Raw genomic sequence first — 60,948 nt, 5'->3', positions numbered from 1 at the left:
CATTCAACCCCTGTTAAACATCTTAATATATTTACTCCTTTTTTACATTTCTTAATCAGATTTTTAGCATGTATAGCAAAAGTCATCCTGGAATCCATCCATACACCGAGATATTTGACTACTGGCACTTGCTCCAATTCCTGCTTATATAACTTTAACTTAATCTCTGGTATTTTTTTCCTTTTAGTAAAACATATAACCTGAGTTTTAGCCACAGATAATCTAAAGCTCCAATTATTTGCCCACCCCTCCACTTCATCTACTGCTTTTTGAATACTTTGTGTTACACGTGCAATATTACGTCCTCTTTTCCAAATTGCCCCGTCATCCGCAAATAATGCTCTTCCTACATCACCTTTTAAATTACAAAAAACATCATTTATCATAATATTAAATAAAACTGGGCTGCATACACTTCCTTGAGGAGTTCCGTTCTCTATCTTGTATGTCTCTGAATACTCTACTCCTATCCTAACTTGAATTGTTCTTTCAAGAAGAAAATCCATAATCCAATTATACATCTTTCCTCCAATTCCCATACATTTAATTTTTATTAAAAGTCCCTCTTTCCAAAGCATATCATAAGCTTTCTCTATGTCGAATAACACCCCTACCATTACTTCTTTATTAGCCTGCGCTTTCCTGATATCTGCTTCTAGGCTTAACACAGCGTCCATAGAATTCCGACCTGCCCTGAATCCACTTTGGTATGGTGACATAAATCCTTTAACTTCCAATATATAATTTAGTCTACGTACAATCATTTTTTCCATCAATTTACATAAATTAGAAGTTAATGCAATTGGCCTATAATTAATTGGATTGGATTTGTCCTTTCCAGGTTTGCCTATTGGTATTATTATTCCATGCTTCCATGAAGAAGGAAGCTTTCCTGCATTCCAGATCTTATTGAATAAATTTAGAACCACTTTCAATGATCTATCTGATAAATGTTGTATCATTGCATAACAAATATCATCTCTTCCAGGAGATGTATGTTTGACTCCTCCTAAAGCCATCTTTAATTCATAAATACTAAAATCTGCATCTAAGGTGTCTCCAGTAGGGTTCCTTTTCATCAACACGTCTGGATGCTGACTCTTATTCTTATTTCTATTCTTTTTAATATCCTCTGTTACATTATCATCACTATGGACTTTAACAAATACTTTAGCCAGCATTTCAGCCTTTTCTTTATCTGCCACAGCCATTTTTCCTACATCATTTTTTAAAACTGGTATAACGTTATTTCTATATATACCTCCCATTTTTCTAATTGATCCCCACATTTCAGTAATGTCAACATCTCCTCCTATTGAATTACACCAATCTCTCCAGTACTTCTTTTTAGCTGTTCTTACTATTCTTCTCACCTCAGCTAATGCTCTCTTATAATATATAAAATCTTCAAATAAATTAGTTTGTTTAATTTTCCTAAATGCTTTATTCCTATTTTTAACTGCGGTACTGCATTCTTCTGTCCACCACGGAACTGCTTTCCTTTTTTTACATGATCCCTTTTTACCTATAACTTTATCTGTTACCTCAAACAAAACTTTACATAATTTCTCATTACACTCCTCTATATCCTCTATCAGGTTTAGATCTAATGATGTTATTTCTACCTCGCTTAAATACTCATACACTTCCCAATTTGCTTTTTTAAATCTCCATCTTGGTGCTAAAAACACATTATGCTCCAATACACTTATCCCTACCTTACATAAAATTATATAATGATCACTGCCCATAATATTTTCTTCCCACACATCCCATATACATTTATTTGCTATCTCTTCAGAAACCAATGTTAAATCAATTGCTGACCCAACTCCACGAACCAAATCTATTCTTGTGTTTCTGCCATCATTTAAACATACTAACCCATTACTGTCTAAAATTTCTTCTACTACCCCCCCATTATAATCATCACTACTACTTCCCCATAAAGTGCTATGTGCATTAAAATCTCCACACCAAATTACTTTAGTATTTCCTGACCCAATAACCTTCTCTAATACCTTACTTAGTTTACTACACGGATTATAATAATTTATTATTCGAATAGTTTGATTCTCTGCAAATACTTCAATCACCACCAGCTCATATGCTTCAATCTCATTAATGACTCTGTAATCTATACCATTCTTAATAAAAGTGGCCACCCCACCTCCATTTCCTGCCCCTCTATCTCTCCTTACTATATTATATCCTTGCAGTACAAAATTTAGGTGAGGTTTTAACCACGTTTCTTGTATGCAAATTATATTAGGTTTCTTATCTTGTTGATCTATATACCTCTTAAATTCTGGTCCATTTGCAATAATACTTCTAGCATTCCATTGCAAAACCGTAAAAACCATAAATATTATGTACTTCCACATGAAGTTTGAACACTTGATTTAGTCATTAGCATGTCATTTATTTTTTCCAAAGTTACTCCGGCTACATTCAAGTATCTCTCTGCTGCCCTTATTATGATTTTAATTCTTTCTGTTCTACTTTCCGATTGAGCCGAACAATTTATCACTTCGGCCATAAATGACACGAATTCCATTTTTCCGATCACCAATTTATCCTCATTTGTCTTTTCCTGAACCAAAGAAATTTCATTGCCTTCCTTACTAACCACCTCTCCCTGTCTCTGCTCATGTCGTTTTGCTTTCTTTGCGGCTTCAGCATAAGTCAGCCCCTCCGCAATTCTCACATTCTGGATTTTCACCGCTTGTTTGTGAGCACTGCATCCCCCAAATCCAGCACTATGCTCATCACCGCAATTGCAGCATTTTGCCTTCACTCCTACGTCACATTTACCATATTCATGTTCGCCGCCACACCTCGCACATCGTAAATTTCCTCTGCAAACCGCACTAACATGTCCATACTTCTGACACTTGAAGCATCTTAGTGGGGGAGGAACGTAAGGTCTTACTTGATAACTTACATATCCTATTTTAATCCTCTCTGGCATTCTTTCTTCATCAAACTGAAGCATCACCGACAGACTATCCTTCCTTTCTTTGTTTTTACCATATTGGAGCCTTTTTGCTCCAACGACCTTGCTCCCTTCAATGGCGCTTTTAATTTTATCAACAGGTACATCAGTTGGAATTCCATAAATGACACCTCTTAACCATGGTTTCCTAGTCATCACTGTGCTTGACACCGAATATCCAAGCATTGAATTAATACCCAGTGCCTTCTTTTGTTGTTTTTCGTCTTTGCACATAATAATCACATTTCCATCTCTCAGGGTCTTTGCATTATTTATTTCTCCTAACACTCTTTTCAGAGCTTTGGTCAATTTAATTGGGTTTAATGTCACTCCGGGTTCTCCGAATTTCATCATTACTTTAAATTCTTCCACGTCAATCCTACTCACGTGATCCTCCTTTCCACTATCCATAAAAGATCCTTGGCTATTGGTTTTCTTTCTTTTCCGCTTTGCTATTCTACTCCATTCATTCCCTCCAACACTCCCGCTACATGATTCATCCTCCATTTCCGGATCGCTACCGGAGCTACCGTCATTTCCTGCCATCAGTGCTCCAGTCACAGTCCAGTGTTGCCAACCGCCATCCAACAACGTAGCTCTGCCCACCAATGTTTCTGTTTTCACGCTGCTTGTATGACTGCTCGGGTCGCTCTCGTTTGTTCGTGCTTCGGCGGGGTGTGTGAAAGCCCAGGAGCGGTTCTCGCGCTCGCTGCTCCTCTTTCATCTCAACGGCTGTGCCGGCTAGCCTCGCGCAGCTTCATTGTGAAGTAACTGCAATCCTCAGGCGGAGGACATGGCAGCCGTGACCGTGGCTGGAGCGGACCCAGCGGAGACCGATGGAGCTGCCGCCCCCGCCGGCTCCTTCACGGATCTACGCGACCCAGGCTGGAATGAATCGCAGTTTCGACAATATACTTTCCCAACCCGACCGATACCGCGACTGTCCCATACGGATCCGCGTGCCGAGGTCCTCATCAACAACGAGGTATGTCGGCATATTTCCCCTGCATTGAGTTAGAAAGCGGCAGAATGTAGGAACGGAGAGCTGCAACTGATTTTGTGGGTGCAAGGTGCACTGTAATACGAAAGGATGATTTACCCAAAATCAAGCAGTGGACTATTAAACGTCCTTGTCTAACATAAAGTCTTACGTTGTGCTGAAACTCTTTGATGAGTTTGGTAAGAGATATGTTCAGTAACGTTACTCCATATCCCAATAAGCGGACAAATTTGATCAGTTATAACGTTAATTTATTCTTAAGATATTGCATAGATTATTCTGAATATTAGGTTTTAAATGTAGAAAATTATTAAAACGGATCGTTATATTATAATTTCTGCTAAAGTGACAAGTTTACTGTATTTTTTTTGCAGTAAATGTAAATAACTTAACATTTTAACTATATTATATTATATTACAAGTTGTGACCATATAACACAATTGTTCCAATGACTTAGTGATAGGAACTTTATAAGGAAGAGCATATTATTTTATATACAATTTTATATATATTTTTTTTTACATGGCCTAGGGAGGGGTTCTTGCACCAAACAGAAAGGAAAAGTAGGCTATGAGAAAAAAATCACTTACATAAATTATTATATAATCAAAGTCTTACTCTGTACACTAAGAACTACTGTGGCAGTCAGTTAAAATGAGATCAGTCAAAGTCAAAGCACGTTGTTCATGTTGTGTTGACGGCTGTCTCGTGTAAACAGCGAGTCAGTGACATAGGACTATTGTAGCTGTGCACGAGTCCGTACGTGTTAACACGTTTAGAATGATTTAATTAACTTTCTATCACCTTGTGTGTGTGTGTGTGTGTGTGTGTATAATATATATATATATATATATATATATATATAAACCACACAATTTTAATCAGATCCGGTAAATTTCTAACTTAATCATTAGTCCAATAAGTAGTTAATAAAAATAATATTTAATATCATGTACATAGTAGATAGCAGTTTACACCTAAAAGTCGATGTCGATGCATGGTGGTTTGTTAGTTTAGCGGTCGTCTGGTGTAGTTGCAGCCGAGCGCGAGAGCAGCCTACCCGCGCGCGTGCTGGAACAGTGTACGTTCTTCTAGTCACGTAGCACTTGTCACTTTTTTTTTAATGCTGCGGCATCAGTATAATTCTGTGTCACATAAACGACTAGCGTTGGCGGGGGTCGCTGCACGACCCGGACAGTATTTCTTTGCAGTTGTTATCATTATTTAAGATGTAGACTAAATATTTGCACTTAAATGTTGCCATGAGTGTGGAAGTGTGTTTAGTCATTGTGCCTACAAAATAATAAAACTGCTAATAACCCACGTCACCCAACCAACTGAGAATAGCGCTTCATTGATCTGTTGTTTACAAGAATTTGTTTTAAATATGAATTAAAAAAAAGATGATTTCGTTTTTCTTTTGTAGGAACCTGTTGTATTAACAGACACCAGTTTAGTATATCCAGCTCTAAAATGGGACATACCCTACTTGCAAGAGAACATTGGAAATGGGGACTTCTCTGTTTACACAGCAGAAAATCACAAATTCTTGTATTATGATGAGAAGAAAATGACAAACTTTCAAGACTTTGTGCCCAAATCTCATCGACTAGAGATGAAATTTTCTGAGTTTGTTGACAAGATGCATCAAACAGAAGAACAAGGTGGAACAGAGAGGTATGTTAATGTGATTTACATTAATTAATGTACCTGATATGCATGTTCCTAACTGCTGGCTGAGGAAAAAAAAAAAATCTACAAAAGTGTAGGCAGTGATTTATGACTGGTTTTGTCATTAAACAAATATTGCTTTCTTTCTTTATCCTTTCACAGTTAAAACATCCCTTTAGCATTGAATAGGTGTACATTCGTGTACATTTGTGTATAGTTTATATTTAAAATGTACCTTGACTGCAAAGTTTTGAGCTATTTATAATAACGTAAACAGTTGAAGTGTGATACTGTGGAAAAGTGTTGAGATGCATGAAATCCAATCGAGGAAATGAAATTGCTCGACTGTATGACTAAGCAGTTTATTCTGCCAAGTGGTATTCTGCCAACGCTGACCATTTGATACTCCACTTTGGTGGCTTTATTGCTATATCATTTGTGATCATCTTGTTTCTGGTTCTAGACCTTTAAACTATTGACCTTACTAGATAAATATTAAGCAAGTTCATGTAGATATCAACTTTTAAAATCTTCTAAAGAGGATAGAATTGCATTCTAAAGTATCACTTGATTTAATTTGACGTTTTAAGATGTGAAATGACTTTGTTGTTTAATTTGTAGAGTGTACTTGCAACAAACGCTGAATGATACAGTAGGCCGAAAAATTGTGGTGGATTTCCTCGGATTCAATTGGAACTGGATTAACAAACAGCAATCTAAACGAAATTGGGGACCGCTGACCTCGAATTTGCTGCTCATAGGCATGGAAGGTACAGTTTCAGTGCACCTTTTTCTGCATCCAAATTTTTAGGATTATTATTTAAAATAGTCAAATAAAATAAAATAAAACGTTGATTTGTCTTTCTAAAATTGTTGGTGGGGTGACTGTCATATCAGTTTTGTTTGTTTGTTTCTCCTCTTAAAATATCACGCCAGGCAATGTGACACCAGCACACTATGATGAGCAACAGAATTTCTTTGCACAAATCAAAGGACACAAGAGATGCATCCTCTTTCCTCCGGATCAGTTTGACTGCCTTTATCCTTACCCAGTACATCATCCATGTGACAGACAGAGTCAGGTATTATATGTTTGATGACGCCCTAGACCAATGGTTCTCAGATTTTGGAATGTGACATGACTCCACAAGTTTGCATATAAATTGTAAAAAAAAAAAAAAACACATCATGTAGCTTTATTGCATAGACCATATTGTACTTTGCACTGCCATTGTATCTTGTTAATACAACAAATATTGTATTCATCTGTTTTAGTCACATGACATTTTCCACTCATCCACCATATTTATGACCATCAGTGGGGCAAAGTGATGGTGGTGAAAACAAAATCATTAAACATATAAACAGAGATATCAAGAAAAATATGTTGCTCATTGGATTTAATCCAACCTTTTTTTTCTTTTCTTTTTTTTTTTTTTACAGATGTCAAGTTAACACAAACCCTACGAAATGCAACATTTACTGACATTTGTATATATTTAATCCACAATCTTTGCCCGTATATAGTGCTGTTATATATGATTGTAGATTAAATGTTGTACTTGGCCTGAAAAGTTTGAGAACCACTTGCTGAAAAACTGTATTCAACTCTTTTAGACTAACAATAACGTAAACAAATAAGCGAAATGTTAATTGTTTTCTTTGCGTTCATAGGTTGATTTTGAAAATCCTGATTATGACAAGTTTCCTAATTTCAAAAATGCTGTTGGATATGAGGCTGTTGTGGGACCGGGCGATGTCTTATACATCCCAATGTATTGGTAAGATTGTTTTCAAATACATAGAAAAGGTTGATTACCATTATTACTTTATTATGAAGTGTGTAGTTACACCAGGCCGGGACTATCTGTTTGGCCAACCAATGGCAGAAGGGGAGAGTGTTTGGAAACGCTGTTTGGAATTTTTTAGTTAGGAAGTGCTAGTGGTGCAGAAATGACACGCTTAAGTTTTGCGTGGCTCGTTCGGCAAGCCTCTGCTTCCATGGGCTGCTGACTTAGTTTCAAGTCTGTGAGAGTGAATCAGCCATGACGGCTTCCTCTTCCAACTCCTTGCCTCCCCCTAGTCACTGGAGGGCAAAATGATGCCAACCAGCTGTGTAATTCTACAGTCCATACTTTTTGCCCATGGCTGCCCATGAGTGTGAACATCTCTCCTCTTCTTTTAACCTGGTGTCACAGAAGGCCCTCCATTTGAATTAGGGGAAAAAACATAGAATGTTGTACAATTTTCCAAATGTTCAACAAGCTTTAGTCTTGTACTATGTGATTTGCATAAGTGACTTCATCTACGGGTAAAGTTGCAGGTGTGCCTGAGAATGTTTACGTTGAGAGCTGAACTGTTTTTAGTTCAACTTTCCTCCGGGCAGGGTGCTCTTATCTAAATTGCCTGTCATAAATAGCTATTGAATGTTATTTTATCTAAAAGCTATGTGAAAGAATTTCTTTATGTTCATTCATTTTAGAATAGCTTTAAAGTAGAGATTAGGGCTGTGCTGATAGGCAATAGTATTGTGTATCGATGATAGTCCGAGATATCGCTGATGCCTTTGACGATATCAAGACAATAACAATAACTTTCTGAATACTCGATTCTGATTGGCTGGAAGGTGCAATAAAACCGTTTAATGCACAGGTTGTTCCAGGTCAGTTTTATCACCGTTCTATATTAATGTTTTCATTGAAGCGCACATACACATACATCACTCGCACAGAGCGCGCAAATATTCAGGAGCAACGCTGCCACGCGACTTAAATAAAATAGCTTCGCTACTGAATCGCTACATTTATATTTCTCAGCAGCAACGAAGGGGTTACATTTCTATTTTGAAGTAATTAAACTCACAGCTTCATAATTGTTAATGGAGAGAGAGAGACGCTGAAAAGACGCAGGTACGAATCTCTCTCTCGATAATTAATTCAAATAAATGTAATCTTACGCACTACTTTATCTCTGCGCAGCTAGCCGTGGATTATCCCTTACTTATTCTTGTTGTTGTTGAAACATTTCATATTATTATCAATGTTGAAAACAGTTGTGCTGCCTAATATTTTCACGGAAACCATTTTTTCAGGATTATTCGATGCATTTATTTGAAATAGAATGTGGCCTTGCTAAATAAGTGTTCATTTCTTTAAAAAAAATGTTAGTGGTTCTAAACTTTTACACGGAAATGTATACATTTATTTGTGTTGAATAAATGTCTGCATTTTTTTCTTTTGTAAAGGTGGCATCACATCGAATCCCTGTTAAGTGGAGGAGTGACCATCACAGTGAACTTCTGGTACAAGGTATGCTTTTGCTGCACCATCTCAGTCGTGCACTGTCTAGTTTACATACGTGATAAATCTTTGCACAAATCAACCAGTATTAAACCAAATATTTCAAGGGGACACCCACTCCAAAGAGGATAGAGTACCCTTTGAAAGCTCATCAGAAGGTGGCCATAATGAGGAACATAGAGAAGATGTTGGGAGAGGCCTTGGGGGACCCACACGAGGTACAGAAAAGTAGAACAGTCAATCATAGCCTTTTCCGTTTTTAGGTCCTCAGATATGAATAATGCATTAAGGAATTCCCTGTGTATTTTGACCTTGACAATAACCCAATTACAAGTATATTTGTGGCTAACCTGCTTTAAACCTGAATCAAAGTGTGCATGCTTACATTTGACTGTGACTAGAGCAGAAAATGAATAACCTTTTTCCTCTTTCCAGTATTTAATTAGTTGTTTAGCATATATTTGTTCACAGAATAATTTTTTTATTGGTTATTCTCTGTATTCAACAGGTTGGTCCATTGCTGAACATGATGATCAAGGGCAGATATGATCATGGCCTGAGCTGAACTGAAGCCTCTTTAGTGTGCTGCTAAGACGGTCTGTTAATATGTATGTGTGGATTTGAGTATATGCTTGTGTGTACATTCGGACTGTTGAAATGCCAGTGCATGGCAGTATTTTGGCAGTATAAAGACTTCCGCCTTTTGTCTGCTTCCATTTACTGGACCCAATATTGCTAGGTCTGTGTTGGTGTAAGAAAACCACTGGTGAGAAATTGATTGATTTGATTTCTCCTTAAAAAGAGTCCTTAAATCCATATGTGTGCAGCATTACATGCTAAAGAAATAGACTAATGCATTAGCAGAGCCTGTAAAGCACTTTTACACCACCCAGAGCGCCTGTCGTCAGGTTTTGTCCCATGTTGGGACAAAGAAGGTGCCATATGTCATGACTTAACTCCTGTGGCTCTGAGTCCGCATAGTAAAACTGGCAGAGTGCCTCGAGCATATCCACAGAGGATGATTTACAACTTGAAACCTACCATCGGTTCATTGACGGGTTTAAACTGTTGATGTTATCATTGATGGTGTTTTGTGTGTTTGCTTTTGAATTTGATCTCATGACAACGATGTTTCAATGTTTCAGCCACAATGTTTTTAAAACAAGGGATTTCTCATCATTTTGTAGGCGACTCACTGAATTAAATTTTTGCATTTGTAAATGCATTTTCTTTCGTTCTTTTTATGTGTACATTAAGGCAAATGTTTTAGTTTCTTGGTGTTATATTTTTTTAATGTAACATTATATGGTACCATTTCAGTAAGGATTGTAATTCAGAACAAACTACACTTGCCAAGTGTTAACTGTCTCCATGAATTGTAAGGAAATAAAAGTTTTTGAATGGTTTGATCTGTTTTTTTTTTTAATTGCAACTACCATTGTCATTTATTACAGTTTTTGTTAATGCGAGTGTGCTAAAAGCTGAAATTGATTTACATTTTTTTCTACACTACCGTTCAAAAGTTTGGGGTCACTAAGATTTTGTAAATGTTTTTGAAAGAAGATTCTTATGCTCACCAAGGCTGCATTTATATGATCAAAAATGCAATAATTTTGTCAAATATTATTTCAATTTATAATAAAATATATTTTGAAATGTAATTTATTCCTGTGATGGCAAAGCTGTATTTTCAGCATCATTACTCCGGTCTTCAGTGTCACATGATCCTTCAGAAATCATTCTAAAATGCTGATTTGGTGCTCAAACATTTCTTATTATTATCGGAGCTCAAAGCAGTTGTGCCGTTTATTGTTATTGTGGAAACCATGATACATTTTTTTCTTTGATTGGAAAATTGAAAAGAACAGCATTTATTTGAAACTGAATTCTTTTGTAACATTATAAATATCTTTACTGTCACACCTTTGTTTACACCTTTATTTTAGTGTTTTTGCTTTTTCACAGAACAACGACAACAACGAGGAAAAGAAAAAAAAGATGAGATAAGAAAAAGAAAAAGAAAAAAAACGTATGATAATACAACACAACATTTGAGGGACAAAAAGCTTACAAAGACGAATTATCCTTTGACTTTACTGTCACTTTTGATCAATTTAATGTGTCAGTCAATTTAATTTCTTAAAATAAGATCACACTGACTCCAAAATTCTGAATGGTAGTGTAGGTTTAGGGAAGAAAATAAGCAATAACTCAACTGGCCACTTTAATCCTTTAAATCATAAAGCTGTGATCTTGGGTATATCATGGACTTGTTCTAGCTGACTTTATATACTGCCAAAACTTTATGTTAAACAGTGTACTGACAATGATAGCAGTCATCTATCATATAAATCCCAATTACAGAAACAATATCAAATAAATCAACTCTGGGAACATTTGTCTTGTTACAAGCATTTTTAAGTCCTTACAAAGATCTTGAAGGAAAAAAAATATACTGGAGAATTTCTTAAAAGATAGTTTGAAGTGTTTGACATGTATTTTGTCTCTATAAAGAATTATTGCACAGGCGTTCAAGCATAGCTGTAGCTTTGTGCATTATTAGAGGACAACCTTAGTCATGTAAACATTTAAGAGAACAAAACCTGTTACTTCAAAGTATCTGCATGATTCTTTAATCCATGGGTCACCAAACTAAGGCCCGCGGGCCGACTCAGGCCCGCCACCCCCCTTTGACTGGCCCCCCAGCCCCTCACTACTTGAACCGGCCCTATGAGGCAATCTCCAAAAGTCGTCATGGCCTATTTTTTTTAAATTGCTTTTTGGAAAATAATGTCTGCATCTGGTATTTTGTTGATTTGTTTCAGTTAAAAATGTTCACATTTTCGTCACCCGACATGCTCGAGATCAAGCAGTGACAGACAACGTATGCGCAGAGAACTGTCAGTGTTCTGGACAGCAAAATGGCTAGCGTTAAACGAAAAGTTGATAGAGAGTGCAGAGTTTTCAAAGAACAGTGGACATTTTCAAATACAATTCTATGTTATATAGCTGACCCGGCCCCCCCATATCAGTCAGGAACGATAATGTGGCCCCCAGAGAAAAAAAGTTTGGTGACCCCTGCTTTAATCACTGTAGTTCTCAGCACTGATTTCTGAGTGGCATAGGCCTAGTTTCACATACAGGGCTTAGATTAAGCCAGGATTAGGTTTTAGTTCAATTAGGACATTTAAGTAGCTTTTATAAATGTGCCTTAGAAAAAATATTACTGGTGTGCATCTTGAGACAGAATAATGTCACTGACATAATTCCATTCAAGTTGCTTTCAGCTAAATCAGTGCAAAAATGCATTTTAATCTAGGACTAGGCTTAAGCCTGGTCTGTGAAACTGGGGGTTAAAGTCACTAGCTTTGTTCTTCATGTAGTCTTTCAATTAAACATAAAATGTTTTCTTTTCTCACCTTTATGTCTTTAGTTGTGTAAATTCGCCCACTCTAAAAGTCATGCATTATTTCAACACAAATTCATTATGCTCTTCAAAGTACCTAAAGCTAGAACAATACATTTTTTAAACCAAAGTATTTACAAATTTAAGTACGGAACTGAGGAAAGACACAGGATTCATAAAACATTCATTCTTTAGTTACTCTCAAAAACATCATCAGTCCTTGAAAAATACTGTTAATATATTTGAATCTAGTCACTGCACTTAAGTTTCAGGGCCATGGTGGAGTTGAATGGTAATGTTGACACTGTGGTTCTATGCCAAAGACAACATGTAAACAGAGAACATCAAGCACAAACAAACAATCTTGAAAAATACTGGTGTGATAATATGGATATGACAATACAATTGTTTATAGTAAACAAAAAGCACATCCATTACTAAAACTATGCAAAGCCAGCGAACTACACGAGACAAGAGAAACTAACTAGTAAATATGCAGGTGAAGGTTCGGTCTGTCCAAAGCTTGTCCAGTGTATGGGAAGATTCACCTTCAGTTGACAACTGCAACAAAAATCACTAACACTTTACAATACGGTTTCATTAGTTAACATGAATGAACAATACTTCTACAGCATTTACTAATCTTAGTTAATTTCACCATTTACTAATACATTCCTAAAATCAAAAGTTGTATTTGTTAACATTAGTTAATGCACTGTGAACTAACATGAACAAACAATGAACGACAGTATTTTTTTAATTAACTAACATTAACAAAGATGAATAAATACTGTAACAAACATATTGCTCATTGTTAGTTAATATATATGAACAAATGGGACCTTATTGTAAAGTGTTACCCAAAAACCAAATGTCACACAGACCCTGCTATTATTTAGTCTCAGGAACATATATGGAGTCTTTTTATTTCTGCGTTTTAATTAAACAGTGCAAAATACAAAGACTGATGTTCCTGCCACTGGAAATGAGCTAAACTGGCTGATTTTATAACAAAACAACCACTTAGCTGAACATTTCAAAGACTTTCATTGAAATGATGTGTAAAATAGGGTTTGGCTTTAAAAAAAACAGTCAAATGTAAACAACACCTTCATGTTTTTAGCTATAGCTTAATGTTTTAGTAAAAAGTAGTTAAAAAAATAAATACAGTAACTTATAAGGGCTCGGAAAAAAAGAGACCTGCTGGGAGATTTTACAGAACAGCAACAAATTCACACATCAAAACCCATAAAACTCCCAAGAAACCAAATCTCCAGCACCATATATTTAAGTGGACACACATTTGGACCAATAAAAACAGATCAGATAACCAGACACAAATATCAAAAACAAGAGGGGGTTGACTCTGAACGGTCCATCAACAAGATGCCTTTCATCAATGAAAGCGATATTTGCGTGCCGGTTTGAGACTAACATAAGTCTTCTTCATGTCTTCTGGTTCTTCTTTCTTGACTAGATGGTAGCGCTCTCCCTTTGTAGTGACCACCTGACTGCCATGATAGCGCACCAGTTTCTTAGGAGCCTGTGGATGACCGAGGGGAATGTAGAAAAAAAATTAACATCTACGCAATTCATCAATGTTACGCAATGCAGTCACTAAAAATGACGGCAAAAACTCACATCTTTTGGAGTGACTGGTCTGTGTACTTTCTTGTCTTCTTCATTATCAACCAGCATGTACCTGGGACGGGTCCAAACATTTAAATGAGAAGTTTTTGTTCTACATCATGCAGTGACATCCGATATAACAGGTTTGTGCAACAGTTTTAAAGAATTTGAGATCAAGATAACTCACTTTTCTAAAATGCTTGCTTTCAGTTTCTGATCAACTTCGGCAGAAATGGTCTTCCCTTGGTTAGCCTGAAAATATAACATTTTAAAGGCATCCGTGTTATTTTAGTATTGTTTATATACTATTATAGTATTTTATACTGGGTTTCCAAACCTGTCTGTAGATTTTTCAGACCATATTTAACATAAATTGTTCATACAACATTATTTTCAGCATTATTTTTGGTATATAGGACAGTCATCTGTAAATATTTCATTTTCTGTTTTTTTTTTCTTGTAGTGATAACATGATGGGAAGAACCTAAAACGCTTTATAACCTGCATATATTCACTTCTGACACATCGGTTTGATACTGTAAATATGGTTTGATGTTGCACGATCAACAAAAGAGCAAAGTACAGTCTGATTATTGTTTGTTCCTTTATCTGTCGCTGGTTTGAGTGGCACATGCACATTTGTTTAGTGAAGGTCAATAGAGACTTGCTTATGGTAAAGAAAATCCAAATAGAGGTCTTGCGAAATGAAAATGTGCGCATTGAATTTATTCAGTCGTGTTTGACAATCACTAAACTTCTGTCATGAAAGCACCCTGCTTGTATGATAAATTAATTTATTTTTAGAAATTCTTAATTTTATATTTTAGAAAACTGAATAGGGGCAATAGTCTGGAAACTAAATATTTTTCCATAAGCTGTTTTATTTTTTCCATACTTTTCCAAATGGCGTAGGAACCCTGTCATTAATATTTAGATTTTTGCTATGTGATTTTTTTCATTTATTAATTTCTTATTTCAGTAATTTTGGTACTTTATTTTCGTTTATGTTTTTTGTTGAAGTTTTTCATTTTATTTCAGCATTATTTCAATTAATGAACATGATTTTTAATAGCCTAAAGTTTTAGTTAACAATAACAACACAGAAAGGATTTACACCAAACAACAACATAATCACTAACATCTTTAAAATATAAAAAACATCCATCTTGAACCAAATTAAAGTGATAATTTATATAATTTTATCTATGATCAGTGTGAATGGAACTTTTCAAATGAACTCACGTGGAGAGACGTTGGGCATGCAAGCTGGACATCTCCCTCAATAATGAGACGAACAGCTTCCTCCATGTCTCCTTTAGCAATAGACAATGCACTTCTGGCCTCAGTCACACTGCATTTGGGAAACATCTCGAGAAGATGCTGCTCCTGGTTATCCCACGAAGATTCACTAACCTGAAAACACATTTCCAGGCACATCAATTTGTAAACCAGCTTGCCAGAATCTGGTACATTATGAATGTGCCTGAAAGGCCCAATACCTGAGCTGTGGCTCCCTCTGCTTGTAATGTGAGGTTGTGTGACTTCTCTCTTGACACTCCGTGGGTTAAAACAGAACTTTCAGAGAGAGGAAATTTACCTTCCTCTAATTTTATCTCTCCAGATTCTTAAAGACACACACACAAATCACAGTTAAGTGTGGGGGATATTTTCTTGTCTCTATGCAGCACCACACGTTTCAGGACACACAAGCCAGGCCACACGTCTCAGGCTGGAAGTGAAGGGGCGGAGTTATTAAAACATAACATGGCAGAGAGCAAGGTGAGTTATCTGTAATGTTTCTGTCATTATGTGGTTAACAATTTATTTATATATTAACTTAAGTGTTTATCTTCTATATACCGATTATGTGCATGTATTTCACATTTTATTACTCGCGCGCTGTGGAAAGCTTAAAATTGTTTTCATTCTTTATCGGTTTCAGCATTTGTCAGACAGTTTGATTACTTTTTAGATTGGGTGTAGTAAATGGGCTTTGCGATGAATTTTTGACATTAAATATCCATACTCATAGTCTTTAAGTATTTGTTACAAAATGAATATGTGAATATTATTTTATAATAGCCAACAGTCAAATGGAAAACACTATAATGTTACATTAGTTAACTATATTGATCAAACTGAATATCAATAAATAATCAGACCATGTATTTTTAGTAATTCAGGCATTGCTATAATTTTTTTTACATATATAAATCCTATCAAATTCATGCGAAAAAAAATTCACCCATGCGAAAATAGCTACATCAAACAAAAGAAAATTATGCAAAAAAGTTGGCGCGACTCTAATAAGACTCGCTCTGTCTAAACCATTATGGTTCTCTTTCAAGCATACGTTTCGGTGTCTCACTATGGGATACGCCCCTTCCGCGGATTCCACAGAAGTCCTATTACATTACGCCAGCCCCAATTGGCTGGCAGACATGACGCAGTGTCTGGGAGTGGCTACCCCACCCCTCAGTATAAGAGGAGCAGCACTGCGTCATTACGACATTCAAAAACCTCTTCTCGCTTCACACCAGAAGCCTACAAACTTCTACGAACCTCCGGACGAATTACTGGCCACCACGCCGTTTTTCGCCTGGCTCCTTCGATTAGCATTCCAGCCGATTGCAAGGATTGTTCGACACTACGATGGCTGCAGCAATGCAGACTATCCCGGCTAGTGAGGGAGATTCTGTGCGACTCTGTTCATGCGGGAACAAAATTTCATGCAAAGACACACACCAGGTCTGCTCTGCATGTCTCGGGCTGAAACATGCTCAATTGGCTATCGAGAATCCCGGTTCCTGTGAACACTGCGCACGCTTCACCATGAAGAGCCTTCGTCGCAGGCTAGCACGCCAAGCTAGCCTGTCTGGCATGGATCCCCTCATGACACCTAGCCCCGCGCCAGCTGCCACCCCGCAGGTATCCATCCCTGTAGAGCTGCCCACCACAGCAGCTCTATCCTGGAGTGAGCAGCTCGACGTGTGCATGCCTCTACCTACCGAACCCAGTCTGAGCTCGGACGAGGAAGAGGACGCGCTTAACTACGAGGGTGAGGAGCAATCGGACTTTCTTCTTTCCGAAGAGGAAGATTTCGAGGACTCACCATTCCTCACCTCCGCACAACCGGCACAGCTCCTCGCTGCGGCGGGATCCACGGAAGAGGCGGGCGGGCCACCACCCTCCCCGCTCGTGAGTGTTGATCTGCAAGATGTGTGCAAACGCGCTGCAGGGAAACTTAGTATTCCGTGGCCGACCGTGGTAGCAGAGACTGCAAAGTCTCGCTATGAGGGAAAGAGGCTGCCGAGTGCAAAACGAGCAGCACGGCAGCTCCTTCCTGTTTTCCCAGAGCTCCTCGAGGAGCTCGCGGCTACATGGAAGGACAAGCCGTTTACCAGCAAGATGCCAGTGCAGGGCGGCTCCGTTCTCGATGTGGAGGGGATGGAGAAGGAAGGCCTTCTCCGAATGCCCCCCATGGAGCCACTGGTTGCCGCGCACTTGCAACCGAAGCGCACGGCGGCTGCAAATCCGACCTTGCCATCTAAAGCTGACCGTTTCCAGTCCAGCATGACGGAACGCGCTTATAAAGCAGTCGCGCTCTCTGCCAGGGCTATGAACGCGATCTCTCTGCTGACCGCATACCAAGCGGAGCTGCAGGACGAAGTGTCTACCACACCAGGTCAGACACACTGGGAAGAGATCTGTGTTGTCACGGATCTCTCTCTGCGTCTTCAGAGATGCGCGGTTCAAGCTGCTGGGAAAGCCATGGCCACAATGGTTATCCAAGAGAGAGGGCGATGGCTTAATCTGGCTAATCTCTCTGACAGGGAAAAAGAAGCCATCCTGGATGCACCGGTCGTTCCAGAGGGCATTTTTGGCTCAGCTCTGACACTGATGCAAAAACGATGCGAAGAGAAAAAGAGGGACGACGAGGCTTTGCAACTCTGTATGCCGAGAAAGACACAGACTGCACCCCCTCCGCCACCCCGGCAGACCTTCGCGCAGGTTACGGCCCGCCCACCTCCCAGCTTTCGCATTCCGAAACGGCAGAGACCTATCGTGAGTGCAGCGGGTCCGAGTGGAGTGCAAGAGCAGAGATCTGGCTGGCATAGGAAGAACTATCCGCCTTCAGCAGCTCAGACGGTCCAGCCAGCCCCTCAGCCTCATCCCCAGCCCCATCTTCAGGGAGCGAGGAGGAAGAAGAAGGCAGTTTGACACGGTCTTCCCCAAGGGAGGGAGTCAACAGCCCCCCAGTTTGCTAGCTCCCGACCCTCAGTCGTTCAGCGTTCAACACATGACGAGTTCCTCGGTGCACAGATGTTCTGTGGGGAAAACAGCGCCCGGTTGGGCCGGGGGAAACAGAGCGGTGAAAAGGAAAAGACACGGTGCAGTGGTGCACACCCACCCACTAGTCACAAGCACTTTTCATGTTCAAAACTCAATAAAGTTTTCACTGTACCCCCAAAGAATGTTGCAAAACACATTTCCCCAAAAAATGTTGCAAAACATGTTCACAGAGCACATTATAACATCACCTCGGGGAGCGTTCGAGCCCTTAGAGGTGATGAGCCACACAGACTCTGTCCAAACTCTAAGTGTACACGCATGCGCAGTACAGACCACAAACTCGTTCATGACTCAGCCACACGATGGCGCCAGAACGCTACAAATAGACTACTGGCGAGAGTGCACACAGTCCCGCTGGGTATTAAAGACAATACAATTCGGGTACAGGCTGCAGTTTGCAAAATCCCCCCCGCACTTCAAAGGGATAATTCATTCTCAGGTGCGGGGAGAATTAAAGCACGTTCTTCAGGACGAGATAAACTCCCTGTTGAAGAAAAGGGCGATACGAGTGGTCCCACCCGAGGAAAGCCGCAGTGGGTTTTACTCGAGATACTTCCTAGTCCCAAAGAAAGGAACTCGTGCTCTTCGTCCCATATTAGATCTACGTGCGCTGAACAAATACCTAAGGAAGTACAAGTTCAGAATGCTCACTCATGCCACACTCCTAAATCTGGTGCGCCCGGGCGATTGGTTCACATCAATCGACCTGAAAGACGCATACTTTCACATAAACATATACCCACCCCACAGGAAATTCCTGAGGTTTGCTTTCCTGGGAGTAACATACGAGTACCTGGTTTTACCATTCGGTATGTCTCTCAGCCCGAGAGTATTTATAAAATGTACAGAAGCGGCCCTGACCCCGCTCAGGGAAAGGGGCATTCGTCTCGCTACCTACATAGACGATTGGTTGGTGACAGCTCAGTCAAAGCAAGAAGCGAAAAATCACACAACTATGCTTCTGGAACACATTCAGAAACTGGGTTTAAAGTTAAACACCGAAAAGAGTGTTTTGACTCCCGCACAGTCTATAACATATCTGGGGCTGTTACTGGACTCCGTGACATTCAGAGCGCGACTGTCAGAGGACAGGGTGGGAAAATTCACCCTATGCCTGGCCGAGTTTCAGAGGGGGAAAACTGTTTCCTTCCGCACATGCCTCAGATTATTGGGTCTGATGGCCTCAGCCCTAATGGTTATTCCCTTAGGCAGACTATTTATGAGGGAATTTCAGCGCTGGGTAGCATCTCTGAGACTGGACCCACTAAGACACTCCCGAAGGAGAGTGATAGTGACGTCAGAGGCGGTCTGTGCACTGCGCCAGTGGAGATACCCAACCTTCTTGGTTCAGGGGGTTCCTATGGGTGTGGTTCAAACCAGAAAAGTCATAACGACGGACGCGTCGTTGTCCGGTTGGGGGGGCATTCACGAGGGCAGGATAGTGAATGGAAGATGGGGTCATCATCTGACCGATCTTCACATAAACTATCTGGAAATGCTGGCCGTGTTTCTAACGTTGAAGCATTTTCTTCCTTTTCTGAAAGGACATCATGTTCTTGTGAGAACGGACAACACCACAGTTGTGGCATATATAAATCGGCAGGGGGGCCTAAGATCACTTCCCTTACACACGCTGGCACGCAAACTGATTTTGTGGAGCCATGCCAATCTTTTATCCCTGAGAGCGACGCACGTACAGGGCGTTATGAACCAGGGTGCGGATCTGCTATCCAGGGGAAATCCACTCTACGGAGAGTGGAAATTGAACAAGGAAGTGGTCGAACAGATTTGGGAATTATACGGCAGAGCGACAGTGGACCTGTTTGCGTCCCACGACAATGCTCAGTGTCCTCTGTTTTTCTCCCTGAAAGATCAGAGCGCGCCTCTGGGGATAGATGCGCTGGCACACGACTGGCCCCGCACTCTTTTGTATGCGTTCCCACCGATAGCTTTAATATCCCCAACACTCTACAGAGTGAGGGAGGAGGGACTAAAGATGATTTTAATAGCTCCGAGGTGGCCAGGGAAATACTGGCTGGCGGAGATCATACGTATGCTATACAAAGACCCGTGGTCTCTCCCGTTACGCAGAGATCTACTGTCACAGGCGGGGGGGGAAATCCTTCATCCCCACCCAGAACGCTTGGCACTATGGGCCTGGCCTGTGAGTGGTTAAATTTGAATACAACCGGTCTGTCTGACAATGTCATTAGAACTATACAGAATGCTAGAGCTTCGTCGACTAGGTCTCTCTACGACTGCAAATGGGGCGTGTTTGAGCGCTGGTGCGCGGCTAAGAATGAGATTCCTTTTCAATGCTCAGTGGCAATAGTTCTATCATTTCTACAGGATTTGATAGACCAAGGAAAAGCGTTTTCAACCGTTAAGGTGTATCTGGCCGCTATTTCTGCTTGTCACATAGGTTTTGATAGTAAGACCGTTGGGCAGCATCCTTTAGTGTGCAGGTTCATGAAGGGCGCGCGTCGCGTTTTGCCAGTTTCAAAACCGCTTTCCCCGTCATGGGATTTAGCACTGGTACTTGATGCGCTCTCAATGTCCCCGTTTGAGCCACTGGACAAGATTGATTTTAAAATAATGTCGTTTAAGACGGCGCTGCTGTTAGCTTTGGCTTCAGCGAAACGCGTAAGTGAGATTCATGCGCTTTCGGTGCATTCAGCATGTATGCAGTTCATGCCCGGGGATGCAGGGATAGTTTTGAAGCCTAATCCTGCATTTATGCCCAAGGTAGTTAATTCTGTCACTCCTTTTGAGCTAAAAGCTTTCTATCCACCACCTTTTGCTTCACCGAGACAGCAAAAGCTAAATGAGTTGTGCCCTGTGCGTGCTTTACGCATCTACATAGAAAGAACCAGAGGGTTCAGGGAGAGTGATCAGCTGTTCGTATCTTGGATGAAGCCAAGAATGGGGAAGCCGATTACTAAGCAGTGCTTGTCACACTGGATAGTGGAGGCGATTTCATTGGCATATTCTAGTAAGGGTCATTCGCCCCCGACTGGTTTACGTGCACACTCAACACGGGGAATGTCAACTTCGTGGGCTTTCTTTAAAGGAGTCACGATACAGGATATTTGTAAAGCGGCGAGTTGGTCCTCACCGCATACGTTTGCAAGGTTTTATAAACTGGACGTTACAGCTCAAACTTTGGCGCATGCAGTTTTGAGCGTTGGAGTTGAGTCGTGAAATGGGACTCATTCAGCCCTAGAGGTGGTGCTGTGGTTGGCAGGAGACTTCGAGGCAGGCTATCTGGCATTACGGGAGTTAGTATATCCCATAGTGAGACACCGAAACGTATGCTTGAAAGAGAACAATAGGTTACTTGCGTAACCCCGGTTCTCTGATAGCATTAAGTGAGGTGTCTCACCAGATCACCCTCCTTGCTGTGTGAAGCGAGGAAGAGGTGTGCTTGTTTTGAATGTCGTAATGACGCAGTGCTGCTCCTCTTATACTGAGGGGTGGGGTAGCCACTCCCAGACACTGCGTCATGTCTGCCAGCCAATTGGGGCTGGCGTAATGTAATAGGACTTCTGTGGAATCCGCGGAAGGGGCGTATCCCATAGTGAGACACCTCACTTAATGCTATCAGAGAACCGGGGTTACGCAAGTAACCTATTGTTCGCCTTCACTTCCGGCCTGAGATGTGTGGTCTGGCCTGTGTGTCCTGAAACATGTGGCGCTGCGGGGATGCAACTGGACTGTCCTGCACACCTGCTATAGTCATTCATGTTTTTTTTTTATCTGCTATGACAAAATACAATATAATATTATACAAAAAATGTACTTCTGTTATGAAAGGAAAATTACCTGTGTCCCGGGCTGAGGCCAACTTTGATGCCAGATTAAACATCATCTCACAAACTTTGACACTGCATGATAAAAAAAAAAAACATAAACCGAAAAGGCATCGATTAAAATATGATAAAACTTTTAATATAAAATATTTGTAAATCTCAGTCAGGATTTAACTTGGAAGACATCTGCCCAAAATTACCTGTCAATATCTGAGAAACCAGGAATGTAGGCCTCCAACATTTCAACAAACACCTCGACATCAAAGTTTTCCTCCTCACTTTCTTGACATCCCAAATCTTCTAGCACCCCAGTGATATAGGACAAAAGCACGTCATCTAGCGTACTGGTCAAAATAAAAATACGTTATTTACAGATTTGCACGATTGAAAGGGAACATTTTTTTTAATCTAACGTATAAACTCACACGCCCTCACCTCAGATCCGCGTGAGGAATATATGACAAAATGAAGTCGTACAGCGCGTCGTGGATGATTTTTTGGAGATCCATCCTATCTGCAATTGGATAAAACAAAGAAGACAACAGAAGCAATAGCAACTTGTCAGAGAAGCACATCATGAGAAGTTATATAAGGCAAGTATGTCGCAGAAAACAAACACGACATTACTGTGGCAGCGTGTAGGAGATTGTGCTCCATTTGTGAATAGACAGCACAACAACTGAAATCAAAGTGAAGGTTAAGAGTCTGCATAAAACGTCAGTTTCAAATACAGCAAAAGTCACAACAAACTATTTTCTTATGCAAAGCATAAATAGTCGAAAAAAAAAAGATTGTTAACGGGATTCGACGTGGATACAGATTCAGTGCACTTTTCATGCACTTTTCTAAATTATTAAGTTAACGGTAACTTACATGTGTTGGAAAAAATGTTTGCAAGCGATTCCAATAAACTGTTTTGGCAGCCGACGTTAATTACACAATTGAAGAATCAATCTTATGGTTTACATTTTAGAAATAAGGCGGACAAATAATGCATTCATTAGCTGTCAAATAGACACATTTGATACCGATATTATGATTTGTTTATCTGTGCTCAGGGGTAACGTTAGCCGATGGCTAACTAGCATTGTCCCGTAACATGCGCAAAGGCCTTTACATGTCAGTCTCACCTTTGGATCAAATCGCACAGCTGAAAGAACAAAAAGAAAAAAATCTTTTCGTAAAAACGAATTACTTCTGTTGCCAAGTTGGCAATAAATCGTAAAATGTTTAGCTAATTCGTTAGCCCTGCGCGCGGTCGCTCAGGTTCAAAACCTAATACGTCACGTCCGCTTTAATGTAAACACACCCTCGTGTCACTGTTTTGGTTGCATTTAAAGACTTGCGCAAACGCATTTTATTCTCTTTATACACTATTCTGCTGTATGATACAGATTATTTAGCATTACGTGTATAGAGTTGTCCCAATAGAGTTTTACGCGTGGAGTTCAAATCTTGACTCTACCTGCTGATGTATTACTTGGATGTGTTTTGCATTGTTTTGTTTTTCTATTGTTGAATGTGCTTGAGTATGATTGCTTGCTATAAGTTTTAATTGGGATATAATTTGACAGAACATTGTTTAATGTCATCCTCTCATTCACAAACAAAGGCCAAAGTCACCATAAGCAAAATTATTTCCTCCCCAAACAGCTAGAGATTTTTTATTTATTTTCATTTTATGTTTAACGATACAGTTTTAACCGTTTATTATATATATATATATATTACATCGTTTCAATAATACATAAAAACTCGACTATAGCAATACAAATCAATGCAAATAAATGCACAATATTTAGATACATTTTTATTAGTGTTATTATATTAGTGTTATTCATATTTAATTTCTTTTTTACATCTGTTTTTATTGTTGAAAGAAATAACTATAACTACTAGGCTATAATAAAAATAACAAAAAATATCATTGATAATGTATGGCTGTTATGTGAATTGAATAATTTATGCAAATAATACATTGAATTAGTTAATTTACCTGTGAAATGCAGTTGTTTTCTGTTTAATGCTCAGTGGTGAAATGGCAATAAATGGTTGGTTGCTATTTTTTAACGATCTAGCAAAGAATGTTACTTAGAGAGAACCAATATTGATTAATTAGAAAAGTATGAATATCAAAAATGGTCAGTTATTGTCTGTCTCTAATAGCAAGCAGTGTCTGGTGTTCTAGTGTCTGATCTTTTGTAATGCCCTTACATACGCCAGGTCAGCATCTGTTAGCGCACATATAAGGGATACAGAGAGCTCCAGCGGTTTCTGGTGGTGTAGTTATTACACTAGTGTATGCTGTCACGCCTCTTGATTACAAATTGGTTTCATAGATGTTTAGCGCTGCATAATTAATGCTTCATCACGCGTGTGTGTTTTATCCAGCTGCACTGTTTCATTATTAGTACGGGAAATACAGTACATGAGGCTGATAATGAGTCTAGGAGAGGACGTCTCATCTTGGCTGGACTCTATTTAACCCTCTTGGGTCAGTTGCATGTAGAATTGTCTTACAAACTGAATGCATAAATGAAACCCATCCCTATTCCTTATGTATGTATACTGTAGGTATAGTACTTTGTATTAATAATATAGCAGTGTGTTCATTTAAGCTTAATACTTCACTTGTTAAGGATGCTGACTACAAAAACACAGCCTACTTGTATAGATATAGGTGCTATAGCTTTTAATATGAACCAGATAATATGCATTCGTAATTTTAATTGCGTTTGACTTATTCATAGGAAAAAAAATCTTATGTTATGGGGTAAGATAATGATGTGAGTTACATATTCTAGAGGTGAATTAAAGCAGTACGTATTTCACTTATATGGACTTATTTAATAAGATTATGCCTGAAAATCATAATGTTAATTTTACAAATTTTTGACTAATATGACTTGTGTTTGTTTGCTTGGTTTTATTGTATTATATGATATTTGTATTTTTGTAATTTAATTTTTGCCATGAAAATATCCTTAGATGCTGACATGGCATTGAATAAAACTATCTATCTATCTATCTATCTATCTATCTATCTATCTATCTATCTATCTATCTATCTATCTATCTATCTATCTATCTATCTATCTATCTATCTATCTAAAGCAGTACGTTTGTGTTTTTTTTACTTGGTGTGGGAAGCCATGTGGAATAAGTTGTCATCAGGGCATTTCATGAAACCGTGAATGGAACATCTGAAAATATAAAACTATTGTTTTGCTAACAGACATTGTAGTAATGAATAGTTGAAATGACTTGAATTTTAAATTGCTGGTCTGACCTGTATGACAGTTTGTTGTTAAGAACAGTTCACTTTTCAGTTAAATTCGACTTAGTTTTATTGTGGTCTGTTGGTACCCAACAGCTATAGATGGTGCTTGGTTTTAAGTTTGGAGGATATATTTGGAGATAATGTTTGGTGAGATTCGCGGTGTGAACACTAGGTGGCTGCATTGAGTCATGTTACACTTTCACATCTGACTTGAACAAAAACATTGCAGCGGTTGTAAAAAAAGAAAAAAAGAATACATGCATATTTATGGGGTTGTACAGGAAATAGTTACTGGATGTTCATTTTTAGTTTAATAGTTTGCTGTTTGAGGATTATAGCAAACATTTAGGAAAAAATATTTATTTCAATATACCATTATACTTATCTACTTTCTTTAATACCAAAATGGAGTTTGAGCTATTTTGTATAGTACAATTTATTTATTTTATTTTAATATGAAAATGCCATTTGAGCATCAAAGTTATTTAATTTTCTAAAACGACAAAACAGTATGTGTTAGTTCTTTATTCACTGGCGCTGGAGGCACTGTTAAAGTCCGCCCAGTCTTGCTCTGCATTCTCTTATTTGCCATTACTGACACAAGAGAACTATTTTCCAGTTGAAGGCACGATGTGTCCCATCTGCCAGTGTGCCAGAACCCTTGAGCTCAAGGTGGGCCACTGAGGCCCTGTACTGAACCTGCTGGGACCACTGTGTCATGAAGCACATCCCGTAACAGAGCTTTAACATTCTGTATGAGAAACAATGCGCTTACATATGTTCAAATGTTATTAACAGCCCTGATGTTTGTTTTACACACCTGGCTGTTGCTCTGTGCGCTCAGAAACCAAATGAGAAATCAAGAGCTTACAGACGTATCGTGAAAATCTGTATACGTTATTTTTTTTAGAAGGAATCTTAAATTATACCAAGAGTTTTGCAAGATTAATTTGGTAGTTCGTATAGAGAAGTTTCCTATGAAATATAATTAATTATGTTTGTTATTGTCAATTCATTTTTTATTTACTGTAGATAAATAGATGTCATAACTGATAGATAGATGTCATTGTTGTAGATAACCTTTAAATTACAATTTGATGACATATTATGGTGTATAGTTTTGTGTCTTTTTTTCCCCCAGTATAAATCTATTTTAGCTTATCTTAACTTCTAACTTTCATTTATTTAATATTTTATGATGGTGTTATTTTATTTATCTGTTATAAATGAATAACTACATCTAAAACATTTTGCATTTAAAACATTAAAAGTAATTAAAGGGGTTTTCACTCATAGTTACTGGTATGCTCAAGCATGTCATCCAGCAATGGAAGGCCGGGATCCACAATATGCATATTGTGTTAAAAAAAAAGAAAGATTTCCATTTGATCAGACACAATAGAGGAAGACTCGATCTCCGTTTTGCAATTTCCTCTCCTTCGTTAGAGGAGCCAAACACGGTGCGAATAAATTTACTGCCAAATTAATTACCTTTTCCCCAACTTTAGACAATAATACCAGAAGCTGTCTGTCGGAACACATCTCTAATTATTTTATTAATGTTTGATTCACAGTTCAGGTACAGCGATTTCACATTTTTTATTAACTTTATTATACTTTGAAGTGAATGTGTATTATTATATATTAAATGATCTTGAATTGAATTACCCATGTGCCAAAATCAAATCAACAGATTTTTGTTTTTCGTCTCACAGATATTGTTAAAAATTGAACAAATCTATTGTGTAATTGAAGCCACCAAGTTTTATTAATGAGATTTTTCAAGCTTTTGCAGTTTACCTCCTATAAGCCTCAAATGGTGAAATAAATGAATAGAATTGAATCACACAGGCACACTGCATGAAATTGTACTTTAAAGTTCATCATCACTTATATGAGTGGGGAAGAATTTAGATTCAGTTTATATATTTAAGAAGAACATGTAGTTTAATGTATTTTTCACTTAACTTTGCTATATTCTGAGACAATATACCATATAAACTAAATGCTACACTACAATTTTATGTTTATTCAATAATTATAAATTATTATTATGCATGTTTTCACTTGTTTGTTGCCAGGTGGTGATCTCTGACTCTTATCTGTTCTGAAAGACTAGTAGCAGGAAACTCAATGTCAAACAGTAGCATGTATTCTGCAGGCATGGCAAACATTATTTAGACCCGCTTCTGTGGCCAGGGTATCAGGCTTGGGGGTCTGGAGCTGTATCAAGCCATCAGAGCTGGCTTATCCGGACTCCTGCAAGGCAATGCTTGCCTTCCCGTCTGGCTCCTGCTTAGATCCTGTCTCAAGGAAATAGGCACCAGACTGGCCACTGCTCTCTAAGACCCACTGCGAACAAGAGGCATAATGCGGTTTTGTGCCGTGGACGCCGTCCTACTCTAATGTAGATGAGTTTTAATGCTTGAATAGACCACTGAACTCGCGGTAAATTTACCACAAACAAGCGCGTCAGAATTTGCTGATTCTGAAATGATATTTAGCAGCCATGTAGCATGTGCAAAACAGCATTTTAATGTGTGATGCTGTAGGTTTCATATGAAATGATCACATTAATGGCCGTTTTATGGCAAACATGCTTAAACCACTAGAGGTTTAGTTCTATGATATAAATCATTTGAAAGGTCAGCTTGTCGTACTATAAACTCATCTTTCTTTCTCCTGAAAATCTCCACACGAATAGAGCATACAGTATATATGCATGCTATACCGTTTATATATGACAGATCTCATGGCTTATGATGTATGAAGTGCTTCATATCAAATGAAGACCTTGTTTCTGGCTCATACTTCTTATATGACCCTGGCACTTAACTGGTTAAAGTGTGTCCACAATCCATCTTCAGGACCCCCTGCATATTAACATTGATCTGTTGGAAATGAAGAACAGACGTGTGTTATCGTTTACAGTGGGAAAATTTTTCTTTCTGTGATAGATCTGGGGAGCAACATTTCTGACAAATGGCCTTTCTAATGTGTTTTGTTTTCCGTCAATAGTGTGGCTCTTCTCTGGATTGTGGATCAATAGAGGCAAACGCTCTGTGTGGTGGGATTTAAAGGGATAGTTCAGCCAAAAGTGAAAATTCTTTCATTATTTACTCACTTCAGGACTTTCTTTTGTATGTGAACCACAAAAAGAGTGATTTAGCAGAATGTTCAAGCTGCTTTTTTCCATATAATGAAAGTGAATGATGACCATGATTGTTCCTGGGGGGAAAAAAACCGTCTTTCTAAATAACATATTTTGTTTTCCATGGAAGAAAGACAGTAAAACAGGTTTGGAATGACAGAATTTTCATTTTTGGGTAAACTATCCCTTTAAGATGGCTCTTTAACAGTTTCTTTTTTTGCCTTTTGTACAAACTTTGGCAATGGTACTTTGCTTTTTATGTGTTAATACCCCTCTGTGTTTTTGAACAAGCCTTGAATATTCAGTGGCGGGTAGTCCGTATGGGGGGGAAAGCGTTTTTACCAGTGAACATACATTTTCAGGACTGTTTCCAGAGCTTTTGGGTGTCTCTCATGTGTGAGACTGCTCAGTGGAGAGTAGACTCCCCTCGGTAGAAACATCTGTTGTAGAAGGGCCTGTCACTTTCCCTTTTGTAGGCTCTGTCTCTTCCTCAGACTGAGACTGTCATCAGGTTTGATCATTTACGCGGCTCAGAGAATAATGTAGCAGAATTGGGCATGCGTTCATGCAGTTGAGTAACTCCCTGCGAAATACGTTTTTTCTCCTTCAGATTCCGCTTCGAGAGGAGATGTTGTTTTTGTCACTGAAACCAAAATTTGAAGAGCGAGATAAAATTAAAGGATTTGTTCCCCCCTTTTTGAAATCTTTGAATCTTAATGTTGACATTTGTTACTAGTTCTGACATTATTTGTTTGTGTTTGTAATGACTTGGAGAAGCCAACAAGTTTAAACCTAATTCTTAATTTTTGCGTTTTATGCCATGTTTTTTATGTTCTGGCATTCATTTGAAAACTAATAGATGTGATAGACTTAAGCTTGCACGGACAGGCAAATGCATTGCACTCATTCATTCAGCCTTATCTGAAAGTTTTCATAGATGAGATATACTCACGTCTAAAATGGCCCAAAGGTGTGGTGTCTCAAGGCAGACAGGAAATGTTTTTAGAGCAGCACCAAAACAGTGCCACAAAACTCCTCACCTCCCGGTGTCTTCAGGTCAACTGCCATTTATCTTGTGTCAGAGAGAGAGACCCTTGAAGTGATTCTTCATCTTATCTTGACATTAGAGCCGCGTCAAAACATGATGTCTATGCCACTGGAGGGAATCCATAAATGAAGGCGAAAATGCAACCCCATCTGCATTTATTAATATACTAAGGTGCTTCCGTCGCTGTGTATGGTGAAATGATTTAAGTTTAAAAATGTTTTTGGATAGTTTAAAAAAATTCATGAATATTTAGCTGTGGAGTGGAAATCATCCCTCTGCATCCCTATTTTCGTAAAAAGTTTTGTATAAGGTTGCCCACTGTTTGTTACACTGTAAAAAGCGATCAGTTGACTTAACTTAAACAAATAATTGAGGAAACCCATTGATTTAAACATTTTAAGTAAATAAACCTCATGCGTAATTGAAAAAAATAAGTTACGTGAACTTGACAATGCCACATAACTTTACGCATTAAGTTGTCAACTGATCACTTTAAGTAACTTTATTCTTGCATTTAAGTCTTTATATCTCACAGTTGCAGATTTAGGTTCTTGTAAATATGACTTTCTATCTCACAATTGCAATTTTTTATTGTAATTATGACTTCATAGCACAGTTGTGACTTTATCGTATTAGAGTATTTTCACACTTATCGTATTTATCATATTGCAACTTTTCATCTTGCAATTGTTACTTTTTTCAAGTAATTGCAACTTTATATCTCACTATTGTAATTTATTTTTTGTAAATATAACGTTCACATTTGTGACTTTATTGTAATTACAACTTTATATCTCGCTGTTGTGACTATTTTCAACTTTTCAGTCAACTGTAAGTTTCCAATTGTAATTTCTGTTTTTGTAAACGTAATTGTAACTATCTTAGTTGAAACTTTATATTTCGAAATTGTAATTTATTTTTTGTATTAATGTGACTATAAATTACATATAAAGTTGCAATTACTAGAAAAAAGTAACAATTACAAGATAAAAAGTTGCAATTACGATAAAGTCACAACTGTGCTATAAAGTCATAATTACAATAAATGCATTTGCAATTGTGAGATATAGTCATATTTACAAGAAACTAAATTATTTCTCTTAAATACAAGTTTATATCTCACAATTGCAACTATTTATAAAAATTGTGCAACATAACTTAATTTCTTATTTTATACTTGCTCTCATTATCTCTCATATGATATCTCTAACGAGCCTTTTGTATTTCTACATTATAGCTCAAACAAGCATCTGATTTCTGTTGGGAACATTTTTTCTCTTCAATAAGATATTGACAAAGATTTCATTGGTACAACTATTATTGACACTTTAACAGTTACTTTATTAATAGCTCATGGCTATCGCTGCACAGTTTGGGTAGTTTGAGTTGCTATAATTGGATTTGATTTTTTGCTCCTTTGTTTATTGTCATTGTAAATGCTGCTTTGGTTCAAACATTATTTTTTTTCTTCAGCACAAGAAGTGTCCTGGCAAAATACACCTTTCACATTCAGATGAACTCAGGGCAAGCTCAGCCAGACCTTTGCAGTTGGATGCACAGGTGGTTACCGGGTTCACCTGCCCTCTGTAAAGATTGCCTTGCTTATGAAAATACAGGTTATTTCAGGACGAAAACATGCTTGGCTTCAGTGTAAGGGCCCTGTGCCACTCTTGCCTGTCACCATATTGCTCATCTTGCACAGCGAGTGGAATTCCAGCCCCGGTCTGCCCCGCTCTCTCGCCAATGTGTGTGTTTTGTTCAGAGACTGTATTCCATTCTTCTAACTTTGTTCCATTGACTGAGTTGCCCCGAGTGAGCTATGAGAGACGCTGGCTTTCTGTGCCAAAGGTACGCTAGCATTACTGTCTGAAGAAAATAAAGCTTGCTGTTTCGCTTTGCTGCCACCAGATGCAATTCGCAGCATGAAATACGGGCGGTAGTCTCTGGTCTCTGCGCTTTGTGCAAAAAAAAAAAAATCAACTCAAAACCCACCGTTTTCATTTTCAAATGATACAAAGATGTAGTCATTTTTCATTTTTTTTGTATTTGTCTCATTCTCATTGTGAAGATCACACTGTAGGTACACATAATCTGATGTCATGAATTTATTATTGTTTGTATTTACTATGAAAGTGTCAAAATGTTAAAGAAAATTATTCTTTAATAATTTTGCGCTCCCATAATTAAAGATACAATATAATGGATTTTGCCATCCAAATATAGAATGAAGATTATACTGCATCTCTGGGGTGTTCTGAAGTTTACTTGTATATGTCTGTCCATTGTTGTTGCAAATAATAATAATGATACTATAATAATAAAGCCCTGATTGCAAGTTCCTGTTTCTTATCTACCACAGACAATACTTTGACACACAGTCTTTTTCCCATGGCCAATTACCAGATCACCTTTCCAGGCTCCTGGTATGTACGATTCCACACCTGTGCTATAAAACACAGTGAGACAACACCGGTTATTGAACTTAGCTTCCCCGTCCACAAAAGCAGCTGTAGCTTAAAGGTTAAAGTGTGTTTGTCCTACAAGCTGTTTTAAGAGGCGTAGCTGTTTTAGCCTCACTTTTATTGACACTAACCTTTATAGTTTTTATTGTTAGGCCTGTTCGCAGTTTTTGTTTAGAGGTATATTTTATTTTTTAAATTGTTATTATTATTTTTATTGTTATTATTATTTAAATTTGATCTGGGATATACTGGGATGGATCTTTAAATAATAAAGTAATAATAATATAAATATTTGTATTATTATAGATATATAAATATTTATGATGTATATATATTTTACAATTATTCTTTTTCAGATACTGAAGTGTTGTATTGTGGTGCAAAAAACTTGCCTGTGTGTTTTTTTTTTTTTTTTTCTCAAGATAATTAATATTGAAGCTTCCTCAAGGTGAAAAAGGCAGATCAGAGAGGCTTTTACATGCTTCTGATTTTCAGTGGTGCCCATGTCATTTTCATATTGATTAATTATCTCCCCCTCTGACGTTCCAGCAATGAACTGGCCCCTTCTCTATCTCAGAGATATATTTTATCTTCCTCCACCATTCATGTACACATTTATTGAATGTGGAGACCTCAGGATTCATCTTTTGGCCACCACAGAAGCATAACTAATGGCAACATTAGAGTGGGTTTTGTGAACGAGGCGACCGGATGCAGGTTAACCAAGCAAGAAATAATCTAGGATTTTATATCCTGCATGAACGAGCATAGGATATGCCAGGAATAAATTCATCCCCCAAAATAATTTGGGAGGGCGCGTTTTCAATGGGACGGTTTTTGGGGAGTCGGATTGCCGCCGCTGATATGAAAAGGAAGGGACTCGTATACGCATGTGTGGCATTTATAAGCAGATAATCGCTGTCAGTTTAATGTTTGGTCGAGGTCAAATGATCTATTTTGTCTCTGACCACACGTCTAGACAGCTGCCATTTAGAACTTCACGTTTCTTTGTGTGCATTCGAGACTTGGCCCGTTCTTCTACTCCTGCCCAAACAAGGATTTTTTCGAGCGGTTGACATTGCCACACAAGCTGTCTGTGGAATCCCCTTTAATTAAAGTGACATTTGAAGCTTTTCTTGGCCACTAATAAACCTGGAAACCCATTAAGATCTTCCTAATTACTCCGTTTGGGAGGAAGGAGAAACACATGGGCAGCCAGCGCAGGGGTTAGCCCGCTGGCATTTGGCCCCAGAAGCTTAGAGCCACACAAAAGAAAATGTCCCCTCGGTTACCCATCCCTCCCAGCTGAGCTCTGCTCCCCCTTGTGTTTTTGCTCGCGATGAATGGAACTATATGACATGTCAGTCTTAGAGTGGCCATTCATGGAGTTGAGGGAATGTGTGAATGAAGCCTCTTAATTAGAGCGGCCTCGGCGAGTCACCTGACTCGTCATTAAGGTGGTATTAAGCGAGCCCTCTGTTTTAATGCGGCCAGGGCAGGGGAGGGAGCGTCTCTTTGTGCACGAGTCGGGCATGACAGCGAAGCGCTCGGACCCGACGTTAAAGGGATAGTTCACCCAGTTCTGTCATTTTCTCACATTCATGTCGCTTTAAGACTTTTTTTCTTCTGTGAAACGCATTCGAAAATTGTCTCCGTTTTTGTTGTCCATGCAACGGACACTCTCAGACAAAAAGGAACAAAAGGTACATCTGTGTACCTTATTTATCTATAAAAGTACATATTATTACCTTTTTTCTGAGAGTATATAAATAATGTATCGATACAATATCTTCTTTTGTGTTCCCATACAGGTTTGGAACAACATGAGGGTGTATAAAGGATGACAGAACGTTCATTTTTGGGCGAACTATCCCTTTAAGCAGGAAATTTGTGAATGAAATGTGTTTATACATTACATTTAAGTGTGTATTTTAACTTCTCTGAGGATTTTTCTCAGGTTGAACTGCGTTCTTTTGGAAATCTTTACACAGGACACCGAATGTGACTCGTGATCCCACTCATCTTCCCAAAACGGCTTGCTGCACAAACAAATAAAGATGATGAAATTCTCTTATTGTCATTTCTCGGGGTGTGAAGCTCAAGTCTAAACAGCCCTCTGGTGCTTTCTGGTACAAACAGGCTGATGTGTGTTTAGTGCATGTCCTAGTCGGCAGATTAATGACATTAACGAAGTTTCCATTAGGCCAGCGATGGGGGGAGACAGGGGCGTCCATGCGGAAAGCCACATGACTGAAGCACTGATAAGAGAAAATGAAACACATCTCCGTGGGCCAAGAGGGGCCAGGAAATGCCACTCCAAATTAGCCGCCGGCCCAGTTTGTTGTTACTTCATTAGCCCAACAGCCTTGGGAAAAATAAAGAGGGAGGTTACGACCTCTCCCGTGTCCAAATGGGAGGCCCAAAAGAGATTCTCTCCAAAGTTTGCCTCTCTCCCTCGCCCTGCTCTCTCTCCCTCTCTGTTTCTCTCTATCTAAAGACAGGTGGCTGGGAGGGATGTTCCTGGCACCAAACCAGAAATGACAAAAACCACACTAGATAACAATTTATTTAGCGCTCAAACACAGGCCCGGGGATAGCCATCAGGTAGCGTGCCACCCAGCGCCAACACGGAGCAAGAAGGCCATCGATGCAGAGCTAAGAGCGGAGCGGCTTGCTTTGTTTCATGCTTTAGCATGCTGAGATATTTTCTTTTTTTTTTCTTCTTTTTTTTAAAAGCTCAAGTTCCACAACTTCGGTCCACAACTAAGCTCTTGGTGTTGTTTGTACAAAACCCCTTTACACCAGCTAAAACCCGAACAACCTTAGCCTTGAGTTGTGATCAGGTTTCTGTGTTTTTGGGTCTGCATTAGCTTAGCATATTTGTGGAAAACAAAACCCCTTGAGGCATAGTGCGGCCCTTGTTGTTGGTAACGTGAGTGCGATAGCAGCTCCTCATTTAGCCGTTGGTGACTTTATTAAAGTGTATAGTTTCAGACCCCTGGTGCCTTAGCTATTGTATTCTCACCCCTCTATAGCAGGGTTAAGTCCTGCGCTGCTTGTGAATACACAAAACACCTCTCAGCCACATTGACTGCATTATAATGCATTCAACTCGCGTTGAAGGCGAAGTGATTGTTGCTCTTATTTGTCCTGGAGTTAAATGACATAAATGGAAGTCTTAATATTGGTATTCTTTTGTGTTCATTTCAAAATATTTTACAAATGTTGATGGTCAAAGAGGGCAATTGCATAAAGGGTTGTCAATTTAGTGCGAGTTAATTATTAGAAATAACGTGTTCAAGAAATGGACACAATTATTTATGATAATACGTGGTTCAGTCCTCAAGTGCCACCAATGTTTTTGCTGCTATAAAAAACAGAACGATTTTTTTCAGTGTAACTACTATTAATTTGACATGGCATCTTAAAAATAAAAAAATGACGAGATGCCAAATTTGTTAACCTGTATGTGTAAACCAACAGTTGGTTAACCAAACTTTTTTTTTTTCAACTGAAATGAATTGTATAGAAATAAAACTGACAATATATGAACTTTTATCTTCAATTATTTAATCTGGTACATTAACCTAATGAATTGTTTTAATATGGGGGCTTCTCTCAAATATTGATATGTGATTAATTTGATTACAAATAAATCTCTTATACTCACCAAGGCTAGTATACAGTATAAATATACAGTAAATTGGTAATATTGTGAAATATTTATAGTAACTGTTTCTATTGCAATATATTTTAAAATATAATTTATTCATTACTTCATGATCCTTTAGAAATCATTCTAATGATTTAGTGCTCAAGATTTTTTTTTTTTTTTTAGGATTATTTGATGATTAGAAAGCATTTATTTGAAATAGAACAATAGAATTTGTAACATTAAAAGTCCTTGTTCAATTGAACTTTTGATCAATTTAATGCATCCTTGTTAAATAAAACGATTAATTTCTTTCTTTTAAAAAATATTACTTCAAACCTTTGAACAGAAGTGTAAATCATTTTATTTTGATAATAAAATAGTCTGAAAGCTCTATAGAAATTAATTTTACTACATAAAATGTAAAGTTATACTTTACAAGGTACACATCTCCACTCAGACATGCTGCACCAACATACATGTTTATCTATTCTGATCACAGATGTGGATGAGGTGTAGTTTGTACTATGTTCACAGAGTTTTGCTTTGCCAAGTACCCAGTGGAGGGGAAGACTGTCTGATCTCAGGTGTTAAGTGAGCATGTAATATTCACCTCTGGGCTGAAAGGCAATCAGTGGCCAGCAGTTGGGAAATTACAGCGATGAGCACAGCAGTGACGCTCTGTAACGCATGAGAGTGTGGATGTTTGTTGTATAGTAAGTCCTGAACTTATAGATATACTGTGAATGAGTTCTTGCGCTTCATGGTTTTTATTTCAAGGCGTGATAAAACTGGCTGCTCAATAATGGGTATAAATGCACCATTCTTTGAGGAACAAGTTTTAAAAAATGTGGATGTTTGCATCTGAGTTTGGACATATCTCAGTGTATGGACTGTCAGTATGTTGCTGCTTATCACACAAAACTTGGAGTGAATTGGGAGTGTAAATGAGAAGTGTGAAACACTTGCTGTGTTTTAAGCTCTTGTGTGAAAATTGCAATGCCAGCCAAGCACATGGACTCTTATATTAGTTTTTTAAAGCATAATATATTCAGCTTTTTGTTCACTGCTAACACTCAATGTTTTGTGTCCTTTAGGGGATTGAGCTTAAATTTAAGAATTATATGTTTATAAAGATGCAATATATATATATATATATATATATATATATATAGGCTATATCTTTATATTAATCATTTTACTGTCTTTATCTATCTTATATTTTCATGATGAAAAAAAACAAATGACAGCTATTTTAGAGGAAATTTATTTTAAAATATTAATTATTAATTGACAATATCAGCAATTGATATACTTCCTCAATATGTCTAATCCATTATGTACCTATATATATATATATATATATATATATTTTTTTTTTTTTAAGTATGGGTTATAGAAATATAAGAATATTAATTGCTATTTAGATGGATATACTGTAGATTAAATAGTATATCACTGCCTCATTATAACAACCCTTCCAAATATATCATACTTCAAATATATCAAACATACACACTAAAAAATACTGGGTTGTTTCATGGACAAGCCCAGCCGTTGGGTTTAAAAATGTAAATAAAAAATGTAAACCAATTTTTGGGTTTGTCCATATTTGACCCAAACATGGGATGAAACAACCCAGCATTTTTTAGTGTACATGATGTATTAAATATTTTACAGTGCGTGAAAATACAGTTTATGTACAGGTTTGTGTTGTAAATATATTATATAGTTTTATTTCAGCAGAGTATGTCATTTGCATTGAAAATGTGTCATCCTACAAAGAAAAATTTGTTGAAACATTTCTGAGTCAAGACGACTCCTAATTGTCAAGGCCATTTTGGGTACCAGCAGCACCAGTATTAGAGCTGTTTTCTTTTAGTTTCATTAGCTCCCCACTGGAGCCAGAAAGCTCTTTAGTGGTGATGGCTATTGTTGGTGCCCTGGTTAGAGCTCCACTGAGCACGCAATAACATTTTATGTGCTTGAGACGAGACTCGCTTCTTTGAGTGTTCCACAGGAGCCAGTGGAGAGGTCATTTATACCCAGTGCTCAGTCTGGAGATCTGTGCCTCTCCATCTCAGCCTACCTGAGCATTTTCACGAACAAAGGCAAGGAAAGCATGTTATTTTAAAATAGACATGGTCCTCAGACAAAATCTTAAGCTGAAGGCTCAGTCATTTGAATGACGCAAATTAGATTTGTAATTTTATTCTTGGTTTTTGTTTGTTTTGTTTGTTATAACAAAAAATGTGTCGTCAAATTTATATATATATAGCGCTTTTCACAATACACGTTCAAAGCAGCTTTACAGAAAATCATGATGTTGATGTTTATAATATCTTAATATCTTCATTCCTTATAGTCGCATTTAGCAGATTACTGGGTGTAAATATAGTTTAAATAGTTTTTTATATGGGTGTAATAATGATACCCTCATGTCACGATTCGATACATATCACGATACTGAACTCATGATACAATATTATTGTGATACTCCAAGACATATGGTAAAAGGTTAAAAAAAATTTTTTTACTTTTGATTAAAATGCTAAATTTGATATTACATTGGGTGTGGAAAAGAATAGGTTTGGACTTGGTGCTGATAACCCAATGCACCGGACAATAGTGACACCAGAATAGCTGAAAACAGAATTATTTTAGACGAATATGCTTGCACTCTTTCACTGACTAGATATAATTAAAATAAATGTAGGCCACTTTTTTACTGGTAACATAAGACATTTGGCATTATCAGGACCCACAAATATCCCCCCATTGCATTATTATACATTATATTCAACATTATATATAGTAGTTTAATGTAGTACTGACACTAAAACTCTGTTAACTTGTATTTTTTCACACACAGTAATTTTCATTTTGGGTGAACTATACCCAATACATATTGTCACTATTCATGATACATATTGTTGCATGACAGAATATATTGTTACACCCCCCTAATATATATATATCCCTATGTGAGTATACTGTATGTATGCGGTAAAGTTGGACATATGTACTTATATCCAACTGGTAATAATATAAATATAGTTACAATGCAGTAATATAGTAAAAACTATGTGTATATATATATATATATTTTTTTTTTTACAATTGACTTGATTTTATTGAATATTTCCCAAGAAAAATAGAAGCACTTTGGTCATTGCAAGCCAATGTATCTAAAAAGTGCACAAACAAACAACAACATTTACCCCAAGATTCAATATGTTGTTTTGTTTTCTCATCTGACCACTGTGTAAAACGGTTAATTATTGATTTACAGAGTGTTTATCAGGGTGCTGTAATATCCAGACACAGGTAAAGACGACTCCCACCCAAAGGGACCGTGCAGACACCCTGGTACCATAGAAAATGGGCCGTTCACATTCAAAGCCATGTGTTATTTACCACTGTTTGTAATGTGTGGGGCTGTTAAGCGTCTGAGAGCGGGACTGCATAGCGAGTGTTTACAGACTCTTCCCCCAGCAGTGGAGTAAGTGTGGGATCAAGGTCATCTCTGAGCAACAGTAGAGTGATGGGCCATCAAAGAGAGCAGTGAAAGAGCTCTGACAGACACAAGAGGGCTTTTATTGACTTCAGTGGTGTTCCTCAGGTAACAGTGAGGCAGGGCCGAGATGGGAGTCTTTTATCTCTCTCCATCTGGAGTTACCTCTGCTGTGTGGGCCTTTTTACCCTCACTGGTCCCAATATACAGGATATGCACATGTGTTTGAATGGTTTGTCTCAAAGAACTTTTGTGTTGAATATTGTTGAATTTGGTCGAGTGTTGAACTGAAGAAATAACTTTTGGTTTTAGCATTGGGGAAACTGGGGCAGGTTTTCACACTTTTACACGGTGAGTATTTCTCATGGCAGACTTATTTGTGACAGTCAGTTATAGACACGTAGCATAAAGACTACAAAAGCTATTTCCAGTATTGCCCCTGAAAAAAAAAAAATACAGCTCATTGAACTCACATTGACCTTTTGTGACAACATACTCCAGTAGAGCAGCTCCATTTTCACGAAACGGCTAAAGACTCTCTAATACTAACCCTTTCTATTTTATTCTGTTTCTGTTATTAAAAAAAAAACTGGCTGTGTGTACTGTGCTAGACTAACTGGGACAAGTCACAACACTCTTGTTGATTTTTCTCCTCATTTGGAAGTCACTTTGGATAAAAGCATCTGCTAAATTATTAAATGTAATTGTTGTTGTCATACTATCGGGCAAGTGAAACTTTTTCAACAAAATGTAAGCAGTAAAACATTTTAATGAAACAAAACAATTCATAAATACTGCAAATATTTACAAGACGACAAAAACTATTCTGGAAAAATAGAATTTAGTATATTATAAACAAAAACTTACCTCATCTAGATGTTAATGAAAGATACGCTGGTCCTTAGAATGCATATTAACCTTTCTTATAAAAATCTATAATAATACTTTTATTCAGCAAGGAAACATTAAATTGATCAAAAGTGACAGTAAAGACACTGATACAAATAGATTTCTATTTATGCTCTTTTGAACTTTCTGTTCATCAAAGAATCCTGAAAAAAGAAATCACCGTTTCCAGAAAAATATTATAATAATGGTAATAATAAAACAAATCTTTGTGTACCATATCAGCATATTAGAATGATTTCTTAAGGATCATATGACACTGAATAAAATTCAGCTTTTTACATCACCAAGTTACATTTGAAAATATTTTAAAATAGAATAAAATACGTTTTACTATATTTCTGGTCAAATAAATAAGCCATTTCAAAAACATAAAAATAATCGTATTGACCCCAAACTGTATGTCAGTGTGATTTGTGTTCAGTTGTTTACCCAACAATAGCTAAAGCAAAAATAGAATGATTTCAATTTGGAAGATTAACTTTATGACCAGTGTGTTCAGTTTTAAAAATGGAATACCAACACACAAAATCACTGCTAAAGAAAACAAGGATTAGTGGACATTAAACACACATTTTTTTTTTTTTGAAACTTATAATGGTTATTATAAGAAATGAAAAATCTTTCAATCTTAAAAACCCAACAAAAATAAGTAAAGGTTGTAAGAGCCTGAAGAGCTTATTAAATCTGTCCGTCAGTGTGCGTGCTGTAGCTCAGGTCTGGCGTGGTGTGGGTGAGACTCGGCGATTTGAGCGGCAGCGACAGATGCCGTATGGTCGCTGGTATTCCCAGCAGAAAGAGAAGCCCCTGGGGTCTGTTGACATCTGACAGTACATCAGGGATCAGCAGTGACACTCTCGTGTTCTGATGCCATCGTATACAGTATGTCAGTGATCACATGTACCGGCCCATGCTGAAACACACGTGAGCTGGTGTCATCTGTCTGCTGATGTGTTCAGCTCTTCACTGTTTAGTGAACATTGAAGATGTGTTATTCTGGAGCTGTGAGGTGTGGATTGAAACCTGTAATGTGTCAGTAGCAGAGATAGGCTTGATTCCAACCAGAATAGAAACACATGGTACATTATGTTAAGGCATGATGGCATGTATGATTTAATTAATTCATGGCAGTTTGGAAATGGAGTTCTTGTTTTAAGAGTGAAAATACTTTTTCTTTTAATTTTCAGTAAACAAACCAAGGTGTACTGTAAAAATCTTCCAGTGAAATTTTAACTAATGCTTAGGCATAAATATATAGCTTGATATAAATGTAAATGCGTTAGAGGGGATTGTTTAAGGAACTGCATTGCCTGTGTTTGACCAGTTGAGGCCATGCTTTCCCCAAACTGGGCAGACGCTGTTAGACCGGAGGATGGATAGTCTAGAATGGATCTGTTCTTCTTAAATAGAGAAAGCCTCATTCAGCCCTCTTCCTCCTCATTGTCATAGAGTCACTGTGTTATTGCAGTTAGACCTGGACAACCACATTATTTGTGCACATGACAATACCAAATACCAAATTAAAAACACTTTTTATTTTATTATTATTATTAATATATATATATTTTTTAATCTTTGATATTATAAATGAATGTGTTTTGCTTTTGGTCAGCCATGCATCATTTTTATTTTTAAATATTTTATTTTATTTTTGATGTTTAATAGAAATAGCTTTTTTGTTTGTTTAGTTTTTTGGTCAGTCATGCATCATTTTGAAAAAAATATATTTTTTATTTTTATTTTTAATGTTTATTAGAAATTAATGTTTTTTTTGGTCAGTCATAAATCAGTTTTATGTGATTTTGTTTTTATACTTTATTTATTTATGTTTGGTTTTGATTATTAGAAATGAATGCTTTTTGGTCAGTCCTAAATTCTCAGCCATGGTTTTCAGGCTTAGAGGACCCCCATGCAGAATAGAGGATTGGAGACAATTTCCCTGCTGAAAGGTGGTCTACCTGTGCAGGCTGGGCCAGGGGCAGCTGCATGTCATTTTTGTCCCAGCCAGCCAGGGTCTGTCAATTAAGGGAACACAGGGCAATCTGTGGCCACTGAAAGAGATCCCCTCACCCTGCTTGCTGGCAGAGAGACGGGCCTTTGTTCACTGGCATGTCTCACATACTTTCTAAGGCCAGATAAGCCCGGGCTCCATGAAACCCGGCTTTATATTTGGCCACTGTAATGTCCCCACGAGGGCAGAGCATAGTTAAGAAAGCACAGGCAGTGAAAAGGTAATATTCCCCTCCTCATTACGGGGTCGGCAATAAAAGCCACAGGTTAGGTGGTCCCAAAGTCTGGCTCGGAATATTTGCTGAATGATGCACCCCCCTCGCACCCCCGCCTCACCTCCTCCCCCTGGCGGTGTAGAAATAAGCTGGGAAGCTAGAGGGCGGCTTGGTTGTTTCCTGAAATCGGATTAGCAGCTACTCTACACTTAGATCTGCAGGGAAAGGGGCTTTATTTGAGCCCGGCTCAAGACCACCCATCAGGTAAACAGGTACATTAACGTGGGCCTAAAGAGAGAGAGAGCAAGAGTCAAGGGGAAAGAGAGCGATCGAGAGAGGAAAAGTGAAAGATTCGGTCAGTGATAGGTGGGCGGTCTCTATTGAGGATAATACCCATTTTTTTCCCCTGTTGATTTCCACAGAATGTTATTAATCCAGAGGGACTGTGTTATTTGACCTATAGAGGCAGGTGTTGTAGAATTCACACAAAACAAATTTTAGAAAAGTAAAAAAAATTCAATAGTTCAATTTCAGCTTTGCAGCGTTTATTTTGGTCATTTCTATGTGATGCACCCCTATCAGATCCCTCATGTGCAATGATATCAAAAGTTAATACCCATTTTTTCCCCTGTTCATTTCTACAGAATATTTTAATCCACTGTGTTATTTGACGTACATAATATGGGATCTCAAGGGAAAATGTTACAAGGTGGCGATTTCGTATACATTTGTGCGATGTTAATGGTACAAAAATGTACAATTATTAGAAAAAAGATTGTACGAAAACGTATAATGAGATCTATATGAGAATTAGCCACCAATTCACTAAAATGTCAAATACTTGCAAATTGCCATGAGATTGTGTTGAATTCACACAAAACACATTTTAGAAATTTAGAAAAGTCTATTTTCATTCCATTCGAAATATTTTATTTAGTTAAATTTCCGCTTTTCAGCTTTTTATTTTGGTCATTTCCATGCGATGCATCCCTAGATCCCTCATGCGCTATGAAATCTAAAGCCTGCCATGTAGTAGCACCACCAAAGCATCCTGAGGAAATCCCTGAGTGCTCCTGAAAATGAGTTTTTGGCAAGTTGCTTGAAGACATGCTCTTCCCTGCAAGCCACCCAGGCTTTGTTAGCATTGCTGGCCTGAGCCTGGAGCCTTCAAGACACCTATTATGCCTGACTCAGTGGGGCAGAAAGCGCAAGAGCCTTTTCTGCAGTCATGTGGCCACAGTGGCATTATACACAGTTGAGTATTAGATATTTTGTGAGTCATATAAACAGTGCAGAGGACTGTGAGGCTGCCTGGAGAAGTTTTGATAATTGGGAGTTATATAAGTGTCCAAATCCTCAGCGGAGGCTTGGAAGAGTCTCCCCCCCCCTTTTCTTTCCTCCTATTATGTATTTTTGAAAAGCCAAGACGGCCTCACAGTGGAGGTGACAAATCCTTTGACATAAACTGTTGTGTAAAGGTTAGGGGTAAAGCAAAATCCTCAGGAAGAACGCTGCTAATTGCCTCGTCCGATTAAGTTTTTTTTTTTTTTTGTGGTCTGTGTTTTACAAATGAAATCTGCGCTTGTGTTCGCCGTTGAGCCTTGTTCGGTACTTAATGCTATTGTATCCACGCTGAACGGTTCACTCAGTGATGTTGTTGTCAGCATCCACAGACGAGGTATGTGCCGGTTGGGTGCCGGCCGGGAGAATTGAGATTTTATTAATCAGTGATGGGCAAACTGCAGCACGGTCAGCTGTCAGGAGGGAGGGTCTGGCGGGGGCTTCCTTCAGGAAGCAGACAAAACCGCTCTTATTTTTCAAGAGACTGTTGCTACAACATGGCACTCGGGAACGTTTGCGTTTGAAATGCGGTTACGCGCTGTCTCTCCCTTGTGTGTTAAGGCATGAACTGTTAGCAAACCTTGCTCTTGCAATATCGGATAATGAGATTCAGATAGGAAAAGAACATGACTGTAATTTAGGACTGCCTTTGTTATGTTCAAAATGTGTCACTGGAGAGGGAAGCACCTGGTAGACATTTTAGAAAACTTTTTGCATGAATCTGAAAATGTTAAGAGTTTAGGTCTATCCATCATCCAGCCATCCATCCATCTAATATTATTGATTGATTCGTTGATTTAAATGTTATTTGCCATTTGTACACTCACAGACAGTACAAGTGCATTGAAATGTTTTAAGCAAAGTTCTTAGAGTCAGCACTGCAGTAAGAAATGTAAGAAACAAAATAATTAAAGTCCCGATGTAGTCAATAATTTTATCCATTAAAACTCATCTTTGATCACCAAAATGACATATTGTCAAAAAATGACACGTTTTTTTCCTGCGAAACTAAATTCTTCATGCATTAAAATAGCTTGAATGCAACTTTACACCCTTGCTTCATTTAAGTATACTCGGATCCTTGAATATGCTAATTAGCCCCGCCTCCACTCACTCAGACCAGCTCAGAGATTCACTTATGTCAGCTTACTGAGGTAAATGCTGCACAATGGTATCGGTCTTTACAATGTCACTTAATGGTATTAATTAATATGATTATCCTTTTGCTTGACTACTTTATCTTTATCTTTGACTACTAATAATGTGTTGCTAATGCTACACAAACCATCGCCACCTCAGAGTCAGACAGCTGCCTTCTAACAATCATCAGAAACTCAGACCGTCAGTGGAGAAAGGCATATAGTTCATCATAACATCATTATACATAATTCACCAGCTATATTGATAAATCTACTCGATTTTTCATATCAACAAAAATATATACGGGATAACCTGGCATCTCTCCAGACTCCCCTAGATCGGTGTTAATGATATGCGAAAGCCCACCGGCACGTTGACGTGATTGGTTGCAAGGTAGCCTAGTTTGTGATGTCAGAAACACCAGCGATTTCAAACTGCGTTTTGAGACTGTTTTTTCACTGCAGTTTTAAGGAGAAAATACTCCAATTGTGTTGTACATGGTTTGTCTTAAAGCACATTAAAAAACACCACATAGACATAATTATAAACAACATTAAAAACTTGATTAATAATAATAAAGAGAATTTTCAAGGCTGTACACACAATTAATAAACAGCAAAAAATACAATGGGATACACTATTATGTAAATTGTATATTTTGTAATACACACACACACACACACACACATATATAAATATAATGTATTAGATATTTGTGTTTATATTTAATACATTTAAATGTTTTACTTCACTTGATATTCAAAACATAAAATATAATACATTTAAATTATTTTATATTATTATTATTAATAATAAAAACAGTTTGGTCTAGGCTGAATATATACAATGCATTAATGTTCACTGTCTTGCTGGTTGACGTTCATTGCCCCTTTCCCTCATCCCCCTCTGGTTGTGCCCCCAATTATAAACAACATGAATTTTCCCCAAAGCGGGTGCATCCTCCTGCCCCGTGCAGCTGGCCGGTGTGAAGCTCTGCTCTCTAGCTGTCTATCCCCCTGCCACCCCAGCTGTGAGAGAGGAGAGTGGCTGCAAAAGGACGGCAGGCCGAGGCACTCAGGCATGACCCTGACCATGTCAGGCCGTGTGTGCTGGGGGCATAGAACTGAGTGCCTCCAGCGGTGTGTTTTACCAAGCTCACAAACAGGGATTTAGTTGCCAGCAGAAACCTCTCCACCTTCTTTCACACACAGCCCTGAGAGATCTGCTCATCTCTCACACAGCTTTGCATCTTTTGCCTTTGGGATGTGACCGACAGCAACAACAGAGCCTGTTGTAAATCCAGTATCTCGAACCATTTTTTAAATTGATACTCATCCTCATGTTTTTAATGAAATTTAAACACAGGTCTTTTCTGTACAATAGCAGTTTATACTACAAACTATCTACTACAAAAAGTGTGGGGGGGTGGGGGGACACCATAAAAATGGTCCATATGACTCATTTCACTATATTTTGAATCTGCTGAAGCTGTACAAAAGCTTAATATGTGGAACAAATTAAATTTACATCATTATTCACTAATAATTGTTTTCTTTGCGCCATCTAAACCTTAATTTAGTGAAAATTTGTCAGTTTTCACTATTTTACTCCTTTCACTCCAGATAACGTAAAAGTCTTTTGGTCATTGTCCTTAATAGTTTTCTGGGATTTGTCAATTCAAGGCTTTGATTCCCTTGTGATACACATTATATCTTAACTGTTGCTTAACTTCTTTCATATCGTCTATCTATCTATCTATCTATCTATCTATCTATCTATCTATCTATCTATCTATCTATCTATCTATCTATCTATCTATCTATCTATCTATCATCTATCTATCTATCTATCTATCTATCTATCTATCTATCTATCTATCTATCTATCTATCTATCTATCTATCTATCATCTATCTATCTATCTATCTATCTATCTATCTATCTATCTATCTATCTATCTATCTATCTATCTATCTATCTATCTATCTATCTATCTATCTGTCTGTCTATTTATCTGTCTATCCGTCTGTCTGTCTGTCTCATTTATGCGAATGAGAATATTTTCTGTGTGGGCTTGTGCCTGTGGGTGGTTTGCCTCACCCGTCTTTGCTTGGCATGGAATTCAGCTGGCGAGAAGGCCAGCCTGGGGCAGAGGCTACTGGTTAAGCATTTTCATGGTGGATTTGAAATCAGATTATATATGGGTCCGCTCAATTGCCTTAATGAATTTAAAGAGACTAGATCCTATTAATAACGCCGCCGCCCCTGAGGCCACTCTGCCACCAGTATCACTATAATCTAGCATGCAAATTAAATCCTACCTCAATATGCTTGTCTATTTAATGTAGTCTGTTACATCCCCTTTATTTGTTTAGATGTAATATTGTTTCAGATACGGCCCCCATACCTTCAGCCAACCCGAGGAGCAGCAGTAATTGCTCAGGAAAATGAAGTGTGTTTTGGGGCTCAGGACGCCTGAGGACGAGCCCTGATCATCATGTAGGAGCGAGTCATATTTTGTCATTTCTCTTTCTTAGATCCACTCTCATTTCCCTTCTATTCACCACCATCTCTCAGTGGGGATTAAGAAACGCCAGCCACTTAGGACTCTAATCCAAGCAAGTGCCACTGTTTGCTCTGTAACTGAGCTTATCCTACACCCCCCTCTTTCCTCTCCTCCTTTTTTGTAACTAATGAGAGTGTACTTTGCCTTATTTCTTTGCATCCTGTTACTGTACGCCTTGTTAGGAGTCAAAGGTACGCAGCCTCACATGCGGCGCATACGTTAATCGGCTTTGGTCTTAATGATGACGGAGATTATACAGCGTATAGAGCTTTGACTTTCAGTCTCTGGGTGGTGTCTCATACCCACCTGCATGAGACACATTATACTCTGATCAGAAATTAAAGTTTAACTCGGCTGGAGAAGGAAAATCCCCAGAAACGGTATACAATAAATGGCTGCACATTATCTTCCTCTTAGTGAAATGCCTGGTTTACGTGCAATTTATTTGTTCCTCATGGCTGGAAAATGATTTCTCATTTTTTTACTGCATCGCAAAGTAAGGGGATGTTTTTCCTAAAATGCTGTTTAAGCTTTAATTGATCCATTTACTTTCACAAAATTGAATAAAGCTGTAAAAGTTTGGAAGTTAAATTAGTTGAATCAGTTCTTTATTTATGCTTAATTAACTTAATATACACATGAGTGAGGTAGTTAGGACAATGTCTTTAAATTTGCCATTGGTTGAGGGTGAATGTTTAGCTATGACAAGTGTTTTGCCAATTACGTTAATGTAGATAAGCAACAAAGAGCTTCAGATGCATTTCAGGTATTGACAGATTGAAGTAGGATAATCACAGCTCCAGGACTGCATGGTTAAAAAAAAAAGAGAGAGAGAGAAAAGAATATTTCCTGTTTCCCAGATATCAACATCCGGCCAAATAAAAATAAATAACCACCTTTCAAACAAAGGTATGCTCGAGAGTGCGCACCTCATTTCAAGCACAATTAACTTGAAATGGAGTGCTGTAGGATCAATAGTCCCCAGTTGATCCAAGGGGGCTGTCACTCTGTGGAAATGGCACACATATGGTAATACCCCAGCTTAACAACAACTTAGAGGATTTACTGTTGCCGTTTTCAGACCAACATGAATAACAAACAGTCGTCCACCCCCTGGGAGCCATTTTGTTTTATTCCAGCTTCAATTAATCTTTCTGGGGGAGGATACCATTTAAGATAAATAACAGGGGGAGCTAAGGAGGATGTATTGAGGAACTGAACAGTAAAGTATGCTAATTATGAAAATGAAAACCTTTTTTATGTAAATGAAATGCTTTTTCTTTTAAGCTGTACTGTGCATCTAAGTACGAGAGAAAGAGAGAGATTTTTTTCATTGTTATGCAGCAAATAAATATTTGTAGCCCAAAGCCCTCCGCACAGGGAGTATTTATACCCAGGTCAGCTTATGATAATGTATGTATATAATATTGTACTCTTGTACTGTCTGGTCACATTGCTTATCAAGTTCCTGAACATTCAGCAAATTAAAGCAACACAAAGGAACTTTTCCTCTTCGGTCGCCCTACAGGTTGGAAGCGGAATTGTCCATTACCGCTGCCTCTGCAGCCTACTGTCGCACGCACACTCGCTGTTTATCTAGCACTGGCTTTGGAATGAACGATGTCCACTGACAAGGTAGAGTATGTTGCATGATTTCATGAAAGTATGATGTATTGCGACATCAGAAACGAAGGAAAACTAAATAATGACTATTGTAACGCTTGACGTAAAGCAAGTCAAATTTGTAGTTTTCTTATGTCTCATTCGAACTACAGAAACGCGACCCGGTTTGGCAAACTTTCATGGTGTGGTAATAGCAGATATAGGGCTGCAAAGCGAATCCAGAAGTGCCTTTCACCCTGTTACGACTTGATGAACCACTGATACGATTTTGGAAACATTATTTTAAGGTAAAACATTTTCCTTAGTGTTGCTTTAATAGTAACCAGTATTCAAACATAAAAAAAAAAAAAATCCATCACTGGGAATATTTACAATATTAGCAGGTACAAAACCTTGTGAGCTGCCCATTTATATACTGCATGTTAATGGTGCATTAGTTTGGTGCTAATTTGAAAAGTTTTACACATTTAAGACAAATTGTGTTTTTGTTAAGACTCATCTGAATTGTGTACACTTGCATGAGATGAAGGCTGTTCTCATTAGGGATTTACACACTGTGTATAACCCTGGGTTATCGTCATTCACTTTTTAACCTTGGGTAAATTATTGTTTCACACTTGAAATTTAGAAAGCAACGCTTTTTTACCCAGCGTAATGAAACCCTGCTCCGGAGAAGGGTTAGATCAGCTTTTGCAATGTTAACCCCACATTGGCAAAAGACAACCAGTTGCGTGCCTCATATTCACATGCTTTGGACAGTCATGGAAACACTGTGCTATGTATAAACAGTTTCAGCGTTTGAGTGGAAAAATGTCAAATGGTGGCAGAAAATACTACAATTGGAGTGAAGAGACCATTTCATTCTTAGCTTTATAGTCGACAAGTCCATTCAGGATGGACTTGATAGTACAGTCGGCAGCCTTGATGGAAACAAACTCAAGCAATCCAAATGAAGAAAGGCAACTTGACAGCATGTAGAACACAACAATACTGGACAACTAAATGGAGCAAAAAGAGGAACTTAAATACACTGTGATGATGACAAAATAATGAACAGGTGTGATGATTGAATGAGTGTCCATGACAACTAATGACGGGCGGGAAACTAGGAACAAAGGAAACGCAAGAAACAGGTACACAAGGTAACAATAATTTTTTTTTAAATTAGGATTTTCTCCTTACTGATGTCAAAATGTAATAATTTGTGGATCTGACTCTTGAGTATTCGATTTATTATGTTAGTTGTCATGTTTAATAAAGCATTAAAAAACCCATACTAGGGTATTGCAATGTTTCAGCAGGAATCTTGCATTGACTCATATTCTCCTCTTGTTCAGTTTCTTAGAAGGATAAGAACATGCATGTAAATACATTCAATGGTAAGTTGAATCTACTGTGTGCGCATGTAATGTATTTTATGGGGTGTATGTGCTTATGTAGAGCGTTCCAAATCGCTTGAGGTTCCATTTCAGTTAGGATGGACTCTCAAAAGGCAGCTCCCTATGTTGGCAGGAGATAGCCAGGCAGCTCACTAGGTCTTGAAAGAGAGCCATTGCGTAACAAACACTGATTCTGCATGATCTTGAGGCCAGCCTGACTCCAGTACTGAGCTGTGCTGCTGATGAGTGCAAAAGCAGACAGGCATATAAAGAGGGAATGTCACCCTGGATGATGAGAGAGCTGAGGTCAATTCCAAATTGATTTCCTTCAAGTGCTGAATTGATGCATTCCATTTGATCATGAAACTTTGCCATTGTGATTGAATATCTGCTTCAGGAGCTTGTATTAGAATTGACTATGGTGTGTCGAAGCGCTCTCAAACCAGGTGTGCAATTGAGCCACGTAGCGTGTATGATCGGCTATCGGCCAATGTGCCTAACTACGTTGTCACTCGGTTTTAAAGTCGTTATGTGGGCATTGAGGTACTTTGAGGAGTTAAATCTAGCTGTAAAGCAGCAAAAATGTAGTTTTTCTCTGTTTACCTGAGGCTGAACACCACTCTGATCTCTTACCTTTTCGACTGATATCGCCTGTGCTGAATGTGGGGAAGCAGACACGCTACACAGAGGCAATTCCCCGTCCTCTTTCCCCGGGAGTATGTTAAACTAAATCTAAATTGCTACTATGATTTCCTCAGTAGCCCCTGATGGAAAGCGAGTGATGTTGGTAAAGAAATGAATAAATGAGGAGCAGTTCAGCTCTGGGGCCAGTTCTCCGAGCCCCTGTGCCTTTCTCATGTAAATCAGAAGAACGGGAGTGGGTTAGGAGGACAATTCCCAAGCCGCCACTTGGGTGAAATGCAACTTTCCTACGCTTTGAGAACCCACAATGAGGAATTTATTAGGAGTATTCAGTTTTAATTTAAAAGGAGTCGGCGACTCAAGGGAACAGTCGTGGCTTATGTGATGTTCAAGACAACTAGGGCAGCCACTACTGGCTTCTCCCCATAGTGCACCACCTCTGGTCCAGCTTTTGTGTACTTGGCGTATACACTGATACATCTGAGGCTTTTCAGGGAAGGGAATTCGTCAGGCTGAAGAAGTGTATCGGTTTTGGTTATTATATTTTTAAAAATGATCTCCAGCTCCCTATGAGGCAACAAAAAGAAAAAAAATTGCTCCACTAGAGGCAGTGCCTTGAAATTGACAGCTGTTATCTCGCTCCAATGTGCGGCACCATCTGCTACTAATGCCAGACAACAAAAAGGGTTAATATTCTATGATGTTTTGTGTTGGCACTGCCGCCACAACCAGTCAAAGTGTTTTGTTCTGTGCCAGCAGATTGTATCATCCAATAGAATATAGTCTTCCATTACCTGCGTACTATAGTCGAGGATGCGGTTCACTTAAAGGGTAAGAAATGTTTGGGATAGTGCCAGAAATACCCCTGAAGAAGCAAACGAGCCAATTTAGATGTCATACGCTACATTATTGGTATTTCCATGTTTGAAATCTTTAATGTATGTAATATGACTTGCACAGAAAGTTATTGACCTGTTTTAGTGGCCACAAATGCACATACAGTATATTAAAACAATGGGACACAAGCTCTCTTTTTGATATCTTTCAGAGAGGATGGAGCCTGCTGACATTAATAGGCTTCCTGTGGATAAATAAGCAGTGGTAAAATAACACTAAATGTCCACAGATTGTTTGACAGACAGGGCCGGAGACTCAGAACAGCGGGTAGTTATTACACAGTGTTCTAGAGAGGGACAATATTGCAGACCTCAGGTCCCACGTCAAACCCATTACAATGCAGGGGGTCACTTATAGAAAGCCCAGGCTTTCAAGTCAAAACCTTCAGTGTATAATCATTTATACTGTCCGTTTATAAGTCATTAGATACAATGCAAACCCAAATTGTGAGAGAACTCCAAGACAAAGTTCAGAGCAGAACTTTTCTTTGAGCGTAAAATAACACATATGGACACTCATTTGCCCAAAGGTTTAATGTTGACAAAAAGCTAACAAATATGTCCATAAATATGTGGTTTAGCTGGAAGACAGGCTTTTTTTAACGAGTTGCTCATTTAGCATTCTGGGAGACCGTTCACAAAATGGTCCAACATAGAAAGCGTGCAGCAGGGGGTAAATTGGAGCTCAGAGATGAATTATCATATAATCAAAATTCCAGGCTGCGCCAAAAACAAAATACACAACATCACATCGCTGTTTCATTGCTCAGTTCGTCACTTTTAGATTGTAAGTTAATTTTTTTGTTTGTTGTATTTATTTACATACAAAATCTGAGTGATTTACACAGAATTGCTGTTTTCAGAATTTTTGTTAATCTTGTAACATTGTTGCTAAGTTACAATTGAGTGAATAAAAAAAAAACAGACATCACAACCCATCAAAAGCTTATTTCATGATTGCGGAAGCTCACTTTCATGTTATCAGTGTGCATGCGTACAGTTTGACCTTTACAGAAGTTGGAAAAACTAGAAATGAGATGGTATTGACTAATAAATGTGTTTTTTTTTATGGTATCGGTAAAATAGGCTGATATATTTAAAACGGTAAATATATAGACAATTAACTATGTCTATTAACCCACATTATTTCTAGTTTGTCTGTTTTTTAAACACAAATTGATTTTTTCAGAGCATGTATGTTTATATTCATCACTGAACACTGGCACTTTGCTTTATTCTTTGTTTTATTATTATTTGTTATAGACATTTATAATTTCTTTATTGGTTCATAGTAGATGTTTGCTGTCATTTGAAGTGTATAGCGATCTGGAGTTTTAATGTGAGCATTTTCCGTCTTACAAAAAATAGATTGATTATCGAATATAGGCCAATATATAAATTATTGCTTTAACATATTTATTATTATTATTGTTATTGGCTAAAATTTCCATACTAATGCATTCCTAAAAGAGAGTGGACATTTTGAAAAGTTTTGTTAGATTATGTAAAAACAAAAATGTTGCTGAAATATTAAAACTGCTTTCTCACGTCATTCGTAATAAATGAATGCCTTTTATCAGTGGAGTTCATCTTTTTTATTTCTTTGTTTTCTTTAGGTTTTTGAAAATGACTCATATCTCAAACAATAAAGCATAATCCTACTTTATTTATAGAATGTAATGAGACATTTGCAATTGCTTACTGTGTTTGAGTAACATACAATACCGGTTGGCTGTGTTTGCATAACAAATCCATTGCAAGGATGAGAGTATGAGGTTAAATTAGTCAAATGCAGCAAGTAGATGTCTCCAGTGATGCTGGAAGAAGCGTTACATGATGTCCGTGTTTCTGCAGAGCACTCTGTATGTTACAGCTACTCTGCATTATGTGTGTAATTCGGCATTTGAAGTGTAAAATGTGGATTAGGTGCTTCTTTTCATGGCTGCAGGCTTCCGTTCTGGTGATAAAGAAAACAGCGGGGCTCTGGCCGCATGCTGAGATGAGACTTGTGCGATGGTCAATAATCTATTACCACACATCGGCCTCCACAGAGTGACAAATGCCCATCACTGAAATAGGACTGCAAAGGTCAATGTTGGTCTGGTGACCTCAGCCCCAGCTACAAAGACTGGAGTGGTTTTACACTTGCAGCCACAGTCTCCAGGGGTAAACACAGCCACGCACAAACAAAAATAGCACAATGTTTTGAGCCTTACTTTTTGTGGAAAAATCATGCACACTGTAGTGCATATTACAGTTAATTGCACTCTGTGGACATTGATCATTACTGTTTTCTGTAGGTTCTTTTTTAGATCAATTTTACCATTTTAAGGCTGTAATTTCTTTAAAAACCATATGCCGATTCATTAAACAAATTAATCACTATTTTCTGAGAAAAGCGTCTAGTTCAAAGCCATCTAGGGGCATTTTCTTTCATTTTGGTTATAGGTTGTTGGACTACATGCTGCAGGATGTCTTTGGCTGTCACTTCTGGCAATTTTTTTGTCACGAGTGCCACAGTTGTAGACACCATGTCAAGTTAAAAGTAGTTATATTATTTTGTGCTTCTGTTTAGAAGAGAAGAACGTGTCCTGAATGGATGTTGCATGTAGTAGCAGCTGTGTCTGCAGATTAGCAAAAACACTTCATATATACAGTATATATAAATATATATATTCGTAATATAAAATAATTTTAAGTATGACTTCATTCATTAACATGAGTTAATGTTCATTTTTAGGCATCATGAGCTAACAATGAATGATTTTTTTATAGCATTTATTAGTCTAAGTTAATGTTTATAAATATTCTATTGTTCAATTAATTAAGATTAATATTCATAATACATTAATTTATACAAACTGTAATATATATTAGTAGACTGTATTACTTTTTTCTGTGGAAGATACAGATGATATTTGAGAAATGTTTTTTTTTGTCCTTGCAATGGAAGTCAATGGGCACCAAAACAGTTTGTTTTTCAGGATTCTTTAAGATATCTTCTTTTGTGTTTGCAGAAGACATAAAGACATTCTAAGGTTTATAATGACATTAGGGTGAGTAAATTACACTTTTTGGGTGAACTGTCCCTTTAAGGAACGTTTTCACCTGGTAAGAGTTGACTTGGAAGGAGCTGTGGTAGATTCTTGCTGAAGGGAAATCTTTAAGGCTCATAACAGGTAGAACATCATTCCAGTGCTTTTATACCAGTCAATGTATGCCTCTAATTCACAGCCACCCAAGCGTCACCCGCCACCTCATCTTTTCTATAAAACACATCCCCTCACATACTTGCTTGTGTCCTCTCCAGTGCTGTTCAATTAACACTAGGCTACTCATCTTGTCAAGCTAGCAATGATGCTAGTTCAACAAGTCACAATTTTTGGCGATAGTATCCCTTTTTTTTATTACAAGTTTAACCTCAGCAAGTATGTTTTGAGTTAAGGTAAGTAGGAAGAGTAATACACTTGCCAAGAAGCTAGTAAGTCTTCAATGCGAGATGAAGAATTGAAGAAACTAACAATATTTAAGAGCAACCTGCAACTCTGAGCGTGATTAGAAACTGTTAGTTTGTATTTAAGCTCATTTTAAAACTCAGTTGTGTAATTAACAGTAGTTTCAGTTGTTCAAGCGCCATCATCAAACAGAAGAATATGGTGCAAAAATAATGACTGTTTATAAATTGGTTTAATTGACACTCCCCCGGTCTGCCATTGGTTGTATTGCCCCGCATCCAAAGTCATGCTATTGGTTGCTGCTGCTCAGGGTACTGAAATATACTGTATAGTTTGGATAACACCACAGAGGCACAGTTTACTTTTTTGTGTGTGTGTATAACGTGATTTCACCAAGTACAACATGTTCTTGGATCAACAACTTTGTTGATCCTGGAACAACATTCAAATCAACCACTCCTCAAGTTTAGGCTTACAACAAGGGTTAAGGGCTTCTGCATCATTCTTTTTCACCTATCATTCTCTCTGATTTTAGGGATAAGTTAGGGTTTGGTTTTACAAAATTTCCTGACAGGAATGTTCCAGGATCAACAGAATATATTTGAATATTCAGTCTTACTTGGCAAATTCACGGTTACCGTATAAGGGATTTTCACACTTGAACTAGTTAACCCTGGGTCATTCTAAACCCCAGTTAAACCGAATCCTGGGTTATCTTGATTGATGTTTCACATTACTCATAATTTACCCGAGGTTAACAATTAATCCTGGGTATTCGTACGCTGCCGTTTCACACTGTACATTCCTAAACCCAGGGTTAACTTCAGGTGTCAGTGTCAGTATCCGCATCCGAATTCCGCATGCGATATTCTTACATAAGGGCTCTTGCAACAGTTTATCTAACTCGTTTTTTCTTTGTATATATGCTGTGCTCAATTGGGTATGGCGGGGTTGTGAGGGGTCCCTGAGAAACAGGATCAGAGTGTATGTAGTCAAATTAATTTACATGAATATTAATCAGCTTGTTTTCTTGTCCCACACATGTATGACTGACAGACTGAGGTCTCATATTCTGGGGGCAAGTTGATATAAAGGAATTAATCCAATGTTTCATGTTTTTTTCCTTTGCTAAGGAAAGCACCTTGAGCCTGGACTTGTGCTTTGATGTGTTGGGTCTCTGCATATTGGCAATGTGGCTTCCATGTAATAATGATAAGAATGGACGTGAGGCATTTAAGTAGCAAATCAATAGCAAATTAAATTTTTCGGCTCTGAGGCACACTTTCACAATCACGTGTAATTAGCCCTGACAGTCCATCCCGGGCTGAATTAGATTGCTGCCTCTTGTCACGTAACCCGTTTTTTAAGTCTACTTTGGATGGGGGCACGTCAACGCTTTATGGTGCATTTCAGTGCCTCTCGACAAAAACAGTGGCGTGGCTGTGTTGTTTATCATTGCTTCAAGGCTAGAACATCTGTCCCAATGTAAGGCACTAACCAAGAGAACACTGACAACAACTTTCAGCATCTGTAGACTCTTAATTAAAGGAAAATGGAAATTTACTCCGACTAAGCCAGCTTATTTGCCATAGAGATCTTTAGATTGACTTACATTTGGTGAAACTCGTCTGTCAGAAGTATCCGCACATCAAACCATGAGCTTCTTTGCATGTCTTTGAGATTTAATGAACTGAAGTGTCAGATTGTTCTCATCGTTATATCACATGACCCAGAATGATCACTCTAGCACTATATTCTCAAGGAGATCGCATTGGAAGGGCAGGTCTTGAAGACTCTACCTGAAGTAGGTTAATCAGAGAACACATGGCTCTTGCCTGGCGGTATTGGGGGAAAATGGGCTAGAACCTGATTTAGATAAAGCATGATGACCCACAGGCACTCCTATATAATGAATAGTGTGACGACAGCGTCCTCCAAAATGCACTGCTTGCTGGAGACCATTCTTCATCTCGATACTCCATATGAATAAACAGAGCATGTTTAATCTATCTTTCCCACATCTCTTTGTAGGGCATATGGTCCAAACTACAATCGTTGAAGTGCTCATTCATTCAGTTGTTTTTGTGTGTGTGTGTAATTATACTACTACTCATTTAAATACAAGGCTACAAGTTTCAACAAGCGACCAAAATTATATATTTTTTTCCCCCTTGATTCAGTCTGTCAATGCATTGTTTTTCACTTTTCCTCTGTGAAGGTAAAGTCGATGCATTTTGAATTAACTGCACCTGACTGACATGGCAAACACCCTCAATGGGCTTGAAATCTACAGACAAACCCCCTTTTAATAGACTTACACCTCATTTGGCCTCTAAAGCCCATTGAGGGGTCCCAGAGGATGGGTGAAGGCAGGTCTCTTCGGAGACAGCAGGCCGCCTCTCACTCCTCTGTAGCCGAAGTGAAAAGGGGAGCGTCCTGATTAGAGCATGCCTCCCAGCCAGAGGAGACTACAGCAGGACAATGCCGCATTTTCCCTTTCTAAACAACAGGCCAGCCCGTCTGACCTCTGTCACCGCCAATGTGTCACTGTGAAGATGACACATGCACACACACAGTCAGAAACAACAAAGCAGAGGAAGACCTCACTCAATAGTTTTTGTATTATGTAAATGTGTTTTCTAAATGTACTCTGCACATTTTACTTAGCATTCTCTGCATGATACACAGTGTTTGATTGTTTTTTGAAGCTCTGTCTGAAGGTTCACACATAACGTCCTCTTTGTCCTTATGAAAGATTTTTTTTTTTTCTTGCATATTGAAACTATGTAGGTAGGCACCTCATAAGGTTTCATCTATGTATACATTTTGGGTTGCTTAATTGGTGGAATAATATCTACCTACGTGTCACAACATTTAATTAAATACATTTAAAGGTAAAAATGGACTTTAATCTTAAATTATGGTGCTGGTTACTGGCCAATTAGTGATTAGCCAATTAGGAATTACTCAATTGGTAAGTTTTATTTACTAACCAAAGATAATGTATACTCACATTTTATAACTAGCAATGTGTACACTTCTGCCATCTTTAATTTGTTATAATATTTCACCTACTCAGGCTAATTCTGCCATTTAATAAATTGCTTTATCAAGTCAAGTCAAATTTAGTTGTATAGCTTTACATAAAGTCTGCCTTAATGCTTTAACTAACATAGAGCATATTTTCTTGGTGATATGATGATATATAACGGTGGTATAAATAATCCTCCAGATTTAGATCTAGTTATATTGGATTTATTATTTTGTTAGCAAAATCTTGCGCACATTCCTGAGTGTTCGAATGTAGATATAAATATTAGTCTGTTTTGTTCTAAATGAGAGTAAGCAGTTCAAAAAGTATTAATGAAAATACGATCAATTATCTTAAGTCAATATAAACCGTTATCAAAGTCTGATTTGAGCTTAACATTTTTTCTAATTTAATCAGCAGGCATTTAAGTGGCGATCTTGAGGAATATATGGTATGGATTTCATTTAGTAACATTTAGTTGGTTTAGTAACAAACCACATTTCAGACAGAATTACTGAATTTACTGTGGTGGAAAAGTACTGGCATTGGGGTCTTATTCTCACCTCTAAATAGTTTAAATAGGAAGCTGTTAGAAAGTCCATTTATTTAAAATTATGATGTTCTATCATGTTAAAAAAAAATAGTTGCATTTCTATTGTTCCTTCACATCATTAAAAACACAAGCAGCAAAATGAAGTGTTACACTTTATTTTTAGAGTGACGTAGTTACATTGTATTTCCTCAAATAAGTACTGAGTAATATTAATGAACTACATGTAGGTACTTACTAGAGAGTTAGGGTTTGGTTAAAGGTTAGCTACTATGCAGAATTTACTGTTATTGCTATAGTATGGTAAGTAACGTGTAACTGTCACCTTAAAATAAAATGTTACCAAATAATTTTTTCCTGTCACCACAGTTATAAAAACCCTTTTCGACTCCAGTCAGATTTGAATTGCTCCCAATATGCTTTTAAGCTAATTTCTATACATGTAGTAACCAGAGGGAAATGTTTTGTGGCAGTGCAGGGAAAAGCCTCAGCCTGGGTTCATCTTAAAAGCTCTTCTGTACATGTGCTTGGAATTCAATATCCATGTTGTGTGCAGTATATCACTGAGCTGGGTAGAGATAGGAAACGCAGCCCTAGCGCTGCTGAAGAGGCTTTTGGGTGCTGAGAGTCTTGGAGTGACGCTCTGTATTCAGCCCCCAGCAAAATATCTGATAGAACCATGAGCCTTCATCTCTACCTAACAGAATACTAATGCACGCTCTGTGTGGGCTTTAGCCACAAAAATCCACCCTTTAAGGTGAGGACAGGAGATTTATTGTGTTATTCATTTAAACCGAGAACATGCAGATGAAATGAAACAACCAAAATAAAAAAAGGGCATTTGTACATTCATCAGATTCAACTGATGGCTGAGCCGATTGCCTCACTAACCCTGCTGATGTGCAGCAATATGGCAAGTTTCCACAAGTCAGGCCTGGGTGAAGTGGTCATTAGAAACAAACATTGTCATTTGGAATGGATCGTTACTCATCTGAGTATTGTTCTCTCGTATTAATATGGAGATGACCTTCTCAGGAGGGGGCTGGCTTTGCTTAGCCGCAAATTATGATGAATACCAATTGCTATTTATGATATGCCGCAAAATGCTTATGCATCATAGTGTCATATTCAAATTGGTGCCCGTAACCTTGCGATCCCTAAAAAGTCATATGTTATGAATTTGGGTTGGTGGCATTGTTTACGCTGCATTAATCATGCAAACATGCATTTGGAAAACAAATGGCTTGTGTGTTTTTTGGAAATGATTCAAAAAGGTCTGGCGCTGGCATCGCTTGCTCAATACACGGCGAGAATAAAGAAGACGTGGCCTTGGAATGGCTCATGCGCTGTGTAGACACTTTATTTTTGATTCGATTTTGTTTTGCTAGGAACTGCTTCTCGCTTTGCTGACACAAACATGTGTAAGACAAGCTGTGTGAAAGACCCATCAGCCAGCTGTAAGTATAAAATAGTGCAAAATGTGTCTCTTTAATCCTCCCATAAGGCTTTTTTTATGTTTGTCTGCATTCATGGTGGCGGCCTGTAAATATAAAATAGTAAACATCCATCATAACAGTCTAATTCAGTACTCAAAGGCTCTAAAAGTGCAGAGAAAATGACTCCCATAAGGCTTAAAAAAGCTTTTTTGTCGTGATATGTTCTCAATCTGCTTTTTTTAAATGAACATTATTATTGCTGACATTATGCATGCTGTCGATTATGGGATGGCTTGACCTTAGTTACCTAGTTACCCATATTGGATGCAGGTCAGTAATTGAATACCCACAGCAGACGTGCTGCTATTTCTTAGCGAGCTCAGCTGCTGAATGAGCTGTACTGTCATTGCCATCCAATGAATAGGTTACAGCACGTCTAAATGAAGGTTATTCTTGGCTGGGACAAATAAAAGGATGTTGGTGATTTTC

At 38.0% G+C, this 60,948-nt stretch overlaps 2 protein-coding genes across 3 annotated transcripts; one reads left to right on the top strand and one right to left on the bottom strand.

Annotated features, from left to right (window-relative positions):
• The first annotated feature begins 3,528 nt into the window (after positions 1 to 3,528).
• hif1an (hypoxia inducible factor 1 subunit alpha inhibitor) lies at positions 3,529 to 10,372 on the top strand. The gene is made up of 8 exons (XM_084391982.1): positions 3,529 to 3,980; positions 5,423 to 5,673; positions 6,289 to 6,437; positions 6,604 to 6,749; positions 7,342 to 7,448; positions 8,912 to 8,975; positions 9,074 to 9,184; positions 9,475 to 10,372. Exons 1-8 carry the CDS (start codon positions 3,789 to 3,791, stop codon positions 9,529 to 9,531), a joined length of 1,077 nt encoding a protein of 358 aa, XP_084248108.1. The 5' UTR covers positions 3,529 to 3,788; the 3' UTR covers positions 9,532 to 10,372.
• Positions 10,373 to 12,544: 2,172 nt separating this feature from the next.
• Positions 12,545 to 23,535, bottom strand: cuedc2 (CUE domain containing 2). Of its 2 annotated transcripts, XM_084391983.1 has the most exons (10): positions 23,294 to 23,459; positions 22,599 to 22,677; positions 22,364 to 22,507; positions 22,177 to 22,238; positions 15,501 to 15,625; positions 15,244 to 15,414; positions 14,189 to 14,253; positions 14,014 to 14,074; positions 13,808 to 13,915; positions 12,545 to 12,933 (listed from the first exon to the last, which is right to left on the bottom strand). In XM_084391983.1, the coding sequence occupies exons 2-10, from the start codon at positions 22,670 to 22,672 to the stop codon at positions 12,853 to 12,855; spliced, it is 891 nt and encodes a 296-aa protein (XP_084248109.1). In that variant the 5' UTR covers positions 22,673 to 22,677; positions 23,294 to 23,459; the 3' UTR covers positions 12,545 to 12,852. The 2 variants fall into 2 exon arrangements, with proteins under 2 accessions (XP_084248109.1, XP_084248110.1); XM_084391984.1 differs by having other exon boundaries at positions 12,545 to 13,915; positions 23,294 to 23,535.
• Between the last annotated feature and the right edge of the window lie 37,413 nt (positions 23,536 to 60,948).

The sequence above is a fragment of the Rutilus rutilus genome (assembly GCF_951802725.1).
Source record: "Rutilus rutilus genome assembly, chromosome: 20".
NCBI classification, from domain to species: domain Eukaryota; kingdom Metazoa; phylum Chordata; class Actinopteri; order Cypriniformes; family Leuciscidae; genus Rutilus; species Rutilus rutilus.
The sequence above is the reverse complement of the archived record's forward strand: the minus strand, read 5'-3'. Positions and strand labels throughout refer to the sequence as shown.

Bases quoted from the DNA above. Each gene is read 5' to 3' on its own strand.
- hif1an (XM_084391982.1), top strand. From the start codon at position 3,789: ATGGCAGCCGTGACCGTGGCTGGAGCGGACCCAGCGGAGACCGATGGA. The intron at 6,750-7,341 runs GTATTATATGTT...TTGCGTTCATAG, and splicing joins CATGTGACAGACAGAGTCAG to GTTGATTTTGAAAATCCTGA. The intron at 7,449-8,911 runs GTAAGATTGTTT...TCTTTTGTAAAG, and splicing joins TTATACATCCCAATGTATTG to GTGGCATCACATCGAATCCC.
- cuedc2 (XM_084391983.1), bottom strand. From the start codon at position 22,672: ATGGATCTCCAAAAAATCATCCACGACGCGCTGTACGACTTCATTTTG. The intron at 22,508-22,598 runs GTGAGGGCGTGT...TATTTTGACCAG, and splicing joins ATTCCTCACGCGGATCTGAG to TACGCTAGATGACGTGCTTT. The intron at 13,916-14,013 runs GTGAGTTTTTGC...GGTCATCCACAG, and splicing joins GACCAGTCACTCCAAAAGAT to GCTCCTAAGAAACTGGTGCG.